The 72,089-nt window shown below is 36.8% G+C and overlaps 1 protein-coding gene and 1 long non-coding RNA gene across 2 annotated transcripts; both read left to right on the top strand.

Moving 5' to 3' along the window:
• The first annotated feature begins 5,558 nt into the window (after positions 1-5,558).
• LOC142174744 (uncharacterized) lies at positions 5,559-20,673 on the top strand. The gene is made up of 2 exons (XM_075240902.1): positions 5,559-7,423; positions 20,459-20,673. Exons 1-2 carry the CDS (start codon positions 6,861-6,863, stop codon positions 20,526-20,528), a joined length of 633 nt encoding a protein of 210 aa, XP_075097003.1. The 5' UTR covers positions 5,559-6,860; the 3' UTR covers positions 20,529-20,673.
• A 15,213-nt stretch (positions 20,674-35,886) lies between these two features.
• Positions 35,887-41,153, top strand: LOC107782201 (uncharacterized). Its single transcript, XR_001647174.2, has 2 exons — positions 35,887-36,276; positions 39,448-41,153. It is a non-coding gene; the product is annotated as an uncharacterized LOC107782201 (long non-coding RNA).
• The last annotated feature ends 30,936 nt before the right edge of the window (positions 41,154-72,089 follow it).

Genomic DNA, 72,089 nt, shown 5'->3' with positions numbered 1-72,089 from the left:
TTTTTCCTTTTGGGTCTTTGCACTTGCATAAAAAAAATGGTCATACTGAAGTGATTAGAAACATAAATAATCTTAAAGAAAACAAGAAATACTTCACATCTTTATCTAGGTTAATTAATTATTTCTTTGAAATTTGGAAAACAAACCAGCTATTGAGAAAGTATTCATAATTTATGGTCGTATCATTTGAAAGCAAACAATGATTAGTATGACTACTAGAAGAGGTATTTTTTTATCCATGACCTACTTGATGCTTGCTACTGACTTACCATTTTCAAGTATTTTATATGAATGATGCACAAGCTACAACTGGTAAGTTGTTACCTATAATGTCACTTTTCAGGTAATATAAATGTTGAATTTATGTATTAGTACTATATATGTGTTGTTACCTATATGATGTACTTTTGATAAATTTATTTACTAATTGCTTGGTTGAATTGAGTGAAGGAAAGTCATGGCGTTAAATCAAATCCAATGGTAGGGTATACCCCGAAAACAATAATATTTTTGAGAGAGGCTCAATAAATATTATGACAATGATTTTATAATCCATTTAAACTCTAATAGAATTTAGAAGAAATATTCTGACTACAAACGGTTGTATTTCATATAGATGCTACAAATAATTAATAAAGCTTTACGCTGATTTGAGATTTGTACACTTATTTAAGAAAGCAAATTTGATTTGCTAAGTTGCAAATTAGTTGCGTATAACTTTCTTGGCATGTGATTGAAATTAAGGCTTGAGAATGAATCTCAATATTATTTAGCCTATTATGTCATTAATTGAGGGTAAGACATTGGGATGCTCCATAATGATAAGAGTTGGGTTTGAGTCCCAATTTATTATGGCCTAACATGTCTTTATATTGGTAAGATATTGGATTTGAGTCCCACTATACTATATTGATGATATAATGATGACTAAAGAAAAATAATATATTTTTCATTAAAGGCATAAAGATTGTCCCACTTGATTTGCTCCATTCTTGAAGTGAATGTGGTAGCAGTGCATAATAAATTTAAATGAAGACAAGTGGTCGAACACCGAACATGGGCGTTCCAAAGATCAAAACAATAATCATCATCACTATGATTATAAAAGGAGAATAATAGGGGTTCTCAAAACAGTCCTTCAAAATAAGAAGGCAATGTTTACCATTAAATTGGTATGAAAATAATAAAGCACGTCGTTGATTATGATCCATTCCTTGAAGAGAATGTGACTTGTGATAAGCATTGAGAATGCAAATCCATTCCTAAAGTTTAATGTGGCAATATGTGATAAAAGCAATGAATAAAGACATGCGATTCATGCTTATTTGAATACCACACAACTCACATCTAAGGGAGGTTTGAGTGAAATAAAGAGAATAAATATTATTGTGTGGTTACATGAATATGTCATTAGTCGCGTACATGTGATACGCCAGATATTATTTTGCCATGCCATATAAAAGTTATTAAAGGCAAAATTAAAGAAATAAATAATTTTGCTTATGATGATTCTGACCATGGCAATTTATTATGATATAAGTTTCTCCGTGAAGGAGACATTTGCCATATGAATGGTATGATAAAAGATCTTGTAGTACAAAAGTTGTTAAGAGCTCCGAAAAAACTAATTTGTTACTATCGGGATGAATAAAATTATTCATGACATTGATATTGTAAAGTCTCAAAAGAAACTTTTTGAGTTTCAAATGTATAAGTCAAAGTGGTTGGCATATTGAGACTATAAATAAAAGGAAGATTGAATATCTTCATATTTCTATAATCATACTGGATAAATATGAAAGGTTACCCGATTTTCTTTCTATTTGTACTACACAAATATAAGCATGATGATGGAATCATATGCCACAAGTAAACTAGAGGTTTACTAAAACAAATATTAGTTGGCATAACCGATTGACCATCCTGGTTCAATTATGATGCGAAAAATTAATTGAGAATTATATTGGCATATATTGAAGAATAGAAGATTCTTCAAGAATTATTTTGTGCTGCTTATTCTCATGATATACCAGTTAAGGTTGGGATTGAATCCCTTAATTTCTAGAACAAATAAAAGGTGATAAATATATGGGCCCGGTCACCTGCCATGTGGACGATTTTAATAGATGCATCTATTCTATGGTCACATGTGCATTTGTTATCAACTTACAGTTTGGCTTTTGAAAGATTGCTTGCTCAAGTTATTAGAGCACAGTTCCAGAATATAAATTATGATGATTTATCTTAATAATACTGATTTAAATCCAAGTTGGTTTAGCAGAAATTGTATGCCTCTAATTATAGCTAAATCATTGGTTATGAGAACAAAACTCCCAAAAACGAAATTTGGTATGAGATGTATTATTTAATATACAACAGCACTTGTATGCATCTAGCCAAATTATAAAAATTTCTCCCTATCACAATCAGTTCAAGGTCAGGAACCAAATAATTTCTATATAGAAATATGGATGTGCTGTATGATTTAATTATGCCACCAAAATGCACAAAGATGAGTTCCCAAAGAAGGTTGGGAAATATGTTGGTGATCCCAATATTAGGGGGAGAAAATGAGCAGCTGAGAAAGTGATACGTGAAATGAATTATTATGAATACATATAGATCCTCGTACAAGAAAATATGAACTTGAAGTTCAAGTGATAATTCATTTACAAATTATTGCTAGACGCATTTGCTGACCCAAAGCTAAATGTCATATTTCAGCTGCTAATGCTCCAAATAGAATAAAGTCCATGAGGGATAGAGTCTATGGCACGCATGAAGCGAAACAGACCAATCGGTTCCAAAGATAAAACTCCTTGAAGAAGGAGAGGAGTAAATATTCAAAATGGTCATAATAAGGAGGCAAGTGCTCTAGAATAGCACCACGACATAACACTTCATAAGACCTCATGGGAGAGGCTCGGGTACCTAAAAATAATGAGATAAAGAGATCTCAATAAGTTATGTCTTTATTAGGTAATAATGGAACCGACGTAAAGTGATCGTCGACGATATTGTTAATATAACGTAGCACTCAATATTATTAATATTGACGAGGATCTTGAGCTCAAATCTATTATGAAATTTGGACAGATAAATGATTGGCCAAAATAAAATAAAATATACACAATCACGATTGATTTCACCTGAAAAATGTGAAGTTGGACGGATAGTCCCAACACCTGAAAGTGTAAAGCCAGTTGAGGTATAAATGTGCTCTTGTGCGAAGAAAGACAAGTCGATAGACATAAAGACGACTTGTGTCATAAGAAGATTTGTAAATATCCTGGCATTGATTGTATAGAGACATGTTCTCTTGTGGTGAATGTAGTTATTTTAGGTTTTAATCTGGTAATACATAAAAAACTTGATATGCGTATAATGAAAATCATTGAAGGATTTAAATTGCTCTGAAGCATATTATGGTTCCCAAGAAATTTATTAAATAAAGCTTCAATAATACTTATACGGATTGAAACAATCAGGGCGCATGTGGTATAATCGCCCGAGAAAATACTTGTTGAAAGAAGGGTACAAGAATAATTTAATTTGTCCTTGTAAAAAGATCCAGATTGAATTTGTTGTAATCGCCGTGTATGTTGATGATTCAAATATCATTAGAACTCACGGGGAGCTTCATAAAGCAGTAGACTGTTTAAAGAAAGAATTTGAAATGAAAGATCTTAGAAAGACAAAATTTCATCTTGGTCTACAAATTGAGTATATGAAAGATGAAATTTTTGTCCATCAATCAACACACACTGAAAATATTTTAAAGCGATTCTATATGGATAAAGTACATCCATTGAGTACCCCGATGGTTGTGTGATCACTCGATATAAATAAAGATTCATTCCGGCCTCATGAAAATAATGAAGAACTTCTTGATCCTAAAGTACCATATCTTAGTGCAATTGATGCACTAATGTATCTTGCTAACACTACAAGGCGTGACATAACTTTTTCAATTAATGTCTTAGCAAGATATAGTTGTACTCCTACAAGGAGACATTGGAATGAAATCAAACACATATTGCGTTATCTAAAGAGAACTACCGATGTGGGCTTATTTTATGGCAATGATTGCAATTCCGATCATGTTGGTTATGTCGACGCGGGGTATTTATCTGACACACACAAGGCTTGATCTCAAACATGCTACGTGTTTACATGTGGAGGTATTGTCATATCTTGGCGATCGACTAAGCAATCAATCGTGGCTACTTCATCTAATCATGCTGAGATAATTGCTATTCATGAAGAAAGTCGAGAATGTGTATGGTTGAGGTCTATAATACATCTTATTCGAGCCAAAAATAATTTGACGTGTTACAAACTACCCACAATTTTATATGAAGACAATACATCATGAATAGCCCAATTGAAGGGAGGATTCATAAAAGGAGTTAGGACAAATTGCATTTCACCAAAGTTATTTTCCATACATGATCTTCAAAAGAATGGTGATATCAATGTGCAATAGATTCTTTCAAGTAATAATATGACTGATTTGTTCACCAAATCTCTACCGACGTCAACCTTCAAGAAACTAGTGTACAAGATTGGGATATGAATGATCAAGGATGTGAATTGATGCTCTCATCAGGGGGAGTTAATACGCGTTGTACTTTTTTTTCCTTACAAGGTTTTGTCCCACTGGGTTTTCCTTGCAAGGTTTTTAACGAGACAACCAAAAGGCGTATTTCTAAACATGTGTATTCTTTTACGTTCACTAGGATTTTTTTCCCATAGGTTTTTTTTCTAGTAACGTTTTAACGAGGCACATTATCTTTGGACATCCAAGGGGGAGTGTTATGATAAATATCACATTATGATGGATGTCTACTCTTCTTCCATGATCTTCATCTCAAATGCTTAATGACATAATCAATGACATATTTTGTATGTTCAATGACATATCCCATGACATATTTTCTTCACTTTTTATGCCTATATAAAGGCCTTGTAATAGATAGAAAAATACACACAATTGAAGAAGAAAATATCTTCCTTCTCTCTATCTCCATTTTTTGTTCATGTTTTACTAAATTGCTTTTATTTCCTTGTTCCATATTGTTACTTTGAGTTATATTTCATAACAGTTTTTGAATTTTGACTTTGAAGTTCAAAATTTGTAAACATAAAACTTTATGTGTGTATACTTCACCACATAAATAGTGAAGTTTTTGAAGAAAATGACAAAACTAACCCTTAATCTCTGTAGTTGGTTTAATAAGTACAGTATTTTACGTATAACACTTGAGCAATTTTAATCTTTTATGTGGATAAAAATTGAATCAAAGTGGAGTACTTTTGATGCCCACGATATCTAAACGGATATAGCCTTCAGAAATTTTGCGTAATGAATTTCTAATTCTTTATATATATATATATATATATATATATATATATATATATATATATATATATATATATATATATATATATATACTATCTCAGTTTTAATATGTGGTACACTTTATTTTTTAATTTGCCTAAGAAAAAGGGAACATTTTTTAGAAGGAAAAGAGAGGAAAATTAGAGGCGCTGTAACGATGGATTACCTAACATGGTGAACTTGTGAGATTGACAAGAAAGAATATTTATTTTTCCAAATTCCAAATCACTTTTATAATCAAACAACTCTAGGACAAAATTATTGTACTCAAAGTCAAACATGTCTTCCATGAATTAAAAGTCATTCTTTTAGGCATCTTTGTAATCCCATATTAATATTGCAGGTTTGCTCCCTCCACAACTAAGCAATTGCCTAATAGCACAAACAACTTTCTTCCCACAACCACAAGTCTTATTGTCTTCATTAACAACTCCTTTCTCGTCCATTTTGATTTTCTTCATCTTCTCCTTGTGATGTTTCTGCATTACATGAATTTCAGCAACCTGTGACATGGCTCTCTATTTTTGCTGACCTTTGCTCTATTTTCTGGTGAAGTAACAATGTATTATTCTTTCTGCTATTTATAAGCGCTTGAGTACTTGGGAAGCAAGGGGAACGTGTTGTCATTAGGCTTTGGTAGCTGATTAAAATTCATGTACTTGGAGACCAAGTAATTTTCTAATTTTTTTAATATAAAGTTTTCATAAAGCTTCTCCTCAAGCCGCCCACTTTGACTGTAATTACTCCTATTATTATACTTCTGGATAAGAAATTTTGGAACATGACACTGTTTGGCGCTTGTTAAAGAATCCAATGACTATGTGCTTGTCTTAAAATCAGCTTAACCTTAACCAGGATTCTTCATATGTTATGAAGTTGGACTTCAATATATCATGGAGTAACTTTTCCACTAATTAAGATTGCAAGTTGTCCTCTCTGGGAGCCAGACAGAGTGTCTCTCTCTAGAAACTAGATGACTTTACCACCCTGTTGTACTGGACAAACCACCTCAATCCCACCCAAACCACCAGATATTCCAACCAGTACCATGGAAGGCATGAATCAATCAAATGATCACAATCCTACTCCCCTAGGGGACTCTCCCTCTTTCAAAGAAATACTTCTCACGGACCCCTACTCTAACCTAATAACTCTGCAAGGGGATATGCTAAACCCAATGCCCATGCATCAAGAAGTGGAATTAACATCATCATCAATGCATGAAAATCGATTGGAGGAACCAGTTAGGGAGGGCTACTGTGTTAGCCTATCACCAGATGATCTCCGGCGAATCTACCATCCCTGAAAATTTTCAGTCATCATCCAACTCTTGGGTAAACGAATTCCACACCACTGCCTAAAAAGGAAAATTCAGGACTTATGGAAACTCTCCGAAAATTTTCCATTAATTGACTTGGGTGCAGACTATTATATTGTGAAATTCTCTAAGGAAGAACATATGGTGAAAGCTTTGCAGCAAGGCCCTTGGTTCATTAATGGTTACTTTTTATCTGTTCAACGATGGGAGGCTAACTTTGTTGCTTCTGAGGCAAAACCTCTGTTTACGGCTATATGGTTAGAGCTTCCCCAACTTTCCACAGAATTTTACGATAGTCTAATCTTGCAAAGGATTGGGAACACGATAGGGAAACTGTTAAAGGTTGATGCATGCACATCTGCTACTCATAGGGGTAGATATGCAAGGCTATGTGTAGAAATCCCCATGAACACTACTGTTAAGTCCTTTATTTTTATTGGTTCTCATAAACAGGACATTTGCTATGAAGATGAAAAATTCTTGTGCAAAAATTGTGGGAGATTAGGCCATGTTGCTCCTCAGTGTCACTACACCATTAATAAACAAGGTGCCAAAGAACCAGTTATCCCCACCATTCCTGGAGAAATACAAAAGCAGGATCAAGAAACCAATGGAAGACGATTGGAAGACAGTCTCATTTGCCAAGACAAAAAGGAAGCTTACTCGATCTTCTACAACTCCCACTCATATTCAAAATGTCCCAGGTATAAATGTCAAAATTTATGATGCTGATATAGGTAAATACCTTAATACTCAGAAGCTTAATTATGTGGAAAAAACTACAGGGTTCAATACGGAAAAGATAAAAAGAAAATCCAATCTACAAATGAGCTGATTATCCCTAACTCTAATCTGATTAACAACAAATTTTCTAGTCTAATGAAACAGCCCATGGTTTGTGAAGAAACCACCGGTTCTAAATCAGTTTTTTACCCTTCCACCCAATGCATGCCTTTCTTACATGACACATTGCAGGAGTTGAAGCCACACGTGGCCACTGGCATGCAAACCCCTAGTATTAGCTCTTCATTATTAACAAGAGATCCTAAACACAAATCCTGTCATTAACAACCAATCCCTTTAATAAAACAGAATCTAGACTTAATAATATGGATTTCCCTCCAACTGTCACCCCATGCACTGACACGCTATCCCCCGTTAATTCCAAAGCCCTTCCATCCACAACAACCAACGAGTTCTCTGAAGAATGCCAAATGGACACCTCTCTCGACCAAGTGTCACAAACAAAATCCCCCAAGGATCTTGTTAATTCCCTTACTCTTCCCCAATCTGAACCAATGCAAGTAGAAACTTCTTCTATAAAGTTACCTAGGGAATTGTCTAGCACCAATCCCACTCTTTCAACTATCAACAATATAAACCCTACCACTCATAAGTATGCCAAGACTACCAATATCGTCAAGAAGGAGAAACAGACTTCGATCCTTCGTCACCAACACCTTCCAACAATGAACAACCTTCCTCCACTTCCCCCAACTCCCAGAACCAATAGTTTACTACACATACTACACCTCTCCACCATTTCCCCAAAACTACCAACCCCTATCTTGGCTAGAAGCAGGACTGATAGGACATGCTATCTCGTTCAACATGAACATCAGTGGCCAGGACACGGTCCTCATAATCCAGATTACACCTTATCTTGCTCAACTAATATCGGAAGGGATGAGGCTAGTTATGAACAATTACTTGAACCAAATGTGGATCAACAATGTCCTACACCCCTTAGCTCCAACAATGAATCAAAACCTGATTCAAGCCATGCAACAACAATGGAATCTTCCTCCCCAAGCAAACCCTCAAGCCCCACAAAATCCTCCCGTAGAGCTTCCATTCTTCCTTCCGGAGGAAATCTCCCAAATCAACCCTATCTTCATCCCCTGGGACATGCATGCACATGGAAATGCCCAGAACAACATTCCAATGCAGATGGAAAACAATCCCCCTCCCAATGTGCAAGAACCAGTAGGAAATCAACCAGAAGAGGAGGAAGAACTCGATCCTCTACTTATGGAATCGAGTGTGGAATTTGCAAACCTAAACGAAGTAAAAGTACTTCTATTCAAGGAGATGCTGAGCAAGAAATTCATCTTCAACTGCCTCCCTCAATGTACAAATGCTCAGTGGACATAAGTGTTGCGGAAGTCAAATGTATATAGTGTGAATAAGTCACAACTACTATACCAAAAATTATGACAGTCACCAAATAATAAATAAGACAATAAAACAACAATAAAGGGAACACCAGAATTTACGAGGTTCGGCTAATTTTGCCTACTCCTCGGACACAACCAATATTTTATTTCACTCCAAAAATACAAGTGAAATAATACTAAAGAGAGAAGATACAAATGCCTTAAACAGATGAGAAGGCAAATGAGAGGTGTGTTTAAATCCTAAACATTAAGCCTTCTTTTATAGGGGGAAAATCTCCCCAACTATTGCTAACCCACCGACGTGGGAAGTTGAAATATTTGACATTTCAACAAATCTCCACTTTGGCAAAAATTCCACGTCTTCAATTTTCTCTCTATAACAAATTTTGGTTGTGTCTTCATCTTCAATCTTCAGTGTTCAACAATGTTGATCAAATCCAAACAATGTTGAAACTTGACCGCAGTCACCACCTTTGTCAGCATATCAGCAGGATTCTCCGTAGTATGAATTTTCTTCACCGTGACTCCATCTTCTTCTATGATTTCTCGTACGAAATGATACCGAACATCAATGTGCTTCGTCCTTGCATGATAAACTTGGTTCTTCGCTAATTGAATAGCACTTTGACTATCACAAAAAATTGTGATACCTTTTTGTTTAACACCAAGCTCCTTTAGCAATCCTTGAAGCCAAATTGCCTCTTTCACAGCCTCTATAATAGCCATGTACTCTGCCTCTGTTGTAGACAAAGCAACTGTTGACTGTAAAGTAGACTTCCAACTAACTGGTGCCTTTGCAAAAGTAAACACATAACCAGTAGTTGATCTTCGTTTGTCCATATCACCCGCAAAATCTGAGTCACAATATCTAACTACAAACTGATTGTCTTCCTGCTCAAAAACTAACCCGACATCTACAGTATTATGAATATACCGTAGAATCCACTTTACAGCTTGCCAATGCTCCTTCCCTGGATTGTGCATATATCTGCTAATAACTCCAACAGCTTGTGAAATGTCAGGTCTCGTACAGACCATTGCATACATCAAGCTACCAACAGCATTTGCGTATGGTACCTTTGACATATACTCTCGTTCAACTTCATCCTTTGGCGACATAGTAGTACTCAGCTTAAAATGGGGAGCAAGTGGAGTACTAACTGGCTTAGTCTTGTCATCTATGCCAAAACGTTGAAGTACTCTCTTCAAATATTCATTTTGAGATAAACAGAGTTTCTTTGAACGTCTATCTTATTATCTCCATGCCAAGAATTTTCTTTGCCTCACCTAAATCCTTCATCTCGAACTCCTTCTTCAGTTGAATCTTCAACTTATCAATTTCTTCCAAATTCTTGGAAGCTATCAACATATCATCAACATATAGGAGAAGATATATAAAGGAACCATCTTTAAGCTTGTGCAAATACACACAATGATCGTATTTGCTTCTCTTGTACCCTTGCCGCAACATAAACTCGTCAAATCGCTTGTACCATTGTCTAGAAGATTGTTTCAATCCGTACAACAATTTTTCAAGTTTGCATACCATATTTTCTTTTCCAGCAACTTTGAATCCTTCTGGCTGAGTCATGTAGATTTCCTCCTCCAAGTTTCCATGTAAAAACGCAGTTTTTACATCCATCTGAACTAGTTCCAAATCCAATTGTGCTACCAAAGCCAACATAATTCTAATGGAGGAATGTTTTACAACTGAAGAAAACACTTCATTGTAATCAATTCCCTCCTTTTGAGCATATCCTTTGGCCACCAATCTTGCTTTGTAGCGAACATCTAATTGGTTAGGAAATCCTTCTTTCTTTGCAAATACCCATTTGCACCCAATTGCTTTCTTTCCCTTCGGGAGATTGGCCAATCTCCATGTATGATTCTGATGAAGGGACTGTATTTCATCATTCATGGCAATCCTCCACTTATCTTCTTCTGAACTTTGGACAGCGTCTTTATAAGTGGTAGGAACATCATCAGCTACAATTGAGGTTGCACAAGCAACCGTCTCTATGAGACGAACATGTTTCGTTATTGTTCTTTTTGGCCTGCTGGTTACTATTGATTCAAGTTGTTGTTGAGGTTCCTGAGTTGGAATCTCCTCTACTGGCTCTCCTTCCAGAGGGTAATCTTCATTTGTTTCCTCCTCTGCTTCTTGTGTAGGAAAAATAAATTTTCCCTCAAACTCCACCTGCTTAGAAGCACCTTTATTTTGTTTGGTGTCTTCTGTTACCTTATTTACCATAGCAGATTCATCAAAGGTAACATCTCTGTTGAATATTACTTTCTTTTCATAGGACACCATAAGCGATATCCTTTGACTCCAGAAGTAATTCCCATAAAAATAGCCTTCTTTGCCCTTGGATCCAATTTTGACTCCGTCACATGATAATATGTAGTTGAGCCAAACACGTGCAAGGAGTTATAATCTACAGCAGGTTTTCCATACCATTTTTCAAATGGTGTCTTGCCATCAATAGCTTCAGTTGGTAAGCGATTAATGAGGTGGCATGCATATGTAACTGCCTCAGCCCAAAATTCTTTGCCCAAGCCAGCATTGGACAACATACACCGTACCTTCTCCAGCAAGGTCCGGTTCATACGTTCTGCCACTCCATTCTGTTGTGGTGTATGTCTAACAGTGAAGTGTCGGACGATGCCATCATTTTCACAGACCTTATTGAAATGATCACTTTTGTATTCACCTCCATTGTCTGTGCGAATACACTTGATCCTCTTGCCTGTTTGATTCTCCACCATCGTCTTCCATTTGAGAAAAATTCCCAACATTTCATCTTTGCTCTTCATTGTATACACCCATACTCTTCGGGAAAAATCATCAACAAAGGTTACAAAATAGTGCTTCCCACCCAATGAAGGTGTTTTGGAAGGACCCCAAATATCAGAGTGTACATAATCCAAAATGCCTTTAGTATTATGGATCGCTGTACCAAATTTAACCCTTGTCTGTTTCCCTTTGACACAATGCTCACAAAACTCCAAGTTTCAAGCCTTTACTCCTTTTAACAATCCTTGATCTGATAGAGTTTTCAAGGATTTTCCTCCAGCATGTCCCAAGCGCATGTGCCATAGCTTGGTTGCTTCTGCCTCTTTGTCGTCACTGGATATCACTGTCACTGTCCCAATAACTGTACTGCCACGATAGCGGTACATATTATTATTCTTCCGATTAGCCTTTATTACTACTAGTGCACCAGAGCATACTCTCATCACTCCATTTTCTGCAATGATTTTGAACCCTTTTGATTCTAGGGCTCCCACAAAGATGAGATTCTTCTTCAAATCCGGTACATATCGAACATCTGTTAATGTTCTGATCATTCCATCATGGTTCCTTAATCGTATTGAACCAATGCCATATGAGGTAAGAGGGCTGTTATCCGCTGTGTGGACGACTCCATATTCTCCTTCTTGAAATTCCACGAACTAGTCCCTGTTGGGACACATATGATAGCTACAAGCCGAGTCCATCAACCATATGTCTGATGATGTTGATGACTCTGTTGTAACTAATGAGAAGTCTGAATCATCACAATCAGCTACATTTGAATCCATAATGGCCTTTCCATTGTTATGTTTGGCCTTATACTTCAACTTCGGATAGTCTTTCTTCCAGTGCCCTTTTTCTCGACAAAAGGCACATTCATCTTTGTTGGGTCTGGATCTTGACTTGGATCTTCCCTTCTTTATCCTCGTTTGATTTTGAGGACGACCCCTCATAAATAGTGCTTCTCCTTCTCCGCCCTTCTATTTTTCTCGCTTTCTTTGTTCATAGCTGTACAAAGCCGAACAAACTTCTCTAAGAGAAACTTCGTCATTTCCATGGAGTAGAGTAGTTTCAAGGTGCTCGTACTCATCAGGAAGTGACGCCAACAACATCAAGGCCAAGTCACTATCATCATAAGTTGTATCCATATTTTGCGAATCTGTGACCAACTTATTGAAACTGGTGATATGTTCATTCATCGTGGTACCAGGAACATAGGTGAAGTGAAACAGTCTCTTCTTCATGTACAATTTATTTTGACTATTTTTCTTCAAAAATTAATCCTCCAGTGCTTTCCATAATTTACTTGCAGAATTTTCCTTTGTGTATGGATATTTCTGCTCTCTAGCAAGGTAGGATCGAATGGTACCGCAAGCAACACGGTTGAGAATCTTCCAATCTTCTTCTCCAATAACATCTGGTTTCTTTTCTTCAATGGCCAGATCTAGCCCTTGTTGAAAAAGGACATCTAGAACCTCGCCTTGCCACATCCCAAAATGCCCGGACCCGTCAAAAATTTCTACCGCAAATTTCGCATTTGACACAATTCTTGTCATAAGCAAAGATGCCAATGATGACGTATTGTTGACACTTGATGTAGATTCTTCTTGTTTATTGTCTCCCATATTTGACACAAATATTATTTAATAGCTGACGACACAAATCAAGATTATTTCCTTTTCTGATGTAGAAGATCAGACTAAGCTGCAACCACAGAGCATACTCAAACAGAACCTTGACTCAGTTACCAAGATAAATCTTTTCTGATGTGGAAGATCAGACTATGCTGCAACCACAGAGCATACTTAGACAGTACCTTGGCTCTGATACCAATTGTTGCGGAAGCCAAATGTATATAGTGTGAATAAGTCACAACTACTATACCAAAAATTATGACAGTCACCAAATAATAAATAAGACAATAAAACAACAATAAAAGGAACACCAGAATTTACGAGGTTCGGCTAATTTTGCCTACTCCTCGGACACAACCAATATTTTATTTCACTCCAAAAATACAAGTGAAATAATACTAAAGAGAGAAGATACAAATGCCTTAAACAAATGAGAAGGCAAATGAGAGGTGTGTTTAAATCCTAAACATTAAGCCTTCTTTTATAGGGGGAAAATCCCCCCAACTATTGCTAACCCACCGATGTGGGAAGCTGGAATATTTGACATTTCAACAATAAGGCCTCCACGGGACCCAACGGTGGGAACCCATGCAGTGATCTTAGTCCCATGCCAAAGGAGGACCTCAAACTCCAACTCGGAGGAGGAGGAGATGACTGTCAATCCAAATCACCAACCAAGAATGATGAGATCCACTAGAATCATCTTCTGGAATGTCCGTGGTGCAGATAATGACGACTTTCGTCGTAATTTTAGGGACCTAGTTGACACCCACAGACCTTGTTTAGTTGCTCTCCTTGAAACTAGAATGGCAAATCATGGGTCCCTTCTTAATGATTTTAATTTTTCTGAAATGATCGAAGTCCCCTCGGAAGGCCAATATGGTGGAATGGCTATCCTCTATGACCATACAGTGGTCACATTTCACAATTTCACTAGGAGAGGGCAAGAAATTCATGCAATGATAGAGGTACTTCCCTTTCGATTTACTTGGCTATTAAGCAGTATCTATGCTAGTACTAATATTCATACTAGAGATTCTATATGGGAAAATCTTATTAATATTTCCAATAGCCACAAGGGAGCATGGTTAGTGAGTGGAGACTTTAATGATATTACCATGTCTTTCGAGAAAATTGGAGGAAGAACTGTAAGTATTAATAGGACCTCTAGGATTTGGAACTTTATTAACAAATGTCGACTGATTTACTTAGGTTATAAGGGTAGCAAATTTACGTGATCTAATCATAGGAAAAGGTTTAAGGGATTAATTATGGAACGACTTGATCATTTTTTAAGTAATGAAGATTAGGCTAATCTTTCCCCTAATGCCACTGTAACCCATCTACCAAAGACGTATTCTGGCCACAACCCTCTTCTTTTAAACCTTAATTTTTTCCTCATGTAACTATTCGTTAGCTATTCAGGATTGAGAATATTTGGTGCACTCATCCTGATTTTGTGAACTTAGTTCAACAACATTGGCTAAATCGTAACCTCTTAGAAGCCACTCGAAATTTTACTACCAATATCTCCAAGTGGAGTAAAGAAACCTTTGGTGATGTTTTCAAAAGAAAAAAGAGAATTCTGGCATGCCTCGAGGGTATTCAAAACTCCCCCCACTATGCCCATAGTTCTTTTCTTCAAAACCTAGAACTCTCTTTGAAAAATGACTTTAATAACATCCTAAAACTAGAAGAAGACTATTGGAGACTTAAATCTCTGAATTTCTTGGCTAAATGATGGGAACGCAAACACAAAAAATTTTCATATTTGTGCCACTAAGAAGGAACCATGTTAGTTTTTTTAAAGATGATCATGGGAACTAGGTTGACAACCATAGTGATATCCTTACTCATGCTCAAAACTATTTTGAAAAAGCATTCACAATTTCTCACTGTTTTACTAATAAATCGAATATTTTCAATAGCCTGTTTAGTTTTGACTCAGTAGACCTCTCAACGCTAGACAAACCCCTTTCAAACAGTGAAATTATTAAGGCTATTTTTTCCTTTAAGCCTTTCAAAGCGCCTGGTCCAATGGTTTTCACCCCTTCTTCTATCAGAAATACTGGAAATTTGTAGGGCCTAGTGTTACTTCATTTTGTCATAAAATCTTCACTTCCTTCCAAATTCCTGCCAACATCAACTCTACTTACTTGTGCCTTATTCTCAAAATTCCCAATGCAAATAATCTCAGAAAATTCCGACCTATAGGACTATGCAACACCAGCTATAAAATCATCACAAAAATTATAGCTAATAGGTTAAAACCTTTTCTAGCTCAAATCATCAGCCCCTTTCAATCCAGCTTCCTAAAAAATAGAAGAGCTAGTGACAATGCTGTCCTTATTCAAGAAGACATCCATAATTTCAACAAAAGCTCTAGTAAAAAGAATAGAATGATCATTAAAATTGACCTAGGAAAGGCTTTTGATAAATTGGAATGGTCCTTCATATGTAGAACCTTCAGTTATTTCAAAATCCCTCCTAATCTGTCTAAATTAATCATGTCCTGTATCACAACCTCTAGTATGACAGTTATAGTAAATGGTGCTAGGAGTAACTTTTTCTATCCCAGTAGAGGTATTAGACAAGGTGACCCCATGTCACCCTATATTTTTATTCTCTGCATGGAAATGTTATCACGCTATATTAACTACCAAGTAGACATAAAAAGGTGGGATCCAATTACCCTGTGCTCAAATGGCCTTCCTCTATCACACCTTTTCTATGCAGATGATCTAACCCTTATGAGCCACATAAATCAAAAATCCTGCTCTTCTATTAAGTGAGGCCTTGACATGTTTTGTAAATATTCTGGTCAAAGCATCAACATGACCAAATCAAAAATCATTTTTTCAAAGACCTGCTCCAAAGAAATCAAAGTTGATACCTCTAATTTTTTTGGTATAAAAAGCAGTACATCTTTTGGAATATACTTAGGATTCCCCATCGTGGATTCTAGCCCTAAATCAAAAGATTTTCACTTCATTATTGACAATATGAGAAGTCCCCTGACAAATTGGAAAATTAACTATCTAAACATGGCTGGCCGAACAACCCTTTCATCCTCAACCTTTGCTAGTATTCCCAATTACGTAATGCAATACACCCTTCTCCCTGAAAAAGTCTTGAAAACCATTGACAAGATTCAAAGAGATTTTATCTGGGGACGAATGATTCTAAAAAGAAGTTGCATCTCCTTAAATGGGATACCATTACTCTAGAAAAAAATAAAGGTGGCTTTGGCGTTAAGAAAGCAAAATCAAAAAACCTAGCTCTCCTAACTAGCCTGGCATGGAGATTAATTAATTACCCTCTGACTCCTTGGGCAACAGTATTAAGGCAGACATATTTATCCTCCCCTACTAAGCGTCAATCCTTTTATTGGAAAAATTTCCTAAAAGGCTGGCATTTTTGTTTGAAAGGCTGTTTGTGGCAAATAAGTCGTAACTCCTCCCTTGGCATTTGGGACACAAAATGGATTCCCTGTCTTAGGAATATCATTGAAGGTCCTCTTACCCAAGATGATTGCTCCATTACCATTAAAGACCTCATCACTCACAACACTTGGTCACTAGATAAAAGATCCTTAGCTCTGCCAAATTATTTAGTTGCTAAAATTCAGGCCATTAGCTTACCAATAGAAAGAAACCACGACTTCTTGACTTGGGAGCCTAATAGCAATGGCCTATTTTCAACGTCTTCCTGCTACAACCTCATTGAACCTAATGAAACTCCCTAAAAAAATTTTAGTTGGATCTGGAAAACTCATTGTCCCAACAAATTGAAATTTCTCCTATGGAAATGTTACCACAATAGACTACCCTCTAGATCCTATCTTCACCATAGAGGAATAAATGTAGATAAATTATGCACTGTTTGTCGACAACAAGAAGAAGACATTCCTCATATTTTTATTCACTGCACTATTGCTCAAAAACTTTGGCAATCCCTGAATATTAGTACCAACTGGCCCAATTGCAAGGATAACCTAAGGGTAGATAAATTGAAAAATTCTAACCCGTCAATTCCTTCTACTATGCTTACCTGGTCCCAATTATTTCCCTATGCTATTTGGAATCTTTGGATAAACAGAAATAATAACCACGAAAATAATTCATCCAACCATGTCTCAATCTCTTCTGTCATCAAACAAGCGATAGAATACGCTTTACTAACTACTAGAGAAAGTGCTCCCTCTAAAAACATTATTTGTAAGACTCATTGGCACAAACCCCGAGCTGATTGGTTCAAGATAAATATAGACGGAGCTTTTCACCAGAGTCGTGTAGGTATATGAGGAGTCATAAGAAATAACGCAGGAGAATGGATCATGGGATTCCATCAAAGTGTTCAAGCTGTGAATTGTATTCATGCTGTAAGCACGTGATTTTTGCCCTATATGAGAATTACTCCCCAAAAATTCAAAAATAAAATGATTTTTCTTTGGTATGCAATTTTGTGATATTTTGAAGAATTATTTGTATTTGTCTGTGCGTGTTTATTTGCTAAATTAATAAAAAATACAAAAATATGTCGCATTTTTGCATGTAGGATTTAATTCTACAATTATTAGTAATTAAAATTGTTTTACAAAAATTAAAAATTACAAAATAGGCATCGTTTGCATTTTTAGCATTTAATGTCCAAATATACAATTTTATGCTTAATTAATACTTAATTGTGCGTTAATTGTTATTGGGAGTTAATTTGCGCCTTTATAACTTAATTTAGTTCTTAATAATAGTTTAAGTATTTTTATAATTTAGTTTTAGAAAAATAAAAGAAGAAAAGAGAGCGAAAATATAAAGAAAGTCGGAATTGGGCCTCTTCTTCAATTTCAAGCTATAGGCCCAAAAAATGGCCCAATCTTCCCTACGACCCAGTCCATTTCGAACTGGGTCGACCCAGTCCATAACCCAAAAGACCCAAACCTCTTTGTCTTGCATTTTACAAAACAAAACAAAAAAAGAAGAAGAAGGAAAACCCTAAAAAAACACTAAAACAATCCGCCCCCCCCCCCCCTTCCCTATCTTCTTCTTCTCCAAGTTTCTCCAAAGCTCATCTATGGCTTCCCCCTCAAGCTCCCATGGCTGCCCTTTACCCTCCATTATCACGTCCAAACAACCCCTCACAGCTTCATCTTCACCCTCACCATGGACAACCCAGTTGCGTCTTCATCTTCTCCATGTCGAGCTCAAAAAGCTCATCCATGGCTGCTCCTCCTCCTTCGTTCTTCATCGAGCTTTAACCAACGTTGCTGCTTCTTCTTCCTCACTTTAAGACTCCTGCTGCTGCTCGTCGAAGCTCCTACTGCGCCGCAGCTGCTTCCTCATCGTTCAAACGCGTCACTGCTGCCCGTTTATGCCCCGTTGCTTCTGCCGATGTTTTCTTCTTCTCCCCGTCGACGGACAGCTGCTGCCATGGTCGCCACTGCTGCTGCCGTTCCAGCTCGTTCAGTTGTTCCTCATCAACGCAGGCAGCCATGGCTGCCATTGCGTCTCTTCTCTTCGAGCTGCGTCTGCTTCTACTTCTTCTTCGTCTTCGTCGTTCTTCGTTCGAGCTTTGGTCGAGGCTCAGACAGATTTGTTTACAATCAAAGTTCGTCGTTGATTCATCTCCGGTTAGTTGTTTTTGAGTTTTATTTTTGTCCATATTTTTGTTTGATATTTTCCGGATCCAAAATCGTTAAAGAATTCAATTCTTGTTTGTTCGTTGTTCATCGTTGAAATAATTTTCTAGTGTGTTCATGTTGTTTGTTAAATTAATTTTCAGATTTCAAAATAGAAGTTTAATTAGTTGTTTTCATGTTTATTTCATGTTTGTATTATTGTTTAAGTAAGTATTTGTTAGTTTGATGTTTGTTAGATTCAAATTGAAATTTAATTAACTATTTCTTCAATTTGTTTCATGTGTTTATGTATTGTTAGAAATTGTTAATATTGTTAAGTTCAAGTTTAAGTTCATAATTGTTTCTTCGTCGGTCTTGTTATTTGTTTAAAGAATTTAGTTGTGTTAGAGAAATATGTTGGTTTAATCGTTTAAATCCATCATGTTTATTGTTTAAAATAGATTTAATTCATGTTCATACTTTGTTTGATTGTTCTTGAATCCGAAATTTGTATAGCTTGATTTCTTGTTTACCATTTGTGATTATTCCTTGAATTTGTCTCATAAAGTTTAATATAGGAATTGTTGGTTGTAATGTTGTTAGAGTTGATTTTAAGTTCAATATTATTGAATTTAGGAATCTAAATATACTTGTTTGATTGTTGTTGTTGTTTAAATCCGAAAAATAGGTTGTTGTTGCCAAAAATATTGTTCAATCAAATTTTAGTTGTTCTTGGTTGTTCAATTTGTGTTCATGTGATTTGTTGTTGAAATGTTGTTAAAATCATGTTCATGTGATATTGTTGTTATGATGTTCATCCGTGTTCATATTGTTGTTTGAACATTGTTAGAAATTGATCATATTGTCTATATTTTGGTTAAGTTTGATTAATTGATGTGTTATAGCTGATGGGTAGTTTGGTAAATTTGTAATACGTTCAGGGGTAGTTTGGTAATTTCAGTAAGGTCGGAAGGAGTAGTTTAGGAATTGTACATTTTGTAATTGTTTATTTGAAGCATGGGGGACAAAATGAAATGGGGTGGTGTGATATGTTTATTTAATGTAATGGGGATGAGTGGAAAGATAATGGGTTGGGTAGAGAAAAAGTATGGATTTTAATTAATTGAAAGGTTTATGTGATGGGTTATAAAAGAGAAGTCTTGAAATCAGATAGAAAAAACACATACAGGACAAGACACAGACAGAAAAAAAAACGGGGGAGAGAAACAATTCTGAAAATAAGAGAGAAAAGGGCTGAACATTTAAGAGATAGAAAATTCCGAAAAATATTTAAGCTTTCAAATAAAAAAAACTAAAAAAAATATTCTGCTTTCTTTTGTTGTTTGAAATCAGAATTGTTTGTTGTTTCATAAAAGCTGAAGCTTTTGTTTTTTTTTGGATTACTACTCCACCGGTCTGTTACTGGGTTGTTACTGTTGTTGGGCTATTGTTGCTGTGTTGTACTGATTTTACTGCTGCTGCTGATTCTCATCTTCATTTTCTTTTGCTTCCAATATCAGGTACACAACTGACACGCTGGTTATTGTAATCCGAAATATGAAGCATGAATACGAAAAAATGAAGAGTTGAAATTTTGAATTATATTTAATTATATTCTGAATTTTATTTGTATGTATAAATTATGTAGTTTGCAAAAAAATCAGAATCATGTAGATATTTAATACATATAGTGGAACATTCGACGATAGCTTAACAAATGAACTATCTACATCTATTGCCTAAAAATAAATAAATGGTGTAGTAATTCCGTTGAATAAAAAATCAAACGAATAGGCCATCTAGTAGGAAGTTAGTAGAAATTTATTTAGTTAAATAATATTGGTTAATTTCAGCATATAAATGGTCTAGGATTAAAATTAGAATTGCTATGTTTTTTTTTAATTTGACAAACTGAGAACATGCCTAGTATAATGTAACTAGGTAATAACATGTAAATAAATTAAGATATTTCTCCTTTATTTTGTAGATACAAATTTCAATAAAAAATGTAGGCATTTTAGGACTGCCCTTTTAAAAATAAAATGAGATGAGCCTCGCCCAATAAAATGCACTAATTGCGGGGCCCTCAATAAATATTTAATTGAGTATTTAGAATTCGGGATGGACTGTTTAGTGAATTTCACTTCCTTCCCCAAAGATAATGACGCGCTAGACTCTTTAGGCGCGATTTAATTAATTTTACCTTCTTAAACTCGGATGCGCATTTCATGCGACCCAAATCTAAATCCTAAAACATTGAATAAAAATGTGTTCCGGATTGCGGGTGCATTTCATGTGACGTAATCCAAAGACATGTTTTAAACGATGTTCACAATTTTATTTTTTTATTTTTATTTTTTTTTTAAAATATTAATAATAATAAAGTGGTAAAAAGTTAAGATTGGCACATCGGTTCATAATTGTATTAAAATCAGATAAATAAGCTAAATATGATAATTGAGCGACCGTGCTAGAACCACAGAACTCGGGAATGCCTAACACCTTCTCCCGGGTTAACAGAATTCCTTATCCGGATTTCTGGTACGCAGACTGTAATATGGAGTCATTCTTTTCCTCGATTCGGGATTAAAATTGGTGACTTGGGACACCCTAAATCTCCCAAGTGGCGACTCTGAAATAAATAAATAAATCCCGTTTTGATTGTCCTTTAATTGGAAAAACTCCTACGCCCTTCGCGGGGTCGGAAAAAGGAGGTGTGACAGCTCTGGCGACTCTGCTGGGGACATTTACCCAGAACCACTGGTTCAAGGTTAGAAATCCAAGCTCATATAAATTGTTATATTTGGTTTTATCTGATTTTTACATGTTTGAGCCTAATGTGCTAAATGCTGCTTTTACCGCTTTAATATTACGTGAACTGTGTATAAACTGTGCCGAAACCCATCTCTTCTCTAAGTCTTCTAAATCATGAAGAAGGGTGTACTTCGTACGACTTCTTTTCTGTATAGTGTCAAATCCCAATTTAGAACGAGGTTCGGACAAGTTGCTAAGCCGGTGAAGCTTCTGTATTCCCGGTACGCTACCCCCTCGGCTCGAGCTGTCCGCTCGGGTAAGCCAGGTCTAGAACAAACACCCAGGTTCTGAACCTAGTATAACAAAGGTACATGCCGGATCCCTAGTAGGAACGTTTGTTTGCATCACGTGCATCTGACTTTGGAGGCTCAACACAGGGGTTGAGTCTGTCTAGGACAGGTGCACCAAAAATGAAAATGACCATCCTGATGCACCTTACTTGTTACTACTTGCGCATTAATTTGATTCGGACTTGTGTGTTGACTGACTTGTGAATATCAGGAATAATATTTTGAAATTGAAAAAAAAGAAATAGCGGTTAGGGAATTGATTGTTTATTTTTGAAAAGAAAAAAAAATGCCCAAATACTGTCAAAACTCTGCCGAAATTTTGAGAAAATGAAAAAAAAATGTCTTATTAGTTTGTTTTATTAAAAGCTAAGAAAAGAAAAAAAAAGAGTCGTTGTTCTGTTTTGTTTTTTAAAAATAAAAATAGAAAAAATATATAGTTTGTCTTGCCATGAAAATGAAAACGAAAAAGAGTCTTATTTTTGAAATGGTTTTTTTTTATTATTTATTTGCTTATGAAAATGCAAAAAAAAAAAAGAGTCTTTCATTATTTGTCGCAAATATATATATATATATATATATATATATATATATATATATATATATAAATCCGAAAAGTTTTTTTTTATTTCCAAAAAATATATATATCTTCATTGGTTGCAAAGAGTATTTGTTTTGCCAAGAAAATTCAAAGTAAAATTCCAAAAATAATATGTCTTGCAAAAAATAATATAAATATCTTTATTTTCCACTGTTGATAAAACAAAAATAATAAAAATGTTTTCTTTAAAAAAAAAATCCGAAAATATTTTGATACTTCTTTCAAAATTGAAAAGAAAATTCAAAATTCAAAAAATATTTTTTAGAAGCATTTCTTTTATCAAAAGTAAAATCCCAAAAAATATATTTTTTTTAGAATAAGAAAAAAAACAAATGGAAATTCAAAAAAAAAAAACTTCCTTTTACTTTTGAAATTCTCAAAGTTCAAATCAAAAGAAAAGGAATTTAAAAAAATCGTTATTTTGTCTTTTTCAAAAATAGAAAAGGAAAATAGATTGTCTTGCCAGGAAAAAAATAAAAATGAAAAAGAGTCATGTTTTAAAATAGTTCGGTTAATTTGCCCGAACTACGCGGGTTTGATTCTCACCGGATGTGAGATACGTAGGCAACCTTCATCGGGTCCAACCCCTTTTTTGCTAAAATAGTCAAAAACCAAAAAAATAAATAAAAAACGTGTCAAAATTTTTTATTTTGTCATAAATAAGTCTAGTGGTGTCCAACCTCCCCTTTTGCTAAAAATAGCCAATAAAAAAACATGTCAAATTTTAATTTTGTCATAAAGAAGTCGGGTGACGCTGTTTTATCAAGACATAGCCGAATGTTCCCGAAGGGACACCGGAAAGGCTGACTTTGCATAAACAACCACCTTTTGGGTCATGTTTAGGATTTTTGGTCTAGTTGACCCACACAGCCTTAAAAATCTTCGTCCCCGAGGTGCTGAAGGGCCGTGTTTACAACACCCGATTTTTATTGTAATTTGAAAAAAAAAACCAACAAAGAGTCAGCGGTTAGGTGAATACCATTTAAATTTTTGGTCAAAATAAAGCCGAGCCAGCTTCGGCCGCGTCTTAAAACCGTTCTTGCCGAAATAGCCTTAGAGTATCTTTCAATCGTCAAAAGGTTATTTTCGTAAAAGAACAGACAAGTTTGTAAAGTGTCAAAATAATCCTCCCCGGCCTCAAAATTCATGTGAGATTTGGAAGGGAGCACATTTGCAAAAATAGCCGTTTGGTTGCATTTGTCAAACAGGGAAAGGAAGCTGGCCTTTTTGTTTTGAGGTTATAAATCTTTTGGCTAGAATATATGGGTTGTTTGATTTTTGAGTTTGTTGGTCATCTTTCAACCTTTGAAACCCAGTTTATTTTATTATGAAAATTGATAAAAAAAATGTGTCTCATTGTTGTTACCTTTCATTTGGTCCGAACTACGCAAGGTCTGATTCATGCGGGGTCATGATACGTAGGCAATCTCCATAAGATTCGACCACCACTGAAAAAGAAAAAAAGGGAAGAAAGAAAAATAAAGGAAAGCGCAAGTGCATCGCATCTCTGATAGAACGGTTTAACTGCTTAGGTGCATTGCATCTCTAATATATGATTATCTGTCAAATGCCCTGACACTAACGTGATGGCTTCTCTTTGCTGTGTTCATATATAGAAAAGTGGTTGGTTTTGGTAACTCCTCCCTGCAAAGCAAATGACATAGAACCTCAGAACAGGGTGGGTCGGTACTGATGACCGACAACAATTGGTCGAACAGAACAACGGGTTGGTAGAAGAAGTGAAAATGCTGAGACAACATGTGGCAGACATGTATCAAGCATGGATAACTGGGAAAGCACCACCCCCACCACCGCCAAGCTTTTCAAACTCTGGCATTACCCATCCCCCATACTCTCCATCCCAGCCCACTTATGACAGCTTTCCTAGCTACCCGAGTAGCTCCATCACTCGTCCACGCTACTCCCTTCCCCAATGCTACTTCTCTCCACGAGATTCCCAAAGACGGGCTTCACTTTCCAAATACCCAGCTCCACAGAAGGCCTATCCACCCTCACAAGCCTACCAGAAGCCCCCTGGATCAGGTTTCCGGCCCAATCAAGCATTTAGGAACGAAAGGTTGCTGAAACGAGGAAAGGCTCTCACCCCTATCGGAGTATCTTATGCAAGTCTGTTTGAAAGGCTAAAGCATGCTGGCTCGATTGAGCCACTCCCCGCATGTACTCCAAATCCACTTGCAAGGAGCTTTGATCCGGCAGCGCGATGCGTCTACCACTCCAATGTCATAGGGCACAACATTGAGAGCTGTCATAGTTGGAGAAGGGAAGTAGAGAAAATGATCCAAGAAGGGCGGGTTGTGATTAATAACAGTGACATGGTGCACTCGAGCCCCCTCGAGAACTTGCCGACGAATGTTGATGATATTGAAGCTGGTAATGGTCTTGGCAGTATCGATGCAAAGCTCAGTGGCTAAGATGCCAGTCTTGATAAAGTGGAAGGACGCTCTGTTCCTTGGTTAACAAGAGAGAAGCTTGTGGTGGCTTATTTTGTTGACATTTATGTTGTTCGGATTATTAGGGTTATAAGTCGGATATTGTCTTGTCCAGTTTGTTTTAGGATTTTGTTCTGGATTGTTTTGTTTGTTTTGTTATTTAAACCATTTCACCAGTAGTCTAATACAAAATCCGGTCTTTCTTTATTTCCAGTCATCTCTTTATTTAGGCCTTTTATCATTTTTGTTCAGTGCCGATTTTAGTGACATGACATGCGCACACAGTTTGGGCCAAACCTTAAAAGTTAATCGTAAAACCCTGGAAAGGCGATCAGACCATTTAAAGGAAATAAGAACGGTTTGGGATTATTTGAAGCCCGAGTCATGTGGAACTGAGGCAAGTAAAACATAAAGAAAACCGTTAAATGCAAGATTCGCCAAATTGGCATGAGGGTCGTGCATGAGTGTGAGAGTGTCGCCCAGCAATGCTTTAGAAATGACAAAATGAAAAAGCAAGTGGTTAACATAATTGTCAAGTCCAGCACCATCGGAAGAGACTATAAATCTATGTTCAATTGTGTTGTTTGCACTTGGCATGTTTTAAAGACTGGAATGACGAAGGCATTTTGTTCTTCTACCTAAACACTTTATCCTTCGTTACCCCTTTTGAGCCTTATTTATTTTCTTTCATACCCCTCGTTTGGAATCAATAGCAACGACTAGGAAATACGAGCCTGGAAGGTAAAGAAAAAAAATCAAAAAAAAAACGAAAAAAGGAAAAGAAAAGAAAAATGAAAAAATAACAAACAAAGGAAAGTCAAATGAAAAAAGAGGAATTGGGAACTACGTTTGACCTGATTCCTCAAAGAGGATACGTAGGCGCCTCACGGCTCGGTCATAGGGTGCATAGTGTGCATAGTGTGCATGGTGTGCATAGTGTAACAAAAAATTTAAAAAAATATATATAATAATAAATAATCCCCAAGCAAGAAACTGGGGCAAAGGTTGCGCTTGTTGTAAACAAATATGATTTCGAAGGTTGTAATTTTGAACCCCAAATTTGATTTGTTTTTGAGCCTTTAATACCCTTTCTTTCTAAGCCTATCCAAAAAACCCACATTACGGTCCAAAGAAAGACCTTCTGACCAGTCTGCAAAAGATGCCAAGTCAGACAAATGAGAGTCTTACCGGCGAACTTAACATTCTGTCCCACAGCAGAAAGGACTCTAATCTCCAGCAGAGAGAGTCATACCGGCAACACTCCAAATCCCCAGCTGGAAAGTGATACAAATGAGAGAGTCTTATCGGTGAAAATCTTCACGGACACCATAAGGCGATGAAAGCTGAGAGAAAAACCAAAATGAGAGAGACTTGATAGTGAAAACCCTTCGGGCATTACAAGTCGAATAAGATTGAGAATCAGATGGGGAATTGCCAATTGAAGGTCTTGAAAGACGATTGACGACGGAAGATAGGCCACAAATGCATGCCATGACCATTAGAGTCGGTGTCTGCGTTTGATAGGTTTTTTTTTATAGTTTCTTTTGTTACAGAGTCATCTTTTTTCATTTGTCTTTTATTCTGTTCCTCTTTTTTTATCTTTTTCCTTTCATAGAAAAACTCCCTAATAGAGTCTGTCTGGTCAAAACAAGTGTGAATTGACTTCAAAATATGCCATCAGCTTTCCAATTATGCAAGATAAGATCTGACTAGTACATCCAAGTGGTATAGTCAGCGAGGAACAAACGCGAGGCCAGTGTCAAAAAAGATATCCCCAGCAAAAGGGAATTGACAAAAGGATTGACAAGTGTCAAGAGGGATACCCTTGCCGAAATCAAAGGTTATAAACCTCAAGGCCAAGGCCCGTTGAACAAAGCAAGGAGAGTAGTGAGCACGATTTGGGGAAATTCATAAAAGACTAAAAGGTTGGGGAAATGCCAGTTTCCGAGCTATGCCACAAAAGAAGAGAGATATCCCCAGCAGAAAGGGATTATCCCCAGCAAATAATATCATCCCCAACAAGTTGTGGAGTGCAGAGCAAGGAAGGAGAAAAGGAAAAGCCATCCCAGTAGGAGTATCACAACCAACCACCACGTTTTAAACTAACAAATTTTGTTTGATTTGAAACAGGTAAAGGAAATGGCATTGATGACAGAAATGCATGCCATAAGGGAGACTGTCAAACTGGGGCAGAAAATTTTCCTTTCATTTAGAAAATTTTCTGGAAGTCAGGTACCCATTCGAGGAAGAATAAAGATAACACCAGTCTCAAGGGAAGTGGTATTTGAACCAGTGTTGCCCCAACATAATAAGTTTAAATGGAGGAAGTATTCCCCAGCAGACAGAATAAAGGGATGACACTTGTGCTCAGAAAAGCAAAAAGCCATTATCATCCCCAGCAGCTTCCAGAAGAATGAAGCATCGACTTGAAGGGATAAAATTCCCCAGTAGCGTTATCATCAACAACGTTATCCCGAGAAGATAACACTTTTATCCCCACAAGTGCCGAACAAAAAAAAACGAAAAAAGAAAGAAAAAGGGGGAAGTAGTTTGCAGAGGAATGAAACATCCTACTCAAAAGGAAGTAATTTTGGAAGGAGTAAAATAACATATTTACTCAGCAGAGTTATCCACAGCAGTGTTATCCCCAGTGGATCATCGAGATGTAGAAGCATCCTCGACAGAGTTTCGGGCAACCTAGAGTGGGTAAGGAAGAAAAGGAAAAGTCATCCCCAGCAAAATAATCACCAGCAGTTTCGAGAGAAGACAACACAGGTAAGTAAATAATTCAGGAAGAAGGAAATGGTTCACGCATAGGAGAGGCATTTCCTCCTAAGTCTAGTTTCACCCATAGGAGATGCATTTCCTCCTAAGTTTACTTTTACCCCATAGGAGATGCATTTCCTCCTAAGTTTAGTTTTTACCCATAGGAGATGCATTTCCTCCTAAGTTTGTTTTAGTTTCACCCATAGGAGATGCATTTCCTCCTAAGTTTGTTTTTACCCATAGGAGAGACATTTCCTCCTAAGTTGTTGTTGAACCAATAGGAGACGCATTTCCTCCTAAGTTTAGTTTCACACATAGGAGAGGTATTTCCTCCTAAGTTTAATTTTTACCCATAGGAGAGGCATTTCCTCCTAAGTTTAGTTTCACCCATAGGAGAGACATTTCCTCCTAAGTTGTTGTTGAACCAATAGGAGAGGCATTTCCTCCTAAGTTTAGTTTCACCCATAGGAGAGGCATTTCCTCCTAAGTTTAGTTTCACCCATAGGAGAGGCATATCCTCCTAAGTTTGTTTTACCCATAGAAGAGGCATTTCCTCCTAAGTTTATTTTACCCATAGGAGATGCATTTCCTCCTAAGTTTCTTTTAGTTTCACCCCATAGGAGATGCATTTCCTCCTAAGTTTAGTCTTACCCGAAGGAGAGACATTTCCTCCTAAGTTTATTTTACCCATAGGAGAGGCATTTCCTCCTAAGTTGTTGCTGAAATCAAGAGTCCGCCTGGAGAACAGAGACATACTTTTCAAGTTTGACGTCAGGAGCCCGCCTGAAGAGAGGAAAGGCGTTTTTAAAAGTTGTTGAAATCTTGCCAACCTATAGAAAGGAATGGCGATGTATTGTTTGAAGTCAGGAGCCCGCCTGAAGAGAGGAATGGTGATTTATTTTCAAAGTTGTTGTTGAAGTCAGGAGCCCGCCTGAAGAGAGGAAAGGCGATTTATTTTCAAAGTTGTTGTTGAAGTCAGGAGCCTGCCTGAAGAGAGGAAAGGCGTTTATTTTAAAAGTTATGTATTTGAAGTCAGGAGCCCGCCTGAAGAGAGGAATGACGCTTATTTTTAAAAGTTGTTGTTGATGTGGGGAGCCCGCCCAGATAACAGAGGAATACATTTCAGTCTTTACATTTCAAGAGTTGAAGTTGGGAGCCCGCCCAGATAATAGAGGCATACATTCAGTCTTTAATTTCAAGTGTTGAAGTTGGGAGCCCACCCATAGAACAAGAGGCATACATTTTAAGATCAAGTCAGAGGACAATAAAACAGAGGGTTACAATAGGAATCCCCAACAGGAAACAACAAAATTCCCCGGCACCGGGAAACAGAAGGTTGCAACAAGAGGTCACAGTACAAACTCAAGTACATGTGTCAAAAGAAGTAAAGCACCGAAAGAAATGCAAGCAGACAAGGAAGCAAGGCAACAAAAACAAATTGTACTCTAGCCTAGCTTCTTGTTTTTTTAAGCACGGTGTAACAAGGAGATCGGTAAGCAGTAGTAATAGCATGCAACAACAGTAACATTGCAGTCCAACGGTAGTCCCAGCTACCAAAATTTCTCGAACTACATTGACCTGATTCCTGTTTAGCCCAGGATATGTAGGAAACCTTTGAAGCAAAGGTTCGGTAAAATCTTTTTCAAAAAAATGCTTCAACGGAGTACTCGGATGAGCAAAAATCGCTCGCTTTATCTTTGCACGAAAACCCTTCGTGTCTCCGGGCAAAGAGGGGCAACTGTAAGCACGTGATTTTTGCCCTATATGAGAATTACTCCCAAAAAATTAAAAAATAAAATGATTTTTCTTTGGTGTGCAATTTTGTGATATTTTGAAGAATTATTTGTATTTGTCTGTGCGTGTTTATTTGCTAAATTAATAAAAAATACAAAAATATGTCGCATTTTTGCATGTAGGATTTAATTCTACAATTATTAGTAATTAAAATTGTTTTACAAAAATTAAAAATTACAAAATAGGCATCGTTTGCATTTTTAGCATTTAATGTCCAAATATACAATTTTATGCTTAATTAATACTTAATTGTGCGTTAATTGTTATTGGGAGTTAATTTGCGCCTTTATAACTTAATTTAGTTCTTAATAATAGTTTAAGTATTTTTATAATTTAGTTTTAGAAAAATAAAAGAAGAAAAGAGAGCGAAAATATAAAGAAAGTCGGAATTGGGCCTCTTCTTCAATTTCAAGCTATAGGCCCAAAAAATGGCCCAATCTTCCCTACGACCCAGTCCATTTCGAACTGGGTCGACCCAGTCCATAACCCAAAAGACCCAAATCTCTTTGTCTTGCATTTTACAAAACAAAACAAAAAAAAAAGAAGAAGGAAAACCCTAAAAAAACACTAAAACAATCCGCCCCCCCTTCCCTATCTTCTTCTTCTCCAAGTTTCTCCAAAGCTCATCCATGGCTTCCCCCTCAAGCTCTCATGGCTGCCCTTTACCCTCCATTATCACGTCCAAACAACCCCTCACAACTTCATCTTCACCCTCACCATGGACAACCCAGTTGCGTCTTCATCTTCTCCATGTCGAGCTCAAAAAGCTCATCCATGGCTGCTCCTCCTCCTTCGTTCTTCATCGAGCTTTAACCAACGTTGCTGCTTCTTCTTCCTCACTTTAAGACTGCTGCTGCTGCTCGTCGAAGCTCCTACTGCGCCGCAGCTGCTTCCTCATCGTTCAAACGCGTCACTGCTGCCCGTTTATGCCCCGTTGCTTCTGCCGATGTTTTCTTCTTCTCCCCGTCGACGGACAGCTGCTGCCATGGTCGCCACTGCTGCTGCCGTTCCAGCTCGTTCAGCTGTTCCTCATCAATGCAGGCAGCCATGGCTGCCATTGCGTCTCTTCTCTTCGAGCTGCGTCTGCTTCTACTTCTTCTTCGTCTTCGTCGTTCTTCGTTCGAGCTTTGGTCGAGGCTCGGACAGATTTGTTTACAATCAAAGTTCGTCGTTGATTCATCTCCGGTTAGTTGTTTTTGAGTTTTATTTTTGTCCATATTTTTGTTTGATATTTTCCGGATCCAAAATCGTTAAAGAATTCAATTCTTGTTTGTTCGTTGTTCATCGTTGAAATAATTTTCTAGTGTGTTCATGTTGTTTGTTAAATTAATTTTCAGATTTCAAAATAGAAGTTTAATTAGTTGTTTTCATGTTTATTTCATGTTTGTATTATTGTTTAAGTAAGTATTTGTTAGTTTGATGTTTGTTAGATTCAAATTGAAATTTAATTAACTATTTCTTCAATTTGTTTCATGTGTTTATGTATTGTTAGAAATTGTTAATATTGTTAAGTTCAAGTTTAAGTTCATAATTGTTTCTTCGTCGGTCTTGTTATTTGTTTAAAGAATTTAGTTGTGTTAGAGAAATATGTTGGTTTAATCGTTTAAATCCATCATGTTTGTTGTTTAAAATAGATTTAATTCATGTTCATACTTTGTTTGATTGTTCTTGAATCCGAAATTTGTATAGCTTGATTTCTTGTTTACCATTTGTGATTATTCCTTGAATTTGTCTCATAAAGTTTAATATAGGAATTGTTGGTTGTAATGTTGTTAGAGTTGATTTTAAGTTCAATATTATTGAATTTAGGAATCTAAATATACTTGTTTGATTGTTGTTGTTGTTTAAATCCGAAAAATAGGTTTGTTGTTGCCAAAAATATTGTTCAATCAAATTTTAGTTGTTCTTGGTTGTTCAATTTGTGTTCATGTGATTTGTTGTTGAAATGTTGTTAAAATCATGTTCATGTGATATTGTTGTTATGATGTTCATCCGTGTTCATATTGTTGTTTGAACATTGTTAGAAATTGATCATATTGTCTATATTTTGGTTAAGTTTGATTAATTGATGTGTTATAGCTGATGGGTAGTTTGGTAAATTTGTAATACGTTCAGGGGTAGTTTGGTAATTTCAGTAAGGTCGGAAGGGGTAGTTTAGGAATTGTACATTTTGTAATTGTTTATTTGAAGCATGGGGGACAAAATGAAATGGGGTGGTGTGATATGTTTATTTAATGTAATGGGGATGAGTGGAAAGATAATGGGTTGAGTAGAGAAAAAGTATGGATTTTAATTAATTGAAAGGTTTATGGGATGGGTTATAAAAGAGAAGTCTTGAAATCAGATAGAAAAAATACAGACAGGACAAGACACAGACAGGAAAAAAAAACGGGGGAGAGAAACAAATCTGAAAATAAGAGAGAAAAGGGCTGAACATTTAAGAGATAGAAAATTCCGAAAAATATTTAAGCTTTCAAATAAAAAAAACTAAAAAAAAATATTCTGCTTTCTTTTGTTGTTTGAAATCAGAATTGTTTGTTGTTTCATAAAAGCTGAAGCTTTTGTTTTTTTTGGATTACTACTCCACCGGTCTGTTACTGGGTTGTTACTGTTGTTGGGCTATTGTTGCTGTGTTGTACTGATTTTACTGCTGCTGCTGATTCTCATCTTCATTTTCTTTTGCTTCCAATATCAGGTACATAACTGACATGCTGGTTATTGTAATCCGAAATATGAAGCATGAATACGAAAAAATGAAGAGTTGAAATTTTGAATTATATTTAATTATATTCTGAATTTTATTTGTATGTATAAATTATGTAGTTTGCAAAAAAATCAGAATCATGTAGATATTTAATACATATAGTGGAACATTCGACGATAGCTTAACAAATGAACTATCTACATCTATTGCCTAAAAATAAATAAATGGTGTAGTAATTCCGTTGAATAAAAAATCAAACGAATAGGCCATCTAGTAGGAAGTTAGTAGAAATTTATTTAGTTAAATAATATTGGTTAATTTCAGCATATAAATGGTCTAGGATTAAAATTAGAATTGCTATGTTTTTTTTAATTTGACAAACTGAGAACATGCCTAGTATAATGTAACTAGGTAATAACATGTAAATAAATTAAGATATTTCTCCTTTATTTTGTAGATACAAATTTCAATAAAAAATGTAGGCATTTTAGGACTGTCCTTTTAAAAATAAAATGAGATGAGCCTCGCCCAATAAAATGCACTAATTGCGGGGCCCTCAATAAATATTTAATTGAGTATTTAGAATTCGGGATGGACTGTTTAGTGAATTTCACTTCCTTCCCCAAAGATAATGACGCTATAGACTCTTTAGGCGCGATTTAATTAATTTTACCTTCTTAAACTCGGATGCGCATTTCATGCGACCCAAATCTAAATCCTAAAACATTGAATAAAAATGTGTTCCGGATTGCGGGTGCATTTCATGTGACGTAATCCAAAGACATGTTTTAAACGATGTTCACAATTTTATTTTTTTATTTTTTTTTTTTAAAAAAAATATTAATAATAATAAAGTGGTAAAAAGTTAAGATTGGCACATCGGTTCATAATTGTATTAAAATCAGATAAATAAGCTAAATATGACAATTGAGCGACCGTGCTAGAACCACGGAACTCGGGAATGCCTAACACCTTCTCCCGGGTTAACAGAATTCCTTATCCGGATTTCTGGTACGCAGACTGTAATATGGAGTCATTCTTTTCCTCGATTTGGGATTAAAATTGGTGACTTGGGACACCCTAAATCTCCCAAGTGGCGACTCTGAAATAAATAAATAAATCCCGTTTTGATTGTCCTTTAATTGGAAAAACTCCTACGCCCTTCGCGGGGTCGGAAAAAGGAGGTGTGACACATGCAGAGATTATGGCACTGTCTAAGGGCCTAGACTTTATCTCACAACACAATTTATGGCCTTGTGAAGTAGAAACTGACTCAACACAGGTGATCGATCTTTTGGGAGAAGGCAACACCTCTTATGACTTTTTACTCCAATCTTGCAGGTGCTTGATCTCCTAGAAGGACAAGGAAGTGGTGCTCCAGCATAACTTTAGAGAAGGAAATGAAGTAGCTAACCTACTAGCTCAGGAAGGAACTAAGCAATCAAGGCAATGTGGTTTATGTTGTAACCCCTATCTTTGTTGAGTCCAGGATGCTGGAGGACAAGGAATGCTTCTCTTCAAAAAATAAACTAGTCAACGAAAATAGTTGTAGGAAGCTAGCCAATGTTGGTAACCTTAATGCCATCTATGGGCTTTCATCCTTTTGTAATGATCCAATGAATCTTGTAATGGACGTTACGTAGTCTTATCAATAATAAAATTCTCCTGTCTCTCTCAAAAAAAAGACTTCAATATATCATATAGGCATTTTTGGGTAATTACAAGCAGGAAACATAGGCCCCGTTTATTCCGCAAATTTTTTTCTTCTTTTCAAAAAAAATAATAATTAAAAATATGTTTGAGCATGAAAATATATATAGTGTTTGGAAAATGAGTTTTTCAAAAATCAAAGATCACTTTTTCAAAATTTTCAGAAACTCTCTCCCCCCCTCCCTACAAAAGTGCAATATTTTTTCAAGTGAAATGCATATCCAAACATAATTTTAAATTCCAAATATCAATTTTCAAGTTAACTCTCAATACTTTTTTTTTCTTCAAAAAAAACAATTTTATGTCCAAACACCTGCATGTAGTTTCAAAAATAATTAAATGTGAAAAGAAATTGCCTGCCGGACCGTAAACATAGTGACAGTATTATAGCCTGTTTGGCCAAGCTGTAAAAATCAGCTTATTTTGAGAAGTGCTTTTTCTCAAAAGTACTTTTGGTGAGAAGCAGTTTGTGTTTGGCTAATTAGTTTGAAAAGCATTTCAGAGCAGCAATTAGTGTTTGGCCAAGCTTTAAAAAATTGCTTCTAAGTATATTTTTCTCAAAAGTGCTTCTCAAAAAAGGGCTTTTGGAGAGAAACTACTTTTTTTTGCTTCTCCAAAACTGCTTTTGCTTCTCCTCTAAAACACTTTTTTCCTTTCAAAAGCTTGGCCAAACACCTCAATTTTTGGCCAAAACTGCTTTTGGAAAAAAAAAACAAAAAGCACTTTAGGCCAAAAAGAAGCTTGGTCAAACAGGCTATTACATGGAGTGACGGTGCAATGCGCTCTAAGCAATGGTCACTGTAAGCACGTAATTTTTGACCCACGCATTAGAATTACCTTTAATGGTCCTAGTATTTTTAAGATATCTATTTGAACTTATTTCTATAAGATTTCACTTTATTATCAAATTCAATTTTAAAAAAACTACAAAAATAATAATAAATATATGTATATAGTTTCATGTTTTATCTTATTTCTATTTAGTTTAGGCTATTAAGATTTTTATAGCCATATATTTTATTTTTACTATGATTTTCACTCTTACTTTTAATTTATATAAAACATGAAATATTAAAAAATATATAGTTTCATATTATTACATAGTTTATTTAATTAATTGAAATTAGTTTAGTTTTAATTTAAAAAAGATTGAGTTGGCTATTTAATGGACTTTTAAAAATTGAAGAAGTACAAAATCTTGGCCCAATTTTATACAAGTAGAAGCCCAAAATCGGGCAGCCCATTCCCTTCCTTAACCCCAACCCTTTGACCCGCCGGATCGACCCATCTACCCGCCCATTTTACCCTTTAATCTCGGCCATCCATTCACCAAATCCAACGGTCCACATTATTTCCCCACACCCAAATACAAACTCAGTTATATCACTCCAACCCCTAACCCTAAAGACTAAATCAACTGCACCCTCTTCTCCTTCATACCTTCTGCTGCCATAACCCAGCCCAAACCTCATCATAAATGAACCCTCATGGTCCCCCCTCCTCTCCTTTCTCTCTTCCACGTCATCAAGACCATAACGATCTCTGTCAGAAGAAGATATTCCATTTTTCCCCTTTCCACGCGCTCTTGCTTCCCTTGGATGAAATTCGGATTAATGGTAGACGTAGGATTCGAAAACTTTAAATCCTAGTCTTCCATTTGTCTTAGAACCATCCAGAAAGAAGAACAAGAGGGGATTTTCGTTTGGGGGCCGGGGATTTTCGGAATTTATTGAAGGGCAAATTCGGGTTTTTGGAGAGATTTCTTGTTGAAGAAGGAGAAGCTTCGAGAGGGAGCTATATATTTGGGGTCTGGACATAGATAGGGGGTTTTTCTTGTTTTTTTGGGGTTTTATTTTTTTTTCGGAGAAAATTGACGAAAAGAGAGGAGGCTTTGTTCTTAGCTTTTGGATTTTTCTTTTTTGTTTTCCTTTGAATTCCATAGAGAAGATATAAAAAATACCAAAAAATTTCAGTTCTGTCATTTTTCTTAATTTGTTACAAAGGACAGAAAATTCAAAAAGAAAGGGTTTTGTTCTTCTTCTGGAATTCAACTGAGGTATTAGGAGTTTGATTGACAGGTCTTGCCGTTCGAAGTCGAGTTCGCGGTTCCTGTTCAATCTAGTTGCTGCTTTTCTCATTCGGATTTTGGATTCAGAGCATTGTAGCTGGTTCTCTTAATTATCCGCTATTAAGAAGGAACTCGCATTCTCAGGTTCATTCCCACTATCCCATCTATCTTAGTTTTCATTGCAAATTTAGCCGGAAGAGCCATTTTAGGACCAGTTTGTTGGTATCATGTTTTAATCTATTAGATACAGAGTTATGTTAGCAGGGGTTTGTTAATCCCGTTTCGATTTAATCTGTGCCATTGTAATTGTTAGTCTCTTTCAGTAGCTTGTTCGTATTTTGGAAATGGATTGTGTTTCAATTTGCTTGGATCTTATACTGCCGTAATGTTATCATAGAGAGTGTTGTGCTTGATTGTTTGAATATTGTTCCAAACATAGTGTCGATAATGACTATTCTTTCAAAGTTAAGCAAAGTTCTGTTACCTTGGACCTATCTCATAAAGTTCCGTTAAGATTTAAGCTACTTGCCATGATATTCTCATTTTAGACATAGACAAATGATATGTAAAGCAAGCTTTTGCAGCTATGTATGTGTTCAGTGCTGTTCTGGATTGAATACAACTATCTGTTGATGTTGCTGATGACCCTACGTGAAGTGTCTTACTTTGTTATTTAGTTTAAGCCCTCATCATACCCTACCATTTACTTAACGTCTCTTGAATTTTCTGTTAAAAACTATTATTGGAAGATGGAAACATATGGAACAGTGACATTTAACTTGCCTAATGTTTGTTCTAGTTAACTTCTGAATGAGTATTACGTGAACAATATTTAAAATGGATTTGTTTAGTCTCATGAAAGTTCTGGGCGGGTTAGCAATCTTTGAATGGCTCTTCCAAATGGATATAATTTGCATTTCTTTAACTCGTAGTAACTATTATTTTAGTTTTGTTTAGTTCATATTATCTATGAATGCTCAATACTTTATGTTAGATGATTTGTCTTGTTAATTACTGTTGTTTGACTGTGAGTTTGATTGAATTATGGATATTGGGACCGTGGGAATGGGGGAAGGCCGAAACCCATTAGCAATTGATTTGTCTCCATGCTTTAGTTATTGGGCTCGGTCTAATAATAAAAACGAGAAGTTGAGAAAGGAATGAGCATGATTTAGAATTTTCTTCTACCTTATTTAGTTTTCTTTCATTTGTTTATTTAATTACATTGTCCGCTAGGAACATGCTTCGGCCGATCACATTTGGGTAGGCAAGCCTTAGGATTTTTGTTGGTTTTGAGGCAAGAGGTCATTCCCTTAGTTAAATTTATCCGGGGAATGCCCCGAAGGACTTGCATATATTTTATTCCGGGGAATGCCCCGAAGTACTTGTATTTGGAGACCTAAAGTAGAACTCGTAGTATTTTATTTTCATTTTTACTTTTATTTCTTCTTTTATTAGGTGGGAACAACCTCGAGCCTCTTGTGTGTTTATTTTCCCGTTTTTGTGTTTTTACCTTAATTCGAATATCCTAAAAAGTCAACTTGATCATGTACGCAACCGTGATTTTCACGGGACTTGGGGAGTGCCTAACACCTTCTCCCCGAGTCAAATGAACCCCTTACCCGAATCTCTGGTGCGGACTTGGTTTTAGAGTCTGAAATATTTTAAAAGGAAAAATCATTTTTAAAAAAAAAACGGTGACCTGACACACTGAAATCGAAGTTAGGTGATGACTCTGAGTTATTTCCTTTTGAACAATCTTTTGTCACTTTCAAAATTGAAAAACCCTTTCGGGCCTTGCGAAATCCTTTTATTATTTTTAAGAGGGTTAGTGAGGTTTGGTTAAAAAGGGGGTGTGACATCTCTGGCGACTCTGCTGGGGACTTGTAGGTTCGAGCTAGTACTTGATCTTGTTGGCTTTTAGGATATTCGGTTGAGGTTTTTATGTGTTTCGTTTGTTTTATTTGATTTTATTTTGTTTATTTCGTTTTATTTGCTAGTTGCTTATTTGTTTACAGTTTTTTCTTAATGTGTTACTGCTTTATAAACTGTCATCATTTGCATAACCATGGGTCTTCTTTCTGCAACAAGTCTCGGAGTACGCGTCGCATGCACAAACTCTTTGTTGAGTCACCCTTAATTTAGGAGGGGGGGCCGTCGGACGTATGTAGTGGGTGGAAAGCTTGAGCAGCCACCATCGACCATACGCTCCCCCGAATTGCCTTGTTAGTGAACCCCAAACTTAGGTCAGCCTTTAGGTCATTTTTATTTGCATCATGTCATTTGGACCTAGTAGGGCTCGGTCCCAGGTACCGTGTCCCTTTGTAGGAAGCCTGTCCAAATTTTGTCAAAATGGGCTCGTGGCCCAAAATGACATTTAATCATCCTATGTGCTAAATGTTGCATCTGTGAAGGTAAAAGGGTCATTTGGCGGACCGATGCTTGGGAAAGAAGGGTGAAAATGAAGAAAGTAGGGCCCACTCACATTTTTTTTATATAGTTTCCCAAAAATCAAAATGAAAATGAAAAATCCAAAAAAGATTTTACACTTTTCCATTAAATTCAAAAAAATAAAAGAAAGAAAATCCAAAAAGATTTTACATTTTCCATCATTTTTCCAAAAATTCAAAAACAAAAAAGAGAAAAAGAAAAATCCAAAAAAAAAATATTTTTTCAATTCTCATCAAAAATACAAAAAAAAAAATGGTTTTTCCAAATTAGTTGCATTTTTTTAAAAGGCTTCCTCCCATGTTTAATCTTCCCGAACTACGTGAACTTGATTCTCGTCTTTTGAGACGTAATACGTAGGCAACCCACATAGGGTCCGGTCTTCCTAGTAGGTCCTAGGTTCTTGGCTTCCGGGGCCGTAGCCAAATTTTGCATGTCTAGCCACTTTTGGCCACATCGGCCATTCTTGCAAAATAGGGTTATTTTCGCAAGAGTGGCTCAATTACCCATGTCTTAGGATCTTGAGTTCATAACTCGGTGTCATATCACTTTAAGGTCCATCCATGTCGTGTTTGCATCCCTAGCCACATGTGACCACATCGGCCATTTTTGCAAAAAACAAAAGGGTCCATTTTCGCAAAGTAATTTTTAAGACCATGATTGTCGGGATTTTAGAGTCATGTAAGCTTTAAATGGAGTATTTCTCATGCATTAGGAGTCAACTTTGTCAAGTTTACGCTAATAGCCACTTTCAGCCACTTAGGCCATTTTGCAAATATAGCCAAGTTGTGTCCTGCATTTGTCCACTAGGAAATGTGGTGGGGTCACGTAGTGTCCCGAGTCGCTAACCATGTTTGCTTCATTCAGGTATGGACCCGCTGATTCGATCCAAAGTGCTTATGGTAGTAAAGATTCCTAGGAAGCTGATCAAGTGGTGGAAAATGTTTTCATCGTTAGAGCAGCATGAGTTAATGCAGAAATTGGGCACCCCAACTTCCCTTCTCGATATCACACCCCACCCAGACATAGTGGAGGCGATGCTGATTTATTGGGATCCGCAAAATTTGATTTTCAGATTTGGAGAGTGTGAGATGACCCCTACCTTGGTAGAAATGTCTGGTCTCACTCGTTTAAGCTATATATGCAAGGACATGATACTTCCCCGAGACCACTCTAGGACAAGATTCCTCAGTGACCTGGGCCTGAAAGATAATAAGCATTTAAAGTGTCTCGAGCAGTCCTGGATATCCTTGGATTATTTGTTTGCTAGATTTGGACCATAGGATAGTTTTGACGTCTTTTGGGATGAGTTCTGCACAACCAAGGCAAAGTGGCAGAGACGTCGCCTCGAAGCTTTCAGCCTTTCTTTGTTGAGATTATTGGTTTTTCCATTAGATGAGAGGCACATTAGCACCCGTCTGCAGTCAGTGGTAATGGAACTATTTCATGAGAAGCAACGCAAAACCGTTACTGTTGTGCCGATGATCTTAGCAGAGTTGTACCGAGCCTTGAGTGAGGTTAGGGAGGTGTCAGATATTTTGAGGGAAACAACCTTTTGCTACAACTGTGGATGATGGAGCATTTTCACACCGCTTCCTTACTTTGTCCCATCGACCGGGCCTTGAGGGATTGGGTGGTATGCATCGAACGTAGGATGAAATCTCTTAAGTTTACGTACCCAGTAGGTGTCACGGCTTGGATTGAGTTCCTTGGTTTGAGGACAAATGGGAATATTTTGTGGTCTTACCTTTGGCTGCCTTTGGATGATATCTTGATAGGGTGCCTCATGCAGCCTTTCCTGATGCTGATAGGACTCAAGTGTGTTAGGTCGTACACTCCCGTTAGGGTAATGCGGCAATTGGGCAGAAGACAAGAGGAGCCTCCAACTTTGAATCTTCGAAGGCACATCATAAATTTTAGTAAAAAGGCGGCTGATGAAATCAAGTATGTGCAATATTGGAACAATGCAAAGAGGATGAAGAAAAATACATTAGTAGAGGACGTTGGCAGGCTCGAGTTTACTCAAGAGTACTTGATTTGGTTACAGTCCGTTCCACCAGGGTCAGCACCCTATTGCCAGCACAACTTAGGGGTCGGGCAGTTCAGACAGATGATTTTGAGGAGGTATCTGACCAAGATCCCTGTGATAAGCTTGAGTTGATAAAGTCTCAGTTAGCGGGATTGGTAACAAACGTGGAGCAGCATGGCCAGTATTTGTTTAGGGTCGACCTTCAGGATGCGGGGGCATACGCCAGGACCTTTATTCCCAGCATCAGTGTTTCTTTACGAGGCATGTTACAGAGTTTGAGCATGACGGACATCCCAGGATCATCCCAGCCAAAACCATCGCATTCAGGAGCAGCTTGAGGAGTCATTCTATTTAGGTGTTTTGAGATTGTCGTTTGTTGTCTTTTACTTTCGTGTCTTGTCTAGAAGTACTGAGTCCTTTAGGTGGTGTCAAAGTCTGTCGTAGTGTAGTTGAGTCTGTCAGGTCTTTTATTATCGCACTTCCCATTGTATTTTAATATCGAAAAGTTTTTAAATGAAAAATCCCAAAAAGATTTTGTTTTTAATTTATTTTCTATCGCTTTTACAGAACTACGCTTGGTCTGATTCATGAGGGGCATGATACGTAAGCAACCTACATTGGGTTTGATCAAATCATTTTTGGTTCAAAATAAAAAGAGAAAGAGAAAGAAAAGAGTGATAAGAGGTGTTGGAAAAGAAAGAGAAGGAAGGATTGAAATGAGCAAATCAGGATGATGCCATATGACCCTGCGACCTTCAAAGCCATTTTAGAACCATTAATTATTGCTAGATGCATTGCACGTAATGTGATATTATTATTTTATAAATGCTCTAACACTAACATGGTGGTTTTGTGTTGTTGTCATCTGTTATCTCTACTCAATTTCAGGAAGGTGGTTAGTTTGTTGGCATCCTGGCAAGTCATCCATACAACACCCGATCAAAGCGTCAAACAGTCATGGCTAGCAAGGAAACAGACACTGGAGTTCTAGACCCACCAAGGGAGATTGTCAAGTTGGAATCGGAACTGCAAGAGGAGGTCCGGAGGTCCAGAGGTTGAAGCATCAGATGGCAGAAATGTATCAAGCCTGGATTAAGGGACACCCTCCACCCTCGTTCCCTACCAACTACACAGAAAACCCTGCTTCCATTCCACCACTCTCTCAATCCCAGATGCCCAATACCATTGATCTTTTCCCACAACACGCACCTGGCTTTACCCCTTACCACAACTATCCCGGCACTTCAGCCCAAACTGTTCATGCTCCGCCAGCCAAAACAACCTCATACCCTGCTCCGACATCTGCTCCTATTTTTGTACCCCCTCCGCAATCTACCCTCCACCGATCCTCTAGTGAGCCCGCATTCCCCGCTATAGATGCCCACTACTATGCACCGAAGCCCACCTTCAAAGTCCCAGATCCTTACTCTTACACTCCCCAATTTGAGCCTCATGTTGAAACTGACAAACCACCCAAGAACACAGAGCAAGAAGAGATGTTTAGGAAGGTACAGAGTCTGGAGCAATCATTGAAAAATATGCTCAACCCCCTCCTTGCCCGCAATGGCGTGCTCCAGCTCCACAAAATATCTACCCAGCTCCACAAAATTCCTATCCACCTCCACAACCTTACCAAAACCCTACTGGTTCAAATTTTCGATCAAGGCCAGAGTATATGAGAGAGAGGCAGCATCGGAAATAAATTTTTACCCCGCTTGGACAGTCCTATGCTAGTCTGTTTCAAAGGTTAAGGCAGTTGGACGTCTTGAGGCCGATTGAGTCAAAGATACCAAATCCCCCTCCAAAGAACCTCGATTATTCCCTAAGATGCGCCTATTGTTCTGATGCTCCAGGGCATGACATAGAGAGGTGTTGGAATTTGAAACGGGAAATCCAGGAGCTCATTGATACAAACCAAATTGTAGTCCAAAGCACAGACACGCCAAACATCAACCAAAACCCTTTGCCAGCCCATGCAGAGACGCATATGATTGAAATAGTTCATAAGGATGGGGAGCCCAAGAAGTCTTCTAAGTCCGTCATGATGATTCGGGCCAGTGAAAGCAATTTGGTTAAAGCTCCAGACTCTCCCAAAGCGAAGCCCTTGATAGTTGAAGGGGTGACAGAAAAGTCGAGCTCGCTCAATTTGAAACCACCAGTGTTGGTCGTGAAAGGGCTGTCAAAAGATGTTAGGGCAAGTCCGGGAAGTTCAAAAGTGGTAGTACCAGGGATTTCAAGTAAGCCTGTCATAGTTGTGAAGGGGGATCTTATTACCCTTATCATCATTAGACCAGTAACCCAGTTGCCAGTAGTGGATGTCAAGGCTGTTTCGTGGAATTATAAACAAGTGATAGTGACATACAAAGGAAAAGAAATAGGGGAAGAAGTTAATGAAACTGGAGGATTGACTCGTTCTGGGAGATGTTTCACCCCAGAAGAATTAAGGAAAGCCAAGCCATTCAAGGATAGCCAAATGCCAGTAAAGAAATCGGTTACCGAGGAAGAGGCTGAGGAATTTCTGAAAAAGATGAAAGTGCAGGATTATTCCATTGTGGAGCAGTTAAGGAAGACACTAGCTCAGATTTCTCTTTTGTCTTTGTTGATACATTCAGATGAACATCGCAAGGTCTTGATGAAGATTTTGAATGAGGCACATGTTCCTAATAAGATCATAGTGAACCACTTGGAAAAGATAGCTGGCAAGATCTTCGAAGCAAATAGGATCACTTTCTCGGACGATGAACATCCTATGGAGGGTACAGAACACAATCGAGCTCTTTATCTTACAGTGAAGTGTAAAGATTCTGTTGTCTCAAGGGTTTTGGTTGATAATGGCTCTAGTGGGAATATTTGTCCCCTGTCTACTCTGCAAAAACTGAAGATTGGCACCGAAAGAATCCACTTGAACAGTGTGTGTGTTTGAGGCTTTGATGGGGGAGGTAAAGATTATATTGGAGATATAATACTCGAATTGTCGATAGGGCCTGTTGAGTTTACCATGGAATTCCAAGTGTTAGATGTGGCTGTCTTCTACAATCTGTTGTTGGGCAGACCCTGGATACATTTTTCTAAGGCAGTCCCATCTTCTCTGCACCAAATGGTGAAGTTTGAATGGGACAGGCAGGAAATAGTTGTGCACGATGACGAAGACTTGTCAGCTTGTAATGATACAATTGTTTCGTTCATCGAAGTTGAAGATGATAAGGGACCTTGGATCTATCAGACTTTCGAAACAGTGTCTGTTAAGAAAATTCCTGAGGGAAAATGCATTCCGGGTCCTAAGCTATCCTCCGCGTCCGTCATGGTTGCGAATGAAATGTTGAAAAATGGTTTTGTCCCGAGCAAGGGTTTGGGCTCATCTCTGCAGGGTATTGTGCATCTAGTACACCCCAGTAGGAATCGTGGTACATTTGGTTTGGGATTCATGCCCACAGAGAAGGACGTGAAAAGGGTTAAAAATCTGAAACAGAAGGTATGGTCGCTCCCCTAGCCTATCCCACACATCTCTAAGTCTTTTATCAAGCCAGGGACCGAAAAACCTCCAACCTCCTCAATCCCAAAACCTGTGGTCGATGTTGATAAAGAGCTGATTAAGAGGTTCCAAAGTCTGTTCGAAGAGGTCAATATGGTAGAAGTTGGTGAAGGCTCTAGTAAAGCAAATGTGCAGCTCGTTGGCCCAAACATGAAGCTTAGCAATTGGGAAGCTACTCCTCTCCCCACCAGGAAAGAGTTTTGGTAGTTTGCTTTGTTTTCCTTTCTGTTATCTGGGTTATTCCAGGGTTGTAATCCAGATTTTTAGTTTTTGCTTGTTTTGATGTTCAAACCCTTCTATCCTTTTATTTTCAATGAAATGCAATTTTTCGTTTCCCATTATTCTTAATAGTGTTTTATTTTGTTCTTTTTTTCTTTTGTACATTTCTTTTTATGCTGGTTGCAGTGACATGACATGCGTGAAGAATTTTCAACAGAATCTTAAAAGCCAATCTAATCCTGAAATAACAATCCAAGAAGTAGAATATGATGATGAAACATAATATGATGACGGAGCAGCATTTGAGGAAATTAGTAAAGAGCTAAAACAATTTGAAGAAAAACCAAAGCCTAATTTGAGTGAGACCGAAGCAATCAATTTAGGGGACCAGGATGTTGTTAGGGAAACCAAGATAAATGTGCATTTAGAACCGCAAGTTAAGGAGGAAATAATCAAAACATTGTTTGAGTACAAAGATGTCTTTGCATGGTCATATGATGATATGCCAAGCCTGAGCACTGATCTGGTAGTTCATAAATTGCCAACTGATCCAGCATTCCCTCCTGTCAAGCAAAAGTTGCGAAAGTTCAAGACTGATATGAGTGTGAAGATCAAAGAAGAAATCACAAAGCAGCTTACTGCAAAGGTCATTCGAGTCACTCGATATCCCACTTGGTTAGCCAATGTTGTGCCAGTACCGAAGAAGGATGGTAAGACCAGGGTCTGTGTTGATTACCGTGATCTTAACAAAGCAAGCCCAAAGGATGATTTTCCATTGCCGAACATTCACATTCTAATCGATAATTGTGCCAAGCATGAGATTGGGTCTTTTGTGGACTGTTACGTGGGATATCACCAGATCTTGATGGATGAGGAAGATGCTGAAAAGACAGCATTCATCACGCCATAGGGAACATACTGTTATCGGGTAATGCCATTTGGTTTGAAGAATGCTGGGGCAACTTTATGAGGGCGATAACCACCATATTTCATGACATGATACATAGGGAGATCAAGGTTTATGTAGATGATGTGATCATAAAGACAAAGAGGCAGTCTGACCATGTTAAGGACCTGAGGAAGTTTTTCCAAAGGCTCCGCAGGTACAACCTCAAGCTCAATCCAGCGAAATGTGCATTTGGTGTCCCGTCCGGGAAACTGCTAGGATTCGTGGTTAGTTGACACGGTATTGAGTTAGACCCATCGAAGATCAAAGCCATTCAAGAGTTACCACCACCAAAGAACAAAACAGAGGTGATGAGTTTGCTTGGAAGGTTAAATTACATCAGCAGGTTCATTGCTCAGCTCACGACAACCTGTGAGCCCATCTTTAAGCTGCTAAAGAAGAATGTTGCGGTTAAGTGGACTGACGAATGTCAAGAAGCATTTGATAAGATTAAGAGGTACCTGTCGAATCCACTTGTGTTGGTCCCACCAGAGCCTGGAAGACCTTTAATTCTCTATTTGACAGTCTTGGATAATTCTTTTGGCTGTGTATTGGGTCAGCATGACATCACGGGAAAGAAGGAGCAAACAATCTATTATCTTAGTAAGAAGTTCACTCCCTATGAGGTTAAGTACACTTTGCTTGAGAGGACATGTTGCGCCCTGACTTGGGTGGCACAAAAGTTGAAGCATTATCTGTCGTCCTACACTACTTACCTCATTTCCCGCATGGATCCTCTAAAGTATATCTTTCAGAAGCCTATGCTCACGGGAAGACTGGCGAAGTGGCAAATTTTACTTACAGAGTTTGACATCATCTATGTGACTCGGACCGCGATGAAAGCCCAAGCCTTGGCCGACCACTTGGCCGAGAATCCGATGGATGATGAATATGAGCCACTGAAGACTTATTTTCCTAATGAAGAGGTCATGTGTGTTGACGAGATTGACTATGATGAAAAGCCAAGTTGGAAACTCTTCTTTGATGGAGCTGCTAACATGAAAGGGGTTGGAATAGGGGTTGTACTTTTCTCTGAAATAGGGAAACACTACCCTGTAATAGCCCAGCTTAGATTTTATTGCACCAACAACATGGCTGAGTACGAAGCATGCATTTTGGGTTTGGGGTTAGCTATAGACATGGGAGTCCAGGAAATACTTGTTCTAGGAGATTCAGATTTGTTGGTTCACCAGATTCAAGGAGAATGGGAGACTCGAGATTTGAAGCTCATACCGTACCGATAGTGCCTGCATGATCTTTGCAACGATTCAGGTCAGTCGAATTTAGACATATTCCCAGGATTCATAATGGGATTGCTGATGCCTTGGCTACTCTGGCGTCAATGTTACATTATCCGGACAAGGCTTATGTTGACCCGTGCATATCCAAGTTCATGATCAGCATGCTTATTGTAATGTGGTGGAAGAATAAATCGATGGCGAACCTTGGTTCCACGATATCAATGAATACATTAGGTCGGGGGTATATCTAGTACATGCTACAGGTGACCAAAAGAGAACCATTCGACGTCTGGCTAGTGGATTTTTCTTGAGTGGAGGAATCTTGTACAAGAGGACTCCAGATTTAGGACTGCTGAGGTGCATAGATGCTAAAGAAGCTTCAACTATCATGGCTGAAGTGCATTCTGGAGTTTGTAGGCCGCATATGACCGGGTATGTTTTGGCAAAATAGATACTTCGAGCAGGTTATTATTGGCTCACCATGGAACGAGATTGTATCAGTTTTGTTCGCAAGTGTCATCAATGCCAGGTACATGGTGATTTGATTCATTCTCCCCCATCTGAGTTACACACAATGTCTGCACCTTGGCCCTTTGTTGCTTGGGGTATGGATGTTATTGGACCAATTGAGGCGGCAGCGTCAAACGGGCATAGGTTTATTCTGGTGGCCATTGATTACTTTACCAAGTGGGTCGAAGCTATAACTTTCAAGTCCGTGACCAAAAAGGTAGTGGTGGATTTTGTTCATTCAAATATCATTTGTCGGTTCGGAATTCCCAAGGTGATCATCACAGACAATGCTGCTAATCTCAACAGTCATTTGATGAAAGAGGTATGCCAACAGTTCAAGATCATGCATTGGAACTCCACCCCGTATTGCCCCAAGGCAAATGGAGCTGTTGAGGCTGCTAACAAGAACATAAAGAAGATACTTCGTAAAATGGTTCAAGGTTCTAGGAAGTGGCACGAAAAGTTGCCTTTTGCCTTACTGGGTTATCGCACTACTGTTCGCACTTCAGTAGGTGCAACTCCTTATCTGCTGGTATATGGAACTGAGGCAGTTATACCTGCAGAAGTTGAGATTCCATCCCTTCGGATCGTTGTAGAATCTGAAATTGATGATGATGAGTGGGTCAAAATCCGGCTAGAGCAGATGAGTTTGATTGATGAGAAAAGATTGGCTGCAGTATGTCATGGTCAATTGTATCAGAAGAGAATGGCAAGAGCATACAACAAAAAGGTGCGTCCTCGAAAATTTGAAGTGGGCCAGATGGTATTTAAACGCATCCTTCCTCATCAGGTGGAAGCCAAAGGCAAGTTCTCCCCAAACTGGCAGGGGCCATTCGTTGTGACAAGAGTGTTGCCCAATGTTGCTTTGTATTTAACAGACATAGAAGGCAAATGTGTAGATATGGCTATCAATTCTGATGCAGTTAAGAGGTACTATGTATGATATGTTTGCTTACCTTCAGTTGTATTTTGTACTTGGCATGTTCAAAGTTGAAATGACGAGGGCATTTTGTTCCGCTACCCAAACACTTTCATCCTTTGTTACCCCTTTTGAGCTTTATTTATTTTCTTTCATACCCCTCTTTTGGAATCAGTAACAGAACTAGAGAACGAATAAAAATGAATGAATGAATGCAAAATAAGAAGAATGAAAAAGAAAGAAAAAGAAAAAACGAAAAAAAAAGAAAGAAAGAAAAGAGAAAAGAAAAAAAAAGAAAAAGAAATAAAGAAGAAAAAAAGAAAGAAAAAAGAAAAGAAAATAAAATAAAAGAAAAGCAACAAAAACAAACAACGTCCTTTTGAACTACGTTCGACCTGATTCCTTTTAAGGATACGTAAGCAGCCTTACGGTTCGGTCCCATCCAAAATAAAAATAAAAATTCCCCAGACCCAAAGAAACTGGGGCAGAAGTTTTGGTTTTGAAAAGATCTGATTCCAAAAGTTGTAATTTTGATCCCTTTTCATCTTAAATTAATTTGAGTCTTCATGCCACCCTTTCTTTCTAACCCTGTCCAAAAGCCTACATTACGGTCCAAAGAAAGACCTTCCGATCAATCTTTGAGGATGCCAGGTCAAGCGAGATAGAGGTATGATTTACATTATGGGTAAAACTTTTTTCATGGGCGCAAGAGAGAAAATTTAAAATGAGAGAGTCTTATTGGTGAAAACCTTCACGGGTACCGTAAGGCGATGGTGAGTTGAGAGAAAATTTAAAATGAAAAAGTCTTATTGGTGAAAACCCTCGCGGGCACCGTAAGGAGATGGTGAGTTGAGAAATGAACAAATAAGAGAGGCTTGTAGGTGAAAACCATTCGAGATACTACAAGTCAAATGAGGCTCATGACTTTATAGAGAAATTGGATCAGTGAAAGCCCGGTTTTGAAGTATGAAGACAGGACATGAGCTGAAAATATGATTGGTTGGAGGGATTAGGCTGATCAATCCGAAATGCATGTCATGATCATTGGAGCTGGCTGCTTCCCTCAGATAATTCTTCTTTTCTCATTTTTCTTCATATAGTCATCTGTGCTCAAAATTTTCCTTTGTTCCTTTGGTCAAAAATCATTTCACTTTGCTCTTTGAGTCTATCTTTAGGGGTCTCTTTTGAGTCAGCCCTTGTTGAACAAGCAGGAAAGGATTTCAAAGCCTACTACCAGTTTTTAAATTGCACAAAGCAGAGTCCGGTCAGGCACATCACAATTGACTTGATTTAGAATAAGCAGTATGGTGAAAACTGAGGTTCAGGCAATCAAGTGAATCTTGAATTTTGAGAAAATACAAGGATTCAACAACTTTCAAAATGAAAACACTATGCAGCAAGTGAGTGCGAGAGATTCAGGTCATGCAGAGGTTTTGTGGTCCAGTTCCAATCAAAAGGTCAAACAACTTCTTGCTAGCCCGAAGCAGCTAATCAGAATAAAGCATGGCAGTGGCAGAAGCAGACACTCAGTAAAGGATGCCACAAACTAACCACCACGTTTTCAAACTAACAAGGTTTTATTTGTCTGAAACAGGGGCAAGAAATTTTTTAAATCCACAGGGACCTCCCATGGAAAAGCATGGTTCAGGGGGCAAGAAATTCTATTCAGAATCCTCCAAGACGAGAGCATGGCTCAGGTAAGTTCATTCTCGGCTTTTCAGGACCCTTCTGGATAATGGGATTTAGTTTTTAAATTCTCAGGACCCTCTTGGATAATGGGATTTAGTTATTAAATTTTCAGGACCCTCCTGGATAATGGGATTTAATTTAAAATTTTCAGGACCCTCCAGGATAATGGGATTTAATTTTTAAAATTTTCAGAACCCTCATGGATAATGGGATTTAGTTTTTAAATTTTCAGGACCCTCCTGGATAATGGGATTTAGTTTTTAAATTTTCAGGATCCTCCTGGATAATAGGATTTAGTTTTTAAATTTTTAGGACCCTCCTGGACAATGGGATTTAGATTTTAAATTCTCAGGACCCTCCTGGATAATGGGATTTAATTTAAATTTTTCAGGACCCTCCTGGATAATGAGATTTAATTTTTAAATTTTCAGGACCCTCCTGGATAATGGGATTTAATTTTTAAATTTTCAGGACCCTCCTGGATAATGAGATTTAGTTTTTAAATTTTCAGGACCCTCATGGATAATGTGATTTAGTTTTTAAATTTTCAAGACCCTCCTAGACAATAGGATTTAATTTTTTTTTAATTCTCAGGACCCTCCTAGATAATGGGATTTAGTTTTTAAATTTTCAGGACCTTCCTGGATAATGGGATTTAGTTTTTAAATTCTCAGGACCCTCTTGGATAATGGGATTTAGTTTTTAAATTTTCAGGACTCTCCTGGATAATGAGATTTAATTTTAAGTTTTAGCGTAAGTTCTCCCTTTAGAAAATATAATTTAGCTTTAAAGTTATTACTCTTAAGATGAGATTTAATTCGAAGTTTTTAGGGCCCTCCTGGATAATGGGATTTAGCTTTTAAATTCTTAGAGCTCTGTAGGTAACATGATCCGATTAACAATCACAAATATGCCTAGATCCCAAACTGGAGCAGAAAATTTCTTTTATTTTGACTGTTTTGGCAATCAGCCGCCCACCTGGATAACGAGGGAATACAGTTCGAGTTTGTGGTAATCAGGCACCCACCTGGATAATGAGGGAATACAATTCAAGTTTCTGGTAATCAGGCACCCACCTGGATAACGAGGGAATACAGTTTCGAGTTTTGGTAATCAGGCACCTACCTGGATAACGAGGGAATACAATTCAAGTTGTTGGTAATAAGGCGCCCACCTGGATAACGAGGAAACTCATTTTATACCAAAGTCAAGCTATTGACAGGCGCCCACCTGGAGAACGAGGGAATTCATTTCAGAGTTACTTTCAATTCACAAATTCAAGAAGCATCAGGAGCCCGCCTGAAGAACATGGTCCATTTTTCAGTTGCATATTGAAGATCAAGTAAAGATTCATGGAAGATTCAAGATAAGAAGTAGATAGGATCTTGTATTTTCCTTTTACTTTTGCTGTAATTTTTCCTTTTATTTTTGATGTAATGGCAGGAACCGCGGACCGGAACCTCGACGGCACTTCACTCGACTCTCAACCTCGGTACTCCATCGCTCCTCTCACTCTGAACTACACGTGGCCTGATTCCTTTATAGCCAAGGATATGTAGGCAGCTCAGATACCAGGGCTCGGTCACAATCTTTTTTAGCCACCTTTATTTTCTTTTGAATAAGCGTCGGGTCATAAATCAATTACGTTGCTTATTGTTCTTTGCTCCGAAAACTCTTCGTGTTTCCAAGCAAAGAGGGGCAACTGTAAGCACGTAATTTTTGACCCACGCATTAGAATTACCTTTAATGGTCCTAGTATTTTTAGGATATCTATTTGAACTGATTTCTATAAGATTTCACTTTATTATTAAATTCAATTTTAAAAAAACTACAAAAATAATAATAAATATATGTATATAGTTTCATGTTTTATCTTATTTCTATTTAGTTTAGGCTATTAATATTTTTATAGCCATATAGTTTATTTTTACTATGATTTTCACTCTTACTTTTAATTTATATAAAACATGATATATTAAAAAATATATAGTTTCATATTATTACATAGTTTATTTAATTAATTGAAATTAGTTTAGTTTTAATTTAAAAAAGATTGGGTTGGCTATTTAATGGACTTTTAAAAATTGAAGAAGTACAAAATCTTGGCCCAATTTTACACAAGTAGAAGCCCAAAATCGGGCAGCCCATTCCCTTCCTTAACCCCAACCCTTCCTTAACCCCAACCCTTTAACCCGCCGGATCGACCCATCTACCCGCCCATTTTACCCTTTAATATCGGCCATCCATTCACCAAATCCAACGGTCCACATTATTTCCCCACACCCAAATACAAACTCTGTTATATCACTCCAACCCCTAACCCTAAAGACTAAACCAACCGCACCCTCTTCTCCCTCACACCTTCTGCTGCCATAACCCAGCCCAAACCTCACCATAAACGAACCCTCATGGTCCCCCTCCTCTTTCTCTCTTCCACGTCATCAAAACCATAACGATCTCTGTCAGAAGAAGATATTCCATTTTTCCCCTTTCCACGCGCTCTTGCTTCCCTTGGATGGAATTCAGATTAATGGTAGACGTAGGATTTGAAAACTTTAAATCCTAGTCTTCCATTTGTCTTAGAACCATCCAGAAAGAAGAATAAGAGGGGATTTTCGTTTGGGGGCAGAGGATTTTCGGAATTTATTGAAGGGAAAATTCGGGTTTTTGGAGAGATTTCTTGTTGAATAAGGAGAAGCTTCAAGAGGGAGCTATATATTTGGGGTCTGGACATAGATGGGGGGGGGGGGATTCTTGTTTTTTTGGGGTTTCGTTTCTTTTTTCGGAGAAAATTGACGAAAAGAGAGGAGGCTTTGTTCTTAGCTTTTGGATTTTTCTTTTCTGTTTTCCTTTGAATTCCATAGAGAAGATATAAAAAATACCAAAAAATTTCAGTTCTGTCATTTTTCTTAATTTGTTATAAAGGCCAGAAAATTCAAAAAGAAAGGGTTTCGTTCTTCTTCTGGAATTCAACTGAGGTATTAGGAGTTTGATTGACTGGACTTGCCGTTCGAAGTCGAGTTCACGGTTCCTGTTCAATCTAGTTGCTTCTTTTCTCATTCGGATTTTGGATTCAGAGTATTGTAGCTGGTTCTCTTAATTATCCGCTATTAAGAAGGAACTAGCATTCTCAGGTTCATTCCCACTATCCCATCTATCTTAGTTTTCATTGCAAATTTAGCCGGAAGAGCCATTTTAGGACCAGTTTGTTGGTATCATGTTTTAATCTATTAGATACAGAGTTATGTTAGCAAGGGTTTGTTAATCCCGTTTCGATTTAATCTGTGCCATTGTGATTGTTAGTCTCTTTCAGTAGCTTATTCGTATTTTGGAAATGGATTGTGTTTCAATTTGCTTGGATCTTATACTGCCGTAATGTTATCATAGAGAGTGTTGTGCTTGATTGTTTGAATATTGTTCCAAACATAGTGTCGATAATGACTATTCTTTCAAAGTTAAGCAAAGTTCTGTTACCTTGGACCTATCTCATAAAGTTCCGTTAAGATTTAAGCTACTTGCCATGATATTCTCATTTTAGACATAGACAAATGATATGTAAAGCAAGCTTTTGCAGCTATGTATGTGTTCAGTGCTGTTCTGGATTGAATACAACTATCTGTTGATGTTGCTGATGACCCTACGTGAAGTGTCTTACTTTGTTATTTAGTTTAAGCCCTCGTCAAACCCTACCATTTACTTAACGTCTCTTGAACTTTCTGTTAAAAACTTTTATTGGAAGATGGAAACATATGGAACAGTGACATTTAACTTGCCTAATATTTGTTCTAGTTAACTTCTGAATGAGTATTACGTGAACAACATTTAAAATGGATTTGTTTAGTCTCATGAAAGTTCTGGGCGGGTTAGCAATCTTTGAATGGCTCTTCCAAAGGGCTATAATTTGCATTTCTTTAACTCGTAGTAACTATTATTTTAGTTTTGTTTAGTTCATATTTTCTATGAATGCTCAATACTTTATGTTAGATGATTTGTCTTGTTTATTACTGTTGTTTGACTGTGAGTTTGATTGAATTATGGATATTGGGACCGTGGGAATGGGGGAAGGCCGAAGCCCACATTTGTCTCCATGCTTTAGTTATTGGGCTCGGTCTAATAATAAAAATGAGAAGTTGAGAAAGGAATGAGCATGATTTAGAATTTTCTTCTACCTTATTTAGTTTTCTTTCATTTGTTTATTTAATTACATTGTCCGCTAGGAACATGCTTCGGCCGATCACATTTGGGTAGGCAAGCCTTAGGATTTTTGTTGGTTTTGAGGCAAGAGGTCATTCCCTTAGTTAAATTTATCCGGGGAATGCCCCGAAGGACTTGCATATATTTTATTCCGGGGAATGCCCCGAAGTACTTGTATTTGGAGACCTAAAGTAGAACTCGTAGTATTTTATTTTCATTTTTACTTTTATTTCTTCTTTTATTAGGTGGGAACAACCTCGAGCCTCTTGTGTGTTTATTTTCCCGTTTCTGTGTTTTTACCTTAATTCGAATATCCTAAAAAGTCAACTTGATCATGTACGCAACCGTGATTTTCACGGGACTTGGGGAGTGCCTAACACCTTCTCCCCGAGTCAAATGAACCCCCTTACCCGAATCTCTGGTGCGGACTTGGTTTTAGAGCTGAAATATTTTAAAAGGAAAAATCATTTTTTAAAAAAAAATGCTGACCTGGCACACCGAAATCGAAGTCAGGTGGCGATTTGAATTATTTCTTTTGAACAATCTTTTGTCACTTTCAAAATTGAAAAACCCTTTCGGGCCTTGCGAAATCCTTTTATTATTTTTAAGAGGGTTAGTGAAATTTGGTTAAAAAGGGGGTGTGACAGTCACCCAAGGTTATTGGAGTAATGAGTACTAGTTCTTGTCGAGTATTATTTTGTCAAATAAACATTGGCACAAAAATTTAAATCATGAATTTGTGAAATACTTTTGCTATGGAATATAATATTCATAGTGCTTGAAACTTCAAGGAAGAAAAATCAATTATTTTGATAACATAAAAAAAATTGAAGAACACTGAATAGGGAGTACGTAGTTTGTAAAACTTGCATAAATTTGAGGTATGAATTCGATTCTCATCGAACCTCTTTTATACCCCCTTACAAAAATAAATTAATAAAAAATAAAAAAAAATATTCAAAATGAGCCGGTATTTGTTCTTCAGTTAAACAAAAAAACCTTCATAGTTTTTGTTCTTTGTTAGATGCCATCAAAAGCTCTAGCCAGCCTAATCTGTTCTTCACTTGTTGTCTCTATTATCGCCTGACAATTAAGTGAAAAAATAATCTGTCAAAAAAAAAAAAAGCTATATATGTCAAAGTGAAAATATGATATGAAAATTGCTTACAGAAGTTTGGATTCAACTCCATCAGGCGCAAGTAAGGATCAACCGGTTGTCCAATCTCAGCATAGCTTGGATCATATAGCCTGTTACGAATTGGTCTGCAATGCAACTTTGCTAGTCACAACTCATTTCACAATCTCTTGTTTGTTTTAATTGATAAATTATGGAAAAAATAATTTTTTTTGTTAAAATTAAGGATATATACTGCTAGAAAGATGCATAATTAGTAGTAATAAATATCTCTTATTACATAGTCCGTGGATTCTGTGGCTCCTGTCGACGATCCCTGTGGGTATCCCGTGAAACATTTGGATTTTGATGATTTGTAGTCTCCATGTATTCTCTCTGAATGACGTCTCTCTGCATTCATTTCATAAATAATATTAAAAAATACAAATATGTTATTCGTACATGATTTAACGTACTGTATATAGTTAAGTGATTTAATGAACTGAAAACATATATAATTGATCATGGTTATGTGTTTGAAGTTCATGTGCAAAATACATATTGTGCTTCTATTAATTAAGTATAAACATCTGGTACGAATAAATTTTTATCGATCTGGAAAATAACATGCATTTTCAAAGATAATTATATAACAAAATAAACTACATGCATAAATTAATTTTAAACCATGATTATAAATTACGAATTAGACATACTCCTGAACGCGAAGATGACCCACGCAATATTGGCATTCTTCCTCTCCCGTAATTAGCCTGCATTTATATAATTTTAAAAAATAATTCTAATAAACCTTGTATAGTAATGTTCAAGAGAAAGAGAAAAAGGGAAGAAAAAAAAACTTGACCATCGTACCCTCGTATTACGAGTTCGAGTTCGAGTTCTCATTGAAGGAATGGCAGCCCTATTAGAGTTGACATTGTATCCCTGCAGAGGAACAACAAAAGCAACATACATATTAATGTTGAATTACTAGCATTACCAATTAAAGGGCAATAAAGTAACTTGTTGTATCTTCATCTTATGTAAAGTTTATATTTTGAAAAAAAAAAGTTTATATTTTGATAGAAAGTTGTGACTAGCTAACTCAGTCCTAAAATTTAGTTTGATTGTCCAAGATAAAATAAAAAGATTAAATCACTCATCCACAAGCAATGCAAACGTATGGGAACTATGACTTCCCGTACGTTTGAGTATGTATAACTCAATCCAAAAACTAACTCATGGGGTAATTAAAAAATATCCACAATTATATAAAGAGACCAAATCACTCATCCCAGTTGGATGTGGGAATTTCAATAAAGGCCTTCTCACTTTTTTCTTCGTTGCCTATTCTTATTTTTACCGGCTAAAAAATTGTGGGATTTTTTTTCGTATACATACAAAAATTTAAACTTATTTATCCAGTTTAGCTAAATTTTTCTATTTACAAAAAGTAACTAAATTTTTTTCACAAAATATATACAAATCTGCAATTTATATACAATTGGAATACAAATTTTTGCTGTCCAGAATCGGTCAAAAGCTACAATTTACATATAATTTGTATACAATTATGTTAGTTGTATATATTTTGTATGTCGATTGTACATCCGACATACAAAATATATATAATTTATTTATGTCTTCATCGAATTTCAATCTTAAAATTAAACGAATTCCAACTCGAATCTTCACCGAACTCCCTCAAATTGAGATATAAACTCCAAAAAATATTCTCAATCATTTGCAATAACACACAATCCAAACAAATAATAATTTTACAAAATCTGATTTTCAAATTAAAGTTTCAAAGTTTTTTAAATGTCTATCAATAGAGTTGATAAAAAATGTGACCAATAATCTGAGTCAAAACGAGAAAAAAAAAACTCGATGTGGTTTGATTTGATTTGGTTGGTATTGGAAAAAAAATTCGACCATAATTGGTTTGATTTGCTTTCTAAAAAAAAGTAAACCAAAATCAAACCAATGTATACATGTGCTAGACAACTTGTATGTCAACACATATAAATATTTAATGTAATTAATTTATAAATGTTTCTTAAACTTTTTCACAATTTTATCTTTTAATGTATTATTTCAAGCTTGGACTTAACATTCTTGAATGGTCTAATAAGTTTTATTGCTCATAAATGTAGTAACTCAAATAAAGTTCAAATCAATACTAATGCTAGCAAAATAAGTTAAATTCAACACTAGAAATGACAATAGTGTTAGATATCGATTTTTAGTTTTGTATTGGTTTATAATAAAAATGCATAACTTAGTTTATCTTTTTCTTTAGCGCTTAGTTATGTAAGTAATAGTACTTATTTTAGCATGACTTATATAGTACTTTTAAATTATGTTCATTTTTGTTATGGCTTATTAATTAGCAATATTTATTTTATGCGATTTTATTATCTTTGTTATTGAATACTTTAGTACAATGCTATGACCCATCTCATATTATTGTGTTATTTTCTTGAAAATACATTATATAGTTGAATCCTGCTAGGACTGAAGAAATATTTGGAGCACAAGTTACATATTTTGTGCTATGAAGATTTTACGTGAAACAAATCTGAAAAATTCGAGAGAATCCAAGATTGAAAAACCCGACTTTGTTGGTTTGATTTGGTTTATAGATTTAAAAACGCGACACCATTAGTTTAGTTCGGTAATTAAAAAATTCGAATCAACCCAACCTATGTAAAACCCTAATAATTATATATCGAGAGGAGTAATTGGATATGCTTTTAGCTTATCGACGATCTTGTAGACCATGTTTCAAATTGAATATTATTTATGTTAGGGATAACAACTAGGGGTGTACGTAGGTTGGGTTGGTTCGGATTTTCAGTTACCAAACTAAATTAATTGTGTTAGATTTCTAAATTTATAAATCAAATCAAACCAATAAAGTCAGATTTTTCCAATCTTAGTTTTTCTATTTTTTTCGGGTTTTCGGGTTTTTTTCCGATAAAGTCTTCAAAACACAAAATATGTAATTTGTGCTCCAAATATTTCTTTAGTCCTAGTAAGATACAACTATATAATGTATTTTTCAAGAAAATAATACAATATATGAGATAAGCCATAGCATTATACTAAAATATTCAATAATAAAGATAATAAAATTATATAAAGCAAATATTGTTAATTAATAAGCCATAATAAAAATTAACATAATCTAAAAAATACTATATAAGTCATGCTAAAATAAGTAGATATTTATACCTATCTATATTACATATGAAACTTATTTATCCCCCCCTGCCCTCCTCCTCCTCCCCCTCCTGCGCAAATCAAGTTTTAACTTAATTACATGGTCGTATATAATTTACCAATTATATACAAATTAGTTTTAAATGAGTATCCCTTTATAGTACGAATTGAATAAGGAATATCAGTTATTTCCACATTCCTTTATACCTAACCCCCCCCCCCCCTCTCCCATTCTATATTATTTTCCTAATTTTTCTTCCTTTGATGTTCTCTGCTTTTTATCTTTTCATGTTGTATAGAGTTTTATTGGAATTCATCAATAGATTTTAATCGTTTTACTATAGAATTTTAGCTTAGCAATTTCTTTCATGTTGCACAGTTGGTGTTCGAATTGAAATCATCAATCAATAAATTTTGAAGGTGTTTAACTTCCACCATTGACAACCATAAAAAAGTTTTGAAGTTTTGAATTCGAATTAGAATTTTTAAAAATTATTATTTATTTGGATCGGGTGTTGTTGCAAATAATTGGAAATATTATTTGAAATTTATATCTCAATTTTGAGGGTGATTGGTGAATATTAGACTTGATTTTGGCTAAAGAAGAAGAACACATGACATACAATATACTTACAAAATTATATTAAAGTAGTATTATAATGTATGTAAATTGTATTTAAGTTGTATTATGTTGTAGTTATATATTTTTATATTTGAATGTTGTATAAAAACTAAAAATAGTTGTATAACATATGAATATTTATGTGAAATTTGTATTTAAGTTATAAATACTATCTTTTTACATAAAGTTATTGATATATATCAAAATTATATTAAGAGAGGAATTTTGATTGGAATTTCATAGAGGAAAAAGAATAAACTACATACAAAATATATACAAAATACATACAAAAGACATTGTATAAAATTTGTATAAAAAATGTAATAAGTTATATGATATTGTAATTGCATTTAACTAGGTAAAAATTATGTATGAAAGTTGTAGATAAATTTTATACTATATAAATCAATTTTGTACGAAATTTGTTTTTAATTTGTATGTTGTTATAACATACAAATTTGTATGATGCTGCTGTCACTTAAAATATCATTTATCGCGTGAATTTTTTTTTATTTCATTAAGACACTAATAATGGATTGTATATAAATTGTAAGCAAACCTTGTTTAGGGCGGGTAATATACAAAATTAGAATAATTTTGGTAAATAAATTTCAAATCTTATATAGGAACAAAAGAATCCCAAAATAATAAGTACTATTAATTATATTACTAATCACTAAAGAAAAAGTTAAACTAAGTTATGCATTCTTATTATATACCAAAGTAAAACTAAAAAATAGATTTCTTTTGTGAGCATCAGTATTAATATTGATTTGAACTTTGCTTGAGTTACTACATTTATGGGCTATAAAATTTATTTACCCTTCAAGAATATTGTTAAGTCCAAACTTGAATAATACATTAAAAGATAAAATTGTGAAAAAAGTTTAAGAAATATTTATAAATTACACTACAATAAGTATTTATATGTATAAAATATTTTTAAAAAATTACATAAATATACTATCGGGTTGGATTGATTTCGGTTTGATCTTTTTTAGTTAAAATCAAATCAAACCAATTATGTTACAATAATGTATTTATAGTCGGTTTTTTTTTCCAATAACAAACCAAATCAAAGCAAATTACAATCGATTTATTCGAATTATCGATTTGGTACGATTTATAGGTTTTCTTTGTACACCCTTAACAGCAACACAATACATGATATAAAAGAAACAACGTTGATTACCCACATCAATATTTTGCTTTATAACAACTAGGCTTTAAGCTTGTAATTGTGGGTGATGGAGGAACTTGTATGTATTTTTTTATTGCTTTGATTGTTTCAGATGTATGAAAATATTAGTGATTGTTGACAAAATGTTATTGAGATTACAAAAATATTGATTGACATTAGTGTTTAAGTATAAGAAGGAGAGAGAATGGGTAAAATCGAAGTCTAATAGATTTTTTTGAATATAAATGATAAATTGTATATATTAATATATTAAATAATAATCCTTCTAGGAGGGGTAAATAAGTTTATAATGTGGTATAGATAGATAAATATTCAAAAAATTTTAAACAAAAAAAATGATAAGATTTCAAAAGAAAATACCCCTCGAGATAAATTTGGCTGGATAGTAAATGCGCGTTCGGAATCAAGATTAATAAACATAGGCCTGTCAAGAATAAGAATATGCATAAATTATTCATAGAAAGTTGAGTGTAGTATCATATGTGTGAGAGAGTATTTAATACCTTGAGGAAGAATACATGTCATGTTGATTCAACACAAATTGATTTGATGGGACTTGAACATATGTGTGATGAATCTGATGATGTTCATATGGCTGTTGGATGCTACAAAAAAGAACCAAAAAATAATTTAAAAAGATATAAATAACCCACAAACTAGTACTGTACTAGTTTATAAGAATTTATATTTTCCTTTTGTTTATAAATTGGCTTGGATTTCCGGCTAACTCAAAGGTGCAGTGGTCACACTAACTTTAAACTTTTTATTGTATCAAATATTTTTGTACAACTTTTTTTAATTAAAAATTGACGTATATACGTCAACAACAACAATCATTATTTTTTGTTGTAGCCAGACAAATACCCTAGGTTCTGAATTTCACAAGATGCTGAAAAGACAAATAAATAAATAGATCTTTATATTTTTAATTCTAATTAACCTTTTTTAAATCGCGATTACAAAAGGAATTAGTAAGGAGACCATATCAATTTGCTTAACATAATTTTTGAGGTTATAGGAGAGAGACAAAAATCCGATAAGTCCGATTCGAGATCTAAAGTCAGTGAGTTTGAAGTGAATATTAATGTTCTTATATACAAATTTACATATACGGCATCCACTACTTTAAATACTCGAAAAGATGTTTTGAAGAATTTATTTAAGTGTAAAATAAATAAAGAAATACCTGTGGTGCACGGCGGGTTCTTGAGACATTAAATTGTAGACTTGGGGGCCATGGTAATCAGAAGTTTGTGAAACCTCCTCATGGTTATTTTCTGAAAGATCACTGTTTTGGGACCTAAATTCATACATAGAACAAAGTGTTTAGATTTAAAAAAAATAAAAAATGGAGTGATAAATTAGAAAAGAGAAGGAGAGAAGAGATAAAAAAAAATTTACATCCTGAAACAAGAGAAATAATCAGAGGATGATAAATTCAAGAGAAGTCTCTTCAAAATCTTGCAACTGAGTACAACATTGAGGTGAGGCCTGCATCTTATTTATAATATATAATATGCATAATAAATTCCACTATGTTAGTAGATTTTACCATATTAATGAATATAAATCAGATTGATGAAATGAAGTTTTTAAATTCCGAATCTAAATGAAATTCGATTTTTACATATTTCTACACGTGCTGACGTGTGTTTCAGAATATAATGATATTTTCTATGACGCGAATCTGCTTTTAGTTGGTGCTATAATAAGAGCATTAGCTCTTTAAAATTTGACTTGAAGAAAAAGAACTTTCCTGTAGCAGCTCTCATAAAAACGCTCTATGTACGTACATGTTTAACATAATCAAATGCCATAAAAAATGATTTAAACATAAATAAATAAAAGTAGCAAAGATAATTAGTTAAATAGTTCACCTTGGTACAAGAATGAGATCCTCTGCCAACATACATATGAGCTGTTGTACTGCCCTCTCATCCAATAAAGAAAAGAGAAGCTATCATTAATTAGGTAGAAAAAAAAGGAGAATAAAGAGAAAGTGAAAAAGGAAGAACTAATGAGTCACATCATTATTCTTAAAATTAATAAATACTCCTTGGATGTAAAATAAAAATGAAGAAATACTACTGGAGGATTCAAAAATTTTGTGATCGTTGCTATTTTTGTTGTTTCTTTCTTTTGAAAGGGGAGCTCCACTTGGTATTGATATATTTAACTACAAATATTTTCTGTACAAGTAATTGAAAGTCATAAACAGAAGACATGATTAAAATTCCAAGCTAATTTTTTCGAATGTTAGTTGAGTTTCAAGTCAAGTCAAAGAGTATTCATATGCAAGAATAATATTTGCTATCGACGTTTAAATTCTGGGCTCTTTAATTACTTGAAGTAAGCATTGACGACAAAATTAATTTTATTTTAAGTACTAGTTAGAGAGTATTAGCTAAAATAATTGATGTATATCATAATTAAACAGTGATTTGGACAATCATAGTATGAAACAAGTTTAAAATCAAATTTTGAAAAAAGGTAGTGCTTATTGCTCGAGGAAAATAGTTCGTGCAAAGACAATTAAAAGTGACAACACCAAAATTAGTGACCTACAGTGTTTTCTCATATGGTTTTATTTGCTTTAGTTACATTACAAAAGAAAGATTACTAATAACTTCAAAGACAAATTAAAATGAAAGGAGCAAATATATATATATATATATATATATATATATATATATATATATATAGAGGGAATGACGTTTGCTTTAAAAAGTGATTGAATTTTTGTTAGGGATAATACAAAACTTAATATAATTTTTTCTATTTTCAAAAAGTATTTATCTCTGTAATTAAGTATCATCCAAAAGTTGAGCCAGAGATTACCTAACGCCTTGGATGGTTGTTACATATTGTATCGTATTGTATTATATTATATTTTACTGTATTATTTTGATAAATAAAATATTTAAATAGATTGTATTGTTTTCTGCCTTTTAATGATGCCACACACCATCAAGTAAACTAACCATATTTCCAAGAAAAAGTAGGGTACAAGGTATAATTCTTATATAAAAGGTAGGATGAAGGATACGATAGGTTTATTTAATAAGAATGAAGGGTGAGATGAGGGAAAAAGACAAGATAACAATGCGACCAAACTAAATCGATCGTTATATAAAGTGACACTTTTTTTCATTATATAACGACGAACTTAACAATACGATACACTAAAATTCAAATAATAATATTTCTATTTTAAGTAGGAAAACAGTACAATACAATAGGTAACAACCATCCAAATAGGGTGTAAATCCCATTAGGATTTCAAACAGTCTGTGGATGATAAATGCTTCTGAGATTCAAAGCTGAGCTGTAATATGTCCTTTTCTGTTTGACCATGGATTAGGTACTCACTGACTCAATTAATTAATTGGGGCTCATTTAAAATATATCCATTCTTCTTAAAGGGTAGTGTAAATTGAGAAATTTTCATAAAGCACTATTTTTTTAGTGGTAATTAGTTATTTATAGATATTATTTGCTATATTACGGATTGTAGATATGTTTTCTGTTATTATAAGATGTATTAGATGTATTTAAGTCACTGTATTCATGAATACAGTAACAAAAATAGGCGTGAATCAGGGAAGTCCAGCTAATTAGTTGTTGTATTCGAATGTATTCGACTGTATTCATGGCGTGAAACATGGGATTACAGCTGGACAGATTATTGTATTCGACTGTATTTACGGCGTGAAACAGGGGATTACACTATTTTTAAACGGAAAGTGAATCAATTAACATAATAGACTCCTAATATAACTCAACAAACTCAATTACACACAAATTTTTGTATTTCCAGTTATAAAAAAGATTCTCAAACGAAAAATACCCAAAAACATAGCAATCTTGAGAGAAATTATATAATACATCTGAATACATAAATTATATTAATTAAAAAAAATATATGAATACATTCATGGAATATAGAGAGACCATGAATACAATGAAATACATAGAATACAACGAGATACATTGAAATACAATGAAAAAAAGACAATGAATATAATGAAATACATGAAAATACATCGAGATATATTCAAATATATTAACAGAAAATTCAAGTTGCTCAGCCCCCAACTCCGTCGTCTTTGTTCAAGAACAACCCTAATGTCATCTCGTTGAAGCAACATCAGTATCTAGTCCTCGCTCGCCGTCACCGTTGCCTTCGGTTGCCGACGATTAGCACATAATTACCAGCGAAATAACAGAGGTTTTTATTGATCCGATATGTTGCGTCAGAAAATGTGGCATGCCACGCCCGCCACTGCGGTGCTGATGCCGCCCAATTCTCCTTATTGAAGGCGGCAGCTCGGTGCTGCTATTATTCCTTGCCTTCCTTGCCCTTATTGTAATGCTGCCGTTGAATATTCATGCTGGAAAGACTCTTATGGCTGATCAGTTTTCAAAGACTACTATAAATCATATAGAAAAACGTTCTCCTTTACATCGGGAAGTAGAGAGAGGGAGAATAGATATGGGGTAGGGGATAGGAGAAATTTGAGGGGATATGAGAGAGAAAAAATAATACAAAGCTTATTTTATGGCTTAAGGGTAGGAGGTAATCATAAATAGATATTTGGCTATAAAAAATTAAAAGGTAGCTATGGAATATAGTTTTTTAAAAGGATATTTATTTAAAATAAATAAAATATTAACCTTTGCTATAGGAGGTAACTATTCCTTGTAAATTTGAGTTAATTGGATATACAGTTGCTAATCTACTAAATAAAATTTGTTAGGGAAAGCAAAAAACAAAAAAAAAATGATAAAAGGTTTAATCGAAATCTCCTTTGCTTTAAAAAGTGATGAATTTTTGTTAGGGATAATACAAAAATTAATATAAATTTTTCTGTTTTCAAAAAGTAATTATCTCTGTAATTAAGTATCATCCAATAGTTGAGCAAGAGATTACTATAACACCTCGTTTGGATGGTTGTTACGTATTGTTTCATAATTTATTTTATTATATTGTATTGTATTTTATTATATTGTACTATATTATTTTGATAAATACAATGTTTGGATAGATTGTACCGTTTTTGTTGTTTCATGATACCCTGCACCAACAATATGAAGAGTAAGCTTACAATATTTCAAAGAAAAAGTAGCGTACGAGGTAGAATTCTCATATAAAAAGATAGCTTAAAGGACAAAATAAGATTATTTAATAATAAAGAAGAGTGAGATGAGAAAAAAAAGAAGGTAACGACGCGATCACACCAACTCGGTGAATAAGTCAAAATCCGCCTCGAGGAGGTTTAGCATGAAGTGGTATTATGGAAAGTGATGTGGCCGAGGTCGACTAGTAAACAACGGGGGTTATAGCCGGGCGGTCAATAATGGTTGAGATCAAGTATCCAGGGCAGTATCAACGACTAATTTTTGTAATAGGATATTTAGGAGAATATTTCATTGAATACTCTCTGTACTTGTACTTATAGGGTTGATTGAGGATATATCCCATATAAACTGAAAAAGTGATAAGGGAAAAGGCATGTAATAGACATTTGATAAGAATACTTTTTGAGAAGAAGACTCTCTCTCTAGAAAAGATACAAATATTACCTTTCTAATAAGATTCTTCCATCCATTATTCCATACTTTCCATCAGATCCGAGAATAGTTCCGATATTCTAAAATTTGTCTATCATTCATCACTGTCAGAAAGAGGAATCATCCACCTCATTCAATATTGGGTGAATCATTCCCTTTATTTACGTTAATGCCATTTATTGTTGTTTATTGCTTGATATTCTTCCGTCATTACTCATCTTGAAATATTAAATGCACACTGCATTTAATCCCTCACCAACATTATCCTGCGTTATTGGTGCCAAGTAGTTATAAAACTTGAGATATTATCATTAACTTGGTTTAACCCCTTGTTACATAAAATTAATTAGTTTAATAAAAAAATTAAACTTTTTGGTCAAACAATTTAGCGCCGTCAGTGGGGATTTCTTAGTTAAATCTTTAGTTTCTTCTAGATATGTAACTGGCATGGTTTTAAAAAAAAGAGAGAAAACAAAACTCCTTTTTCCTTGTACACACGGATTTGACATGGCAGGTAACGGAGAAGAAAGAATGAGGTTAGTGAATGATCTCACCACCAATCTCTTGAATACTATCAATGAGGTTTTTGAGACGGAAGGTGAGGACATAACACCTAATGCTTCCCCCAGGCGAGGTGGGTCACCCCTCCCTCGCGGCAGTATCACAACATCCCGTGGTAAAGGATCTTCCACATCCACGACGGACGCCATTAGTAGTGAAAATATTCCTTGAAACTTGGCTAACTAACATGCTGACCGGCATCCTCAACAAGCCCGCCCAGGAGACAGACAAAGAAAATGTGAGGACTTGTATCGCACCGACAATAGTTGAGCAATACGACCCTCTCCCTCCAATAACAGGTATCACTCACAATGTTAGTAATGCAGGTGATGACACCCTCACAACAATTTTGAAAAAGATGGAGGAAATGGAAAATGAGAATAAAGTGCTTTGAGACCAAATGAGAGAACACCAAGAAAGAGTTGGCAAAACACCAGGCGCCCCGAAACTCTTGCCAAAAAGCGATGCTGGTCGGTTTGTCGAGCAACTGTATAGTGATGAAGTCACCTTGTATGCCATACCAAAGACCTTCAAAATGCCGCCCTATCTGAAAAATATATGATGGCACGACCGGTCCCTGAAGTTCATTGTGACCCACTATGTCACCGCTATAAAAAGTAATGACCTCGCCAAGGAACAAGTGTCCTCCATCTTGCTGAAAAAGTTCGGTGAGACACTTACCGGAGGAGCATTAACTTGGTATTCACAACTGCCCATACGTTCCATCGAAACATTTGAGGAGATGACCGAAAAGTTTGTAACGGCCCATGCTGGGGCCAAAAAGGCAAATGCGAGAGTAAACGATATATTCGCCATCAAACAATCACCCGGAGAGGGATTGAGAGACTTCCTTGCTCGATTCAATCAAGTAAGGATGACTTTACCAAATGTATCAGAAGGAATGGCCGTAGCAACTTTCCAAAATAGGCTGAGCAGTAATAGTTCAAGGGCGACCAGAAAGTTATTAAGTCGGCTTATGAAATATCCTCCAACCACTTGGGATGAGATACATAACGTCTATTGTGCCAAGGTCCATGCAGACAAGGGCAACCTAAATGGGCCAACCCATCGGTTAACCTCGGTACAGGCCGAGTCCAGGAGGGATCGAAGAAACGATGTCAGGAAAGATCTCACAACTCCACGACCTAACCGAGAACGACATCCATCCATACATCAGAAGTGCCATCATGCCCCCTCACACCGCGAAGAGGGTTCACCTAGACCAAGGACAGGGACTCACTGGAACGAGAGAGGTATGACCCCTTTGTTATCCACTCATAATTTTTGTGGGTCACCTTCAGAAATAGTTTACGCTTTGGAAAAGCTCAGACCAAAAGTAAAGTGGCCACAAAAGATGAGGCCAGATCCAAGCACCAGAAAGTCAATGCCCTCTACGAGTTCTACTAGGAGCGAGGTCACAAGACTGAGGACTGCATCGCCCTAAGGCACGAGGTCGTGAACATGCTTTGCCAAGGACACCTCAAAGAATTGTTGAGTGATCGGGGGAGGAACAACTTTACCCGAGGATGTGAGAAGCACCAGGGACTGTCGAAACCACCCTCACCAACCCGTACCATTCATATGATCATAGAGGGTGGTGACGATGCTTTAATAAATAGTCTAAAGCTTACTACAACACATAATCTCAAACGGTCGATCACTTACGAGCGGTATGCTGAACTAGAAGAAAGTATCATCTTCGATAAGTTAGATACCCACGGTTTGGTTTTCCCTCATTATGATGCCATTGTTATCACTTTATGCATATTAAATACAGACGTGAGACACATTATGGTAGATTATAGGATTGGCGCGTGCATTATCCACCTTCGAGTACTTGCACAAATGAAACTCGATGATATGTGTACGCGGTGAAATCAGAGGATTTGATTTCTCGCTCTCAAGTCATTTCGCAAGAATGCCTCGAGACCCCGAGGACAGAAAGCCATGGCCGAGTTCCCAACCTTGGGGCTCGTCAAGGCACGACTCAGAGAAGACAAAGATCGAAGCCAAGACAGAGGGGGAAGCTCCCAAGGCACACGGCTGAGTCTGACAGGGCCGGCCTATCCAGAGCCTCTGTTGAGGCATCGCATCAGGCCATCCTATCTCCATACTTTGTAATTAATGCCCGTGTACTTGTAGCAGAGTTCCCCTCCTATATAAAGGGGACTCACCTTACCTTGTAAAGGGCTGATGCTGCGCCATTTTCTCCATAAATGCAATAATATCTCTCTCTCTCTCTCTTCTTTCTAAACTCGTTCTCTCTCACTGGCCCGAGGCCACTTTAATATTTATCGCTTTCTCATTTGTTCTTCATTTTACTACCTGGTATTATGTATAAAGAGCATTATTAAATCGTATAACTGTTATCCATTCACGACTGTCCCCAATAGCCTGAGCTTGACCCTAACGTCGACCCCGAGATACCCCTTCAACTAGACCTATACTCGGGCAGCAGGCCCCTCAGTCCGATTATTATCTCGTTTTAACTTGCATTTCATCAATAAACTTCGTATTATTAGAATTAACTGCTTTAACAACTAGCTCGGGAATAGATCACGTATTTTTAGAATCCTATTTACAAATTTAATTGTTGTTACCATTTTTCGCGATAAACAGTTTGGCGCCCACCGTGAGGCTAAAAATAATAGTGATTATTTTCTTGCTGGTTTCATTGCACAAACGCACATTATCTTTCACACTTTTTCTTATCCAAGATCCTTTTATTTCAGGTCAAAATGTCTGGCTCGGTAAACAGAGTTGAGAATGGCTACCCCGAAAATCACGAAGGAAATGGTGAGGTTGTTCCAATGGTTGGCACGACGCCGTGGAACCCTGATAACGCATCTAAGCCAATTCCAGTGGACGCAGGTTCGCGAGACACACAACAAGTCGACGAAACTTCTCACACCGGCAGGAGCATACAACACAACGACCGATATGAAGCTCAAAAAACCCCGGCCCGGGAAGAACAGGAAGTTAGTCTTCATGATATTTTTGAAATGTTGCAGGCACAGCAGTTGGCTATCGCTCAGTTGCAGAGCCATCCAAAGACTTCCAACACAGTAGTGCCGAAAGCAGCTCCCTGCACCGAACGAATACCTGAAAGATCAAGTAACAACGGATCAATAACAGACCCTGCCACAATGAAGACGCTTGAGGATATCTCCAAAAGAATCAAGTCAGGTTCGTGGAGGTTCATGCAATAGTTATCTCCCAGGGAAGCAGTCCTGGAACCCGCTTCACGGAAATTCGGAACGCCGAAACTCCCTAGGTGTGACAGGATCTCGGATCTCGACGAGCACGCAGCCGCTTGCATGTGCGCGGGTAAAGGCAGTGAGCTTCAAGATGATGAGTTCAAGCCCGTCTCGTTGGAAAAGTTCGGGGAAACACTCTCGAAGGAAACCGTGATGTGGCGCTGCGGCCTAGCGCCTGACCTCATAAACTCGCTTACCGTACCAGAAAATTCCTCCATAGAAGCACACGCCGATGCCATCGAAGCAGTAACAGGAGAGCCCGACACATTTGAGGCCGAACAAAGAAAGAATGAAACACCACGGGAAGTCGCGCCTCATTCCCTGATAGGACGAATGAGATCGCTCCCGGTTTTGGATGACTAGGCAACACAGGCCTTCGCCCGAAGCTTAAATGAAGCATGCCCAACGACGCCAGGACATTTCAAACAAAGCTTGATCAGATACCCAGCCAAGATCTGGTCGGATGCCCGCACCCGGCACCAGCCACAAATTAGGGCTGTGAACAACTGTCCGGGAAAGAAACTAATGCCAAATAGATGGAAATACCATCCGTGCGCCGCGGATGGGAGGAACGCCACAAGATGCAACCTGCCTTGCAATGATAGGAAAATAGCTCGAGGGCAACATCCTTGAGGAATCTTCATTGGATCCAGATCCGCCGAGGCACAGCCGGCAGGGGAACCTCTCCTGGCGGAGTACGATTTTAGCATTGCTATACCAAACATCGTGATCACCATAAGCAAAACCAGGGATGTCGAACGACTCAGGCCTATTCGACAAAGACCCCTTAAAAAGAACCACAACCCAGCGCGGGAACCGCAGGGCACGCGCGGCCATGTGATCAAAAATGGCCACCAGCTTAGAAGGACGACAGTCGTGCTACCCATTAAAAATCACTACCAAGTACCATCGAGCGGTCAGGCTCGAATCCAGCCCCAAGGGAGGAAGGCAACCAGGAAGAATGAAGCAAATAAGCCACGACGTATTACCGCGACAGTTAATGAGTGGTGACACCCTCCGAGGACTCATAAAATGGAAAGTGAAAATGTTCGCCATCAGAGAAAAACGGGTCCAGGGAAATATTCCAGAGGACACCTTTACATCCATGTAAAAGGACACCGAGACTCCGCCTTGGCATCACACTGACGCATTGGTAACCCTCTCCCTCACTTGATCTATTTCAAATAAAACATGTGCTCATGAATTCAGGTGGTTCAATCACATACAACAACGATGTCGGACCAAAGTCAATGGGGCAGTCCGGACTAACAGACCAAATCTCTCTCGTATCTCGAATCCCTGGTGAATTCCAAATGACAGTCGCCACAAAAACCATTCTCTTGATACAGCCCGTCAGCGCCTTCTCTGATGGTACAGAGCCCGACATCCCTACCTGGGAACATCGTCAGCCCCATTTCGCCAAAAGAATGAGATCCCTCGCAAATGGAGAAACTAAAATAAGTCAACAGAAAGCAATACACGATGAGAGGAAATTCTTTACCATATAGCGCATCGTCGACATCAATGGCCCCACCCTCGGAAGGATCAAAAGGTAAGCAAATCACATCTTCAGCCAAGCCTGATAAGACACAATGGAGGGCTGTATCGGGCTCATGCCTCAAAAGGGTAGGAATGTACAAAATCTCAAAACGTCGCCTATGCGTCCCGCGGTGAGGAAGAAATGCTTTATTACCTTGTTATTTTTTCACTAACATGTATGCGGACAGCTGGCCAGAACATTCGGAAGTTCTAACTCTACCCGGAGATTCCTAGGCCTTAAAAAAAGGCCTGACGCGCTCTTTTCCCCTCAATCAAGCTTCCGCCCCGAAGAGGGCCTCATCATCAAGATTATTAGCGGAGCAACATACCCCCCAAAGGAGGATCCGATAAGGTCGCATGCCTTCTCCTACAGTCCAACGACGAGCGACGGTCTTCTTCTAAGGGCACCGTCCCTACGGGAGGACCGAGAAACGGCAGACTATGACCCAATCGAGAATTATGTACCGGATCGAATGGTCCGAGGAGCTGCGCCCGCGCGGGCCGAGCTCATGACAATGAAACAATGTATGTTTACACCAAGCAATAAAATGATATCTTTTCAGCATCTTATTCTCCAAACAAGGAAATCTCAAGTATACTCCCAGCAGGGACCTCTCCACCAAACGCGCCCCGAGATACTCGAAGACTTAGCATCAGTAATTCAGCACCCGCATGACCCCAGGGTTGGAATTCCGGGCTCATAAAGCCCCTATAAGGCAACTCCGAGCTCATGAAAAGCGGTCTTCAAGCTTAAACAAATTCGATGACTCAGAGATTGTCATTCATCGCCAATTGCCATACACCGGGAAACCCGAAACTGTAAGACCCCTAGCGAGCAAACTCAGCGTAACCAGATCTATTCTACATTGCAACAAAAACTGTAAGACCTCAACAGGCATGACAAAAATTGTAAGACCTCAACAGGCATGACAAACTATAAGACCTCAACAAGCATGAAAATCCCGAAGTTCAGGCTATACGTCGCATTTGTAAGAGTCCTGAAGGGGCATACCCTCGGTGTAAACGCCTGAACTATCACTCAGGATCGAAAATGGCTCCGGTCAAACACACATGACTACGGTCAAAATAGCTGATACAGCCAAACTAACGCGCCTCGGGGATGCCCGGCCGTCGCTAAAC

The sequence above is a fragment of the Nicotiana tabacum genome, chromosome 20, assembly GCF_000715075.1.
Source record: "Nicotiana tabacum cultivar K326 chromosome 20, ASM71507v2, whole genome shotgun sequence".
NCBI classification, from domain to species: domain Eukaryota; kingdom Viridiplantae; phylum Streptophyta; class Magnoliopsida; order Solanales; family Solanaceae; genus Nicotiana; species Nicotiana tabacum.
Note: the sequence above shows the minus strand (reverse complement) of the source record. Positions and strands in the feature narration are given on the sequence as shown.

Coding starts and splice junctions, on each gene's coding strand:
- LOC142174744 (XM_075240902.1), top strand. CDS start 6,861: ATGGTGAAAGCTTTGCAGCAAGGCCCTTGGTTCATTAATGGTTACTTT. Junction 7,424..20,458: donor TCATATTCAAAATGTCCCAG/GTATAAATGTCA, acceptor TTCCAATATCAG/GTACACAACTGACACGCTGG.